Source organism: Eumetopias jubatus, unplaced genomic scaffold (assembly GCF_037043125.1).
Source record: "Eumetopias jubatus isolate StellerSeaLion01/CBP00866 unplaced genomic scaffold, mEumJub1_p1.0 scaffold_14, whole genome shotgun sequence".
Classification (NCBI taxonomy): Eukaryota; Metazoa; Chordata; class Mammalia; order Carnivora; family Otariidae; genus Eumetopias; species Eumetopias jubatus.
Window position 1 is genome coordinate 41120256 of NW_028274820.1, and position 72089 is coordinate 41192344.

Genomic DNA, 72089 nt, shown 5'->3' on the forward strand with positions numbered 1-72089 from the left:
ATAGGGGCAGAGTCTCTGTGTGCAAGTGTTGAAGAGACCAGCCTGTCATCAAGCTGTCTTTCCCTAATGCACAACCTGAAGATTTCTCTGTTGTTCTATAGCCCTTTGGGACTCCTTCCCCATACCTCTGATCCTCACACTGCATCTAGCCATCACAAGTCCTACCACTTCAGGGGTGCTGCGATTGGCTAAAACCACCCAGCCAGGGAAGCAACAAGTGACTAAAACCCACCCTGAGGCTGTTTCCTGGCTGCTTCCCGTTCACTAAATAAAATGCCTCAAATCTGCCTAAAGGGGGCACTTCTTTCAAATTTGCAAAAAGGCACTATATGACCAAATAGAGGACCTGTAGTTGTGCTTAGTTGTATTATTGTGACCATCTCTGAACTATTTATAACAATACAGCAGAGCTGTACAGCAGCAAACCCCAGATGGAGATAAAAGAGAGCACAGAGAAAGTCAACATCCAAAGCAAGGCTCAGAATTTTCTAAAATTGAGGAAACATGAGTTCACAGACACAAAAAGCATGACATAAGCCAAGCAAAATAAATAAAAAGAAATCCACACCCGGATACATTTTAGTGAAATTGAAGAACACCAAAGACAAAAGGAAAATCCTAAAAGCAACATGAAACAATAATCCACAAATTACAGGTAGACCCTCTACTTCAGTAAGGGAAGCCAGAAAACAGTGAAATAATATTTTCAAAGTGCTGACAGAAAATAACTGTCAACTTACATCCTCAGCACAGCTGTCTTTCAATCACAAAAGCAAAACAAAGACACGGCAAACAAAAGCTGCAATCATCAATAAAGATCTTTATGAAAGATATGTCCACAGGGTGATTATCAGGAAGAAGAAAAATGATCCCAAGAAGGAAAATCTAAGAGACACAAGAAGAAAAGTTAGCAAAGATAGTTTAAACAGGGAGGTAAATCTAAATAACACCACTTGTATAAAATAGTTTCAATTTCTAATTTGATGGCTTAAAAAAGACAGAAACGCTCAAGATGGGAGAGTGATTAGAATTAAAATATATTAAGGATCTATGTATTCTTCCAGAGAGAGAGAGAACTAAGGCATTGATTATTGACTTTGCCAAGCTTACTTCCAAATTTCAAGAATGATCACTAAAACAACAGAAGTAAAATGAATAACTTTCAAACTTTCCTCTAAAGAAAGAAAATAGAATGAAAAAACAAACAAAATATTCCATCAACCCCCAAAAGCCAAGAAGATAAATGGAAGAAATATAGTAAATGTGAATCAAATAGAAGGCACAAAGTAAGATGGTTAAAAACAAAACAGCCCATATATATCAGTAAACATAGCAAGTGTAATTATACTAATCTTGCCAGTTAAAAATAAGAGTATTAGACTAAATGAATAATAAAATCCAATTGTACGTTGTTTTGGGGGTAAAGCTCAGTGGTAGAGCATTTGACTGCAGTTGTACGTTGTTTACAAGTAGTACACAAAAAACATACCTAAGGACATGGCACAGTCCTTGGAAAATAAATGTCCATGGAAAATAAAAGAACAGGAAAAACTAACCATGCCAATACTAATCAAAACAGAATTGGAATAGCTGTAATAGTAGCGGATGAGATAGACTTTGAGACAAAAAAACCATTCTTATGGATAGAAAATGTCCCAACATCAGAAGAAACGTTTCAACTCCCCAGGAAGATATAACAATTCTAAAATTGCATATAACTAATAAAATAGCTTCAAATGATATAAATCAAAAGCTGATAGAATCATAGAGTGAAATGGACAAATCCTTTCTCATAGTGGGAGATTTCAACACACCTCTTTCAATTCCTGATAGGTCAAAGAGATTAAAAAAATGAGTAGAGATTCAGTGGCATTTTGTTGTGCAATAATTTCATTTTTTAAAATAAAAATATAAATAACTGCCACTCTGAACATATGGACTTGATCTCATCCCAGTAAAAAGCAAAGGAAGCTTATGCTTTATATAAGCTGAGAAGCCTCATGGTTGTTGTACGTATAATTTCTACTAAGCATTTTGAAAATTTTAAATTGTTTAGAGATCTTCCAAATTATAACCCAATTTCATCCACTAATCTAGTGAAAACCACCCACTTTAAATCTATTAACAGAGAATATTTGAATACAATTTATAAATTTGATTTAATGAGCATAGAGCAAAATCTGTATCTAATAACATAAGAATATAGATTCTTCTGCAGAACTCATGGAATATTTATGAAAACTGACCTAATGTAGGCCATAGAGCAATTCTCAAGAAATTTCGTCCAACAACTGGTATGTGACCACAACAAAATTGAGCTTAAAATCAATACATAAAAGTCCTAACATGTCTATACACAGAAATATAAAAATGTAATTACCAAAAAAACATTCCATTTCATTTGATATAGAATAAAAGGAACCTAGCAACAAATAATACTAGCAGCAAGTATTTACATGTTTCTTATTATTTCCCAGAATTGTTCATAGGTGCTTTACATATTAATTCATTTACTATTTACAGTAGTCCTTTGAAGTGAGTATAATTATTATCCCCATTTTTAAAGATGAAGAAACAGACACAGAGAGGTTAAGTTTACACAGCTGGTAAATGGCAGGATTCAAATTCAGGCAGTTCAGTGCCATATTCTACACGCTTAGTCCCTATTCCTTGCCACTTCTCTAAAGACACGTGAGATCTTTCCGGGGAAATCCATAAGCTTTATAGAAGGTATTCTATATATTCTATATAGAAAGCAGTGCATAGGTGGCTCAGACAGCTAAGCGTCTGCCTTCAGCTCGGGTCATGATGCCAGGGTCCTGGGATCAAGCCCCACATCAGGCTCCTTGCTCAGCAGAGAGGCTCTCCCTCTGCTGCTCCCCTTGCTTGAGTTCTCTCTCACTATCTCTCTCTCCCTGTCAAATAAATAAATAAAATCTTTTTTAAAAAAAGATATTCACACCTAATAAATCAATGGGATAGACATTTCTGATTTCCTAGAAATCAGACATTTCTTAGAAATCATTAAGATATCAATTCTCTCCAAAATTGTTTCCTAAATTCAATATAATTTCAATCAAAATCTCAACATGGTACTTCTAGGAATTCAACAAAATGATAGTAAAATTTATATTGAAAGAGCAAATGGTCAATAGTGCTAAGACATTCCTAGAGAAGAAGAATAATGGCTTGCCCACCAGACTTATTATATACTGTATTAATTGGAGTAGTGTGGTGTTGGCACAGAAATAGATAAATTTGACCAAAGGAACGAAACCTAATTTTTGCTACCACCTACTCTATAAAGAGCTTTCAACTTGTGGAGTAATTGCTCCCTCAAAATATCAAAAAATTTGGTGAATAATTTTTACCTTTCTCCTCTAAGGTGGTCAGAGACACTAATTTCTGAAATTGCATTAAGTCTAGTGGTATAATTATTATAGCCAGTTCTAATTTAGAAGAATATGGAACTCCAAGACTATTGTACGGAGGGGCCATATAATTTTGGGGGCCAAATCAGGACACCTTTGAGAATGAGAGGGAGTCCTATTTATAATTAAATCATACCTGTAAAACCAGGATGAATAGTCACCCTAATTTCACTCTATTCTGTGTTCTTTTAACAACCAGTTTCTTCTACCAGTTATGCCAACTATTTCTAGGCCAGTTGATAGTTTTTAAAAAAGTTACTGGTCAAACAATAATTTAAGGATCATGATACATGTCTTTTTATCATGAACCCATCTTGACCATTAAACCAGCCCAACACCCACAGTTGAGCAATAGATACACAGTGGCATTTGAGACAATCATTTTGCAACCTCTTTACTTATTTGCAACCTGCTCCTGATTCAACCCAGTTTCCATTCAGTTCTCCCTCATTTACAATCCCACACCTGCTCAGAGGACTCAGCATTTGCCTCTGGGCTCTCGGTTCTAAACTCTCAGTACCCCTACAGGCATTGGGCTCCCAACTTCCCACCTGCTGTCCCCACAATCCTCTACCCCAGAAGGGCAGCTCTACCCCAGCCACCCCCTAGGAGCCAGCCCCTGACCCACCTTCAGGCTGGACCTTCCCCTGGCCTACCAAACCCCAGAGGTGGGTTTTAGACACAACTTGGTTACAGACTCCCTCAACACCCCCCAGCAACCCACGCCACCCTCCAAAGGGAGGAAAATGTGTGTTGGCAGGGTTTCAGAGCAGGAGAGAGATAGAAGATGATCTATTTTGGAGGTATATACCCACCCTTAAAAACATGCCCTTGGCTTCTTCATTCTTGGTTCACTGTCCAAATTAATAGTTGAACTGGAAACCCAACAATATAAAGGAAATGCAGTAACTTTGAACATCTGAGAGAACAAACTCAAAAGTTAGTTCTCTATTTATAAATAAGAAAATACTCTATGGTTAAGATTTAGTCATAGTTATTTTCACTCAGGAATTTCTCCATTTTTTTTTTTTTTTTTGCTAGACTAAGGAAGAAAACTACATTTCACTTAAATGAGAGAAAAATACTATTTCATTTACATTGGTGTCCAACCTTTGCTGTACAATGTAATCACATAGGGAGCTTTGAAAAAAAATACTGATGTCTGGGTCCCATGCCCAGAGATTCTGATTTCAGTGATCTGGAATGTGCCTGGCCATTGGGGGTTTATAGCCCTCCAGGTGTCTAATGTACAGCTAAGATTGAGGACCACTGACAGCCTCTCACAGGCTAAACAAGTGTATACCAGACTTCACTGACACTTCACAACAATCCCATGAGATGCCAGCCCTGCAGATTAAGAAATGAGGGCTCAGAGAGGTTAAGTAAGTTATCCCTGACCACACAGCTAGTAAAGGTCTGAAACAAGATTTGAAATTGAATCTGTATGACTTCAAAGACCATGTACTTAACTATTAGTAAGTGAAGAAAAGCTGTCATTATGGGGAAGAACACTTAAATATGGATAAGGACCTGCTTAGCAACTTCAATTTCCCACTCTAGAGCCATTCCATTCCTACATGAAGACATAGCCAAGGCCTAATCTCTAGGACCAGTCTTGTTCTTAAAAGAAATATGAAGAGTTTGCCCAGTGCATATGTCAGACTTGTCCCCTGGATCTGGTAACTAGGCTCTTGCCTAATGGACCAATGTATTGACATGTCCCCTATTTCTAGTAAAGACGAGTATAAAGCATGGACAGTGGGATCAAAGCCTTGGGTTCAAATCTTTTCCTCCTACCATGTATCCTTGTGACTTTGAGCAAGTCAGTTAACCTCCCCAAGTCTCAATTTCTACATTTATAAAATATAAAAAATAAAACCTATATTGAAGGGCTGTAGAGAGGAATGAACAAGATAACAAATAGTAGGTACTCAATAAAGAGTAAACGTAGTGTAGTTATTATGGATATGAATATAATGATATATCTGGTACCCCTGTTCCAATTAACACTGTTGTTTTACTCTTTCAAAAATAGCTTTAATGTTGCTATTGAAACCCATTCTTTGAGCCTCAATCCCAAAGATGTACAGCCCAACCCCTATGGAGCCTGAAGCCTGCCCTCCAGAACGTTAGCCTGGTACCCACAGTCAGAACCCACTTCTGCTATGCTCTGTCTTCTGGAGATATTGAGGTATCTCAATGCAAAGACTATGCCCATTCAGATCTCTGCGGATCACCCACCTCAAGGCTGTTCCAGATCGCCATGTGACCCCAAGAAGTATGCTCTCACGGTCTCCAAGTTTCCAATCATCTTCTCTATGGCCCATCTTGCTATATCCATGGCAACCCATCCTATAACTTCTGCCAAATAAAAAACATAATGTTAACACATTTAACTCAAACTCAACACAATTTGGGTTCAAGGGTGAGGTAAACTTTCCCAGTTTCCTAAGAGGGACCCCAGTCTAACCCAAAGCCACAAACATGGTGGGGCCAGAACCCTCATTTATCCCAATCATTGTATAATCAACATAGATAAAGAGACATAATACCCTTGAGAGATTTTCAAGGTCCTCCTTAAAGTGTGTTTCCCTCACTATTTTGGTTCTAAACTATAGCGATGGCCTCAAGACCAAATTACAGCCTTTGGCGGCCGGTTTCAGTCTGGTGGTTACGGCAATGAATTTGGAGTCAGGAATCCTGGAGTCTCAGCCAACTATTCCCTGGGTAACCACAGCAAGTTAGCTGCCCTTGTCTCAGTTTTTCTATCAGTCAAATGGGGTAATTTTTCCTTTCTTCCAGCTACTTCAAAGGCATATGTTATAACAATCAATTAACGCCATGGCCATAGTAAACTCCCAACTTTCCATGCAGTAACAAAGCTATTGTCAGCTTTTTCCTTCAAAGTATAATAATTTTATCTTAGGATACTTTAGGTTTGGAATGTCTGAACATTACAGCTGGAGGTTCATTCAGGGGTATTTTTCTCTACGGTTACTAAGCCACATATCCAAATGCCTTAGAGCTGGCTGATGGAGGCAGCAGCATCTTCCAAAATATTAAACCAAAAAGCCTGGATTCAGCTCAAGAGAATAGCATTGCTAAATCACCCTGGTGGCTTTCTTTAAAAGTGTCCAGGCTTCCCCATAATATAAGAATCTGATACCATTTGTTTTGTTTTGTTTTTATCTTTTTTTAAATCTGATACCATTTGAAAAATATTCTAAAGAATATTAGTTTGACATTCACAGGCAAACAAAGCCTAGTGAAGTTTCCATCTCTGCTTCCAGTCCTAGTGTAACACCAATATATTTATTTATTTCCCATTTTTCTATTACTTTTGGTCCTAAAGGAATCTTTTTCCCACACTTGATTTTTTAACATTGAGAAATTCTACTAGCTCCGTGCACACAATCACGAACAGAGTTATAGAAGTAATCTACCTACAAATACAACTTTTAGAATAGCTTTGAGAAAGATATTATTTTAAACTTGAGTTTTGATAGTTGACAAAAGTGATAGCCATTGGAAAAAGAAAAAAGTTATACAGCTAGCAGATATATTATTCTTAAGAGAACTTAGATAAATTATTACTTATATTACTGATTTTTCTTCTTAATATTGTTTCATATGCATGGCACTTTTGAATAAGAATGTAAACTTTTGACAGTTTAGCAGAATATTAAAGTGTTACCACCTAATGTAGGTTAGGAATATATTCTGTTCTGTTTTCTAGAATGGCTAGCTGATAACTGAAATAGAAAGAAAAAAAACCTCATAATACTCATCTCCCTTGTTATAAATAAATAAAACTTACAGTACTATTTTAGTCAATTATAGTCCACAACTTTAAATAATGTTTTTCATTATTAATGCTTAAATATATATGTCCTAAAAGGACTCAAAACAGTTCTGTATTGCATATACATTAGATATGGGAGATTAAATCACTTTGAACCCATATGGTATAGTGGAAAGATTAGTCATCAATTAGAAATTCAGTTTCCCAGGTCCTGGTTAAAGTCTGTTATGACTTCAGGGGCATCTAGGTGGCTCAGTTGGTTAAGCATCTGCCTTCAGCTCGGGTCATGATCTCAGGGTCTGGGGAGCCCCCACATCTGGCTCCCTGCTCAGTGGGGAATCTGCTTCTCCCTCTGCCTCTGCCCCCTCTCCCACACTTGTGCTCATTCACTCTCTCTTTCTCTCAAATAAATAAATACAATATTTTTTAAAAAGTCTATATGACTTCAAAGTCTCATCTTGGTTCTGTCACTAACTCTCTTTGTGACATTGGGTGAATCCCTTCACATTTTCGGGATCTAATTCCCTGACATTTATGGCTTGAATTGTGTACTCCCCAACCCCATAAAAATAAAGATATATTGAAATCCTAACCCTCACTACCTAATATAACATGATTTGGAAACAGGGCCCTTGCCCTATTTAGTGTTAAGTTGAGATCATACTGGAGTAGGATGAGCATCTGACCCAACATGACTAGTGTCCTTATAAGAAGACAGTCATTGAAGACAAACACACATGGAGAACACCATGTGACAATAAAGGCAGAAATTGGACTTAAAGAGTCGCAAGCCAAGAAATGCCAATGATTGCCAGCAAACAACTAAAAGCTGGGAATAGGCAAGGAAGGATAACCCTACAGATTTCAAAGGGAGCATGGCCCTGTCCACACCTTGATTTGAGGCTTCTAGACACTAGAACTATGAGACAATAAATTTCTGTTGTCTTGAACTATCTAATTTGTGATACTTTGTTTTGGCAGCCCTAGGAAATTCAAACACAATCTTTTAAATTGAGAGGGCTGGACTCTGTAAGCCTCCTCCATAAATATATTTTTATTATTGAGTTCAGGGGTCAACAAACTTTTTCTGTAAAGGGACAAATAATAAATATTTTAAGTCTTGCAGGTCATGTGGTTTCTGTCACAAATACTCAACTCTGCTGATCAAAAATATCATAGATAATAAATAAACAAGTGTGGCTGTGTTCCAATAAAACTTTACACACTGGACACTAAAGTTTGAATTTCATTTAATTTCCTGTTACATAACACTGTTCTCTAAAAGAAAATTTTCCCCACCATATAGAAATATAACAACCATTCTTAGCTCCCAGGCCACACAAAAACAAGCAGGGGATTAGATTTGGTCTGCAGGCTACAGTTTGCTAAACCCTGTTTCAAGTTGTTACCATAAGTTTGGCCAACTTGGCAGAAAGCATAATAGAAAAAGATATGCAGCCTTTTATCCAAGACAGATGAGCTGTGCAACATGACTTCATGTGGATGCTGATAATTATGTTCATCAAACTATATTTCTCTATAATAAAACTATTTTTATTAAACTATCACATTTTAAAATGCATAATATATTTTTCAAGTTTTTATTTAAACACCAGTTAACATGCAGTGTAATATTAGCTTCAGGTGTAGAATTTAGTGATTCATCACTTACAATATCCAGTGCTCATCACAACACTGCCCTCCTTAATACCCATCACCCATTTAGCTCATCTCCCCACTTCTCCCCCCTCCAGCAACCCTGTTCTCTGTAGTCAAGAGTTTGTTTCCTCATTTGTCTCTCTCTCTTTATTTTTGTCGATGTTCATCTTTTTTTGTTTCTTAAATTTCACATATGAGGGAAATCGTATCATATTTGTCTTTCTCTGACTTATTTCACTTAGCATAATATTCTCTAGCTCCATTCATGTCATGGCAAACGGCAAGATTTCATTCTTTCATATGGCTGAGTAATATTCCATTGTGTGTGTGTGTGTATATATATATATATCACATATTCTTTATCCATTCGTCAGTCAATAAACATTAGGCTCTTTCCATAATTTGGCTACATAATAGTTTTTCTAAAAACTACATTCCATTACTTTATCTCTTTAGTGATAAAAGTTAGTTTAATAGAACAAATATTAATAATAACAAATATGACCATTTATTGAGCAATTACACAGTGCCAACCACTCTGCTAAATGCTGTATACAGTTATCTCATTAACTGTAAAATAACCCCATGAGTTACACATCCTTTATCCCCTTTACAGATGTGGCTTAGAAAGATTAAGTAATATGCCTGAGGCCACACAGTTAATACATAACTGAGACAGGTATAAATCAGGTGATTCTGACTACAAGATTTGTAATTTAAACTGCTTTATATACTGTTGTTAGTTTCTTGTTAAGATTAATTTTAATGTTCAAATTCCAAACATATATTGTAACTTACTATAATAATTATAATTTCTCATAACAAACCCCACAATTTTATTAATAAATAAATAATAACCATTAATAATCAAATCTACATGAAGATTAAGGAGTGTACCGTGATGAGCACCAGGCATTGTATGGAAGTGTTGAATCACTATATTGTACACCTGAAACTAATATTATACTGTATGTTAGCTAACTGGAATTTAAATAAAAACTTTAAAAAAAATCTACAAATCATGATTAACAACAAAGAAAGGAAGAAGTGTACTTCATTCTAGTCATTAAATTAGATCAAATATAACATTTTATATCTTTGCCTCAAATACTGGAATTACATGAGCAAATGGCCCAGCCTTGGTTTCAAACTACTTGTTTCTGGGGAAAACAGAGGACACATGTAAAACTAGATACTATTTTGTAATATACTCTTTTCTTAACACCCAATGAAAGAACAGTTAGGAGAAAAAAAAAAAACAACCAACTTGTTGATACCGTATGTGATTAAGTTCCTCATTCAAGTGCACTGACAGATGGCAGAAAAGAGAAGAAAGGATAGAGATGCCAGGGAGATGGAGGATGGTGTAATCAAATACAAAACCATCTGGATCCTCTCCCTCTGTGACCTAGTGTTTGTGTTTAAGTTAAACCTTTTGTATCATCACCTGACAGATCACAGACCAAATTTCTAACCTGAAACATTCTTTCAGCAAGCACAGAGCAGCAAAGTATTCTTTGAGGAAATTATACACTTCATCTATATAAAGGTTAAGTCAATGAAATTATTAAAATGGTAGAACAGGATTTGAAGGCTTAACCTCCAAGGATGCCATCATGCCTGGCACACAGAGAACATACAATATGCCCTATGTAAAATGTGCACAGAGTGCAAACACAGCAATCTGCTTTGTGTTACTTTCTAATAAACGTCAATGAGAAAAGTGTTTATAACTTGAAATTTGGGGGAGGGGGAGCGGATCTAGTAGCTTGCCACATGAAAATACATTCTCCTTGTCGATTCCAGGAAAATGCCAAATCAGTACAACTGATCCAAGACTCTTGGTCTTCACTTCTGCATTGATTAAGCTGCATGTGCTATGTTTTTGGCAATATTCACAGCTATTTGGTAGTTGTGCAAATTAAGACACATGGAATAAACAACTTGCTTCAAAACAGGTTAGAATTAAAGTCAGCAATAAGATTCAAATCCAGTTTTAGTGTCTTCTACTTACCTTCTCTGGGATAGCAAGATTGTGGAGCTGTTTTGGCTCCATTGTTTCAATGAAGGCTATATAGAATCATTTCTCACTTCCAAAGCTACAATAGAATTATAGAACTTTCACTGCATCTTATTGGAAACCAGCTTTTGCCCATTTAATATGGTTCAACTGACTATTTACTTACTTAAAGATTTTATTTATTTAGGGGCGCCTGGGTGGCTCAGTTGTTAAGCGTCTGCCTTCAGCTTGGGTCATGATCCCAGGATCCTGGGATCGAGCCCCGCATCGGGCTCCCCTGCTCCGCGGGAAGCCTGCTTCTCCCTCTCCCCCTCCCCCTGCCTGTGTTCCCTCTCTCACTGTCTCTCTCTCTGTCAAAAAATAAATTTAAAAATCTTTTAAAAAAAAGGTTTTATTTATTTATTTGAGAGAGAGCACAAGCAGGGGGAGGGAGAGGTAGAAGGAGAGGGACTCCCCACCGAGTAGCCAGCCGGAAATGGGCTCAACGCGGGGCTCAATCCTAGACTCTGGGATCATGACCTGAGCCGAAGACAGATGCTTACCTGACAGAGCCACCCAGGAGCCCCTCAACTGACATTTATTAAGGACTTTACTAGATCTAGAATTGAAAAGGCTGAATAAAGACAGACCTTACCCATGAGGACTTGAGATTCTAATGACGGGGGAGGAAAAGCCCTCAACCCAGTTAATTTCAATTAAGTGAAGCTAAAGGATAAGATAACGGTATTGAGTGCCAGGGGAAGCTGGAGGAGGGGCACTGAGCACAACCCGGAAGTCTAAAAAAGGCTTCCAGGAGGGGATGATGCCTAAAAGGAGTCCCGAAGGGGCAAGAGGATTTAGCCAATTAAAGAGAGGAGGAAAGAGCATCCCTACCTGGGGAAACTGCAGGAGCGGAGTCACACCAAAGAAAGCCGGAAGAGTGTGCTCTGAGGAGAGGGACCAGAACTACTAGCCTAAAAACTCCAATTCATGGCCTTCCTAAACACAAAAAATTAAATGTCTGGACAATGTTATTTAAAAGCTTTAAATTCATAGGGTAAACTATAAATGGGAAATCTATCACTATTATATGATGCCCATATCAGGATGAAGAATTTGGTCCTAGAACTTCTATAAAAATTGATTTATTTTTAGAAAACCAAAATGCTCCGTTGTCTCCTGGTTGGTGACATGGCTCGTGCCTGCTCTCAGGTCAGTGTCCTCTTTGGGTGAAAGCTTGCTGTAATATCAGGAAAGACAAATAGAAACTCAATGGCTTCAAGTTTAAGTCCCTGAAAATTGTTGAGGATTTTTGCATCTATGTTCATAAGAGATATTGGCCTGTTGTTCTCTTTTTTTGTAGTATCTTTATCTGGTTTTGGTCTCAGGGTAATGCTGGCTTCATAGAATGAATTTGGAAGTTTTCCTTCCTTTTCTATTTTTTGGAATAGTTTGAGAAGAATAGATATTCACTCTTCTTTAAATGTTTGCTAGAATTCACCTGTGAAGCCGCCTGGTTCTGGACTTTTGTTGGGAGTTTTTCTGATTACTAATTCAGTTTCATTGCCAGTAATTGGTGTGTTCAAATTTTCTCTTTCTTCCTGATTCAGTTTGGAAAGGTTTCAATTTGAAATTCAGTTTCCAGGAATTTACCCATTTTTTCTAACTTGTCCAATTTTTGGCATATAATTTTTCATAATATTCTGTTATAATCCTTTATATATCTGTGGTGTTGGTTGTTATTTCTCTTCTTTCATTTCTGACTTTGTTTATTTGTGTCCTCTCTCTCTCTCTCGTTCTGTTTTATTTAAGTCTGGCTAAAGGTTAATTTTGTTGATCTTTTCAAAGAATCAGCTCCTGGTTTCACTGATCTTTTCTATTGTGTTTTTTTGGTTTCTATTTCATTTATTTCTGCTCTAATCTCTGATTTCCTGCCTTCTACTGGTTTTGGGTTTTGATTTTCTTTTTTTAGCTTCTTTAGGTGTAAGATTAGATTGTTTATTTGAGATTTTTCTTGCTTCTTGAGGTAGGCCTGTAAACTTCCCTCTTAGAACAGCTTTTGCTGTATCCCAAAAATTCTGGACTATTGTGCTTTCATTTTCAATGGTCTCTATGTATTTTTGATTTCCTCTTTAATTTTTTGGTTGACCATTCATTGTTTAGAATAATGTTCTTCAACTTCCATATATTTGTGTTCTCTCCAAATTTTTTCTTGTGGTTGATTTCTAATTTCATAGCATTGTGATCAGAAAAGATGCATGGTATAACCAATCTTTTTCAATTTGTTTTGTGGCCTAATATTTGATCTATTTTGGAGAATGTCCCATAAACATTTGAAAAGATTATGTATTCTGTTGTTTTAGGATGAAATGTTCTAAATATATCTGTTAGATCTATCTGGTCCACTGTGTCATTCAAAGCCACTGTTTCCTTGTTGATTATCTGTTTGGATGATATATCCATTGATGTAAATAGGGTATTAGAGTCTCCTACTATTATTGTGTTACTGTGGATTAGTTCCTTTATGTTTGTTATTAACAGTTTTATGTATTTGGGTGCTCCCATGTTGAGTGCATAAACATTTACAATTGTTAGAACTTCTTGTTGGATAGTTCCCTTTATGATTATATAGTTTCCTTCTTTGTCTCTTATTACAGTCTTTGTTTTAAAGTCTATTTTGTATGATGTAAGTATTGCTGCCCCAGGTTTCTTTTCACTTCCACTTGCATGACAAATGCTTTTCCATCCCTTCACCTTCAATCTGCATATGTCTTTAGGTTGGAAATGAGTCTCTTGTAGGCAGCATATAGATAGGTTTTGCTTTTTTAATCCATTTCATCACCCTATGTCTTTTGATTGAGCACTTAGTCCATTATATTCAAAGTAATTATTGATAGATATGTATTTATTGTCATTTTGTTACTTGTTATATGATTGTTTTTGTAGTTCTTCTCTTGCTCTCTTCTCTCACAGTTTCCTGGCTTTCTTTAGAGATATGCTTGGATTCCTTTCTCTTTATTTTTTGCATTTCTTTTCCACTTTTTGATTTGTGGTTACCATTAATTTTTTACATAACATCTTATGGATATAGCAGTCTATATTAAGTTGATGGTCACTTAAGTTTGAACTCCTCAAACTCAACACCCAAAAAACAAATAAGTCAAAAAATGGGCAGAAGACATGAAAAGACACTTCTCTGAAGAAGACATACAAATGGCTAACAGACACATGAAAAAATGTTCATCATCATTGGCCACCAGGGAAATTCAAATCAAAACCACATTGAAATACCACCTTACACCAGTTAGGATGGCAAAAATGGACAGGGAAAGAAACAACAAATGTTGGAGAGGTTGTGGAGAAAGGGGAACCCTCTTATAATGTTGTTGGGAATGCAAGTTGGTACAGCCACTTTGGAAACCAGTGTGGAGGTTCCTCAAAAAATTAAAAAGAGAGCTACCCTATGACGCAGCAATTGCACTCCTGAGTATTTACCCCAAAGATACAGATGTAGTGAAAAGAAGGGCCATGTGCACCCCAATGTTCATAGCAGCAATGTCTGCAATAGCCAAACTGTGGAAAGAGCCGAGATGCCCTTCAACAGATGAATGGATAAAGAAGATGTGGTCCATATATACAATGGAATATTACTCAGCCATCAGAAGGGATGAATACCCAACTTTTACATCAACATGGATGGGACTGGAGGAGATGATGCTAAGTGAAATAAGTCAAGCAGAGAAAGTCAATTATCATATGGTTTCACTTATTTGTGGAACATAAGGAATAGCATGGAGGACATTAGGAGAAGGAAGGGAAAAATGAAGGGGGGGAAATCGGAGGGAGAGATGAGCCATGAGAAACTATGGACTCTGAGAAACAAACGGGGTTGGGGGGATGGGTTAGCCCAGTGATGGGTATTGAGGAGGGTAGGTACTGCATGGAGCACTGGGTGTTATACGAAAACAATGGATTGTGGATCACCACATCAAAAACTAATGATGTACTGTATGGTGACTAACATAATAAAATTAAAAAAAAAAGTTTGAACCCATTCTAAAGGCACTTAATTTTTACTTCTTTGCCCCCTGCACATTTTAAATATATGGTTGTACTTATATCCCTTTATTTTGTGAACGCCTTGACTGATTTTTATAGATATACTTCATTTTACTGCTTTTGTGCTTCCTACCTTTCTTACTCCTGTTTATGGCCTTTCCTTTCCACTTAGAGTTCCTTTTAACATTTCTCATAAAGTTGGTTTAGTGGTGATGAATTCCTTTAACTTTGAGAAACTCTTTTTTTTTTTTTAATTTTTTTCTGGCTACAAATTTATTCAACACAAAACATCTCCAACTTTACTGAGGTGGGCTGACCATGTCCACAACCAAATCTGCCTCTAAACTGGAACTCAGTTGCTGACCCAGCCTGGCCTCAGCTTTCTTGTCGGCACCAGGGGGCACAGCGCTTCGTCTGTAGGTGTCTCTGTCAGCTTCCCCTCGTGTGAGTCTTGCAGGTTGCTCTCCCTCCAGACCTTTGGGCCGTGGTCGGCCTGTCTCAGGGCGGCTGCAGCGCAGAGTAGCAGGCACAATCTCGGGGGGCAGATGGAGGTAATCACGGAGATATTGGATGCCCTTGTTGGTAAGGTACCAGTAGAAATGTCTCCAGGCAAACTGTTCCTTTACATAGCCTCGTGATTTGAGAGACTCAGCAACCTTCAAGGCAGCAAGCAGCTCTGGCTGTTCTGACCTCTCCTTGGAATCTGCCTTGGACATTTAGTGGAAAATCCCTCCATCTGCACCCCACTCGAGCAGCCCCCAGGCTACCTGCATGGCCTTCATGATATGAAGGTTGGGCACATTCTTGTCATCCAGCTCGGGGTGTTTGGGCATGTGGACATCCTTCTTGGCCACCATCACTCCCTCCTTGAAAAGGAGTTCATAAATGGCAATTTGGTTCTTCTTGGGCATCAACATCTCAGCGGCTGCTACGTCCGGGGCCGGGGCTGGAAAGCAACTTTGAGAAACTTTTTATGTCGCCTATTCTGAATGACAGATTTGCTAGATAGAGTACTCTTGGCTGCAGGTTTATTTTCTTCCAGCACTTTGAATAGATCATGCCACTCCCTTCTGGCCTGCCAAGTTTCTATGAAAAATCAGCTGATAGCCTTATGGGGTTTCCTTTGTATGTAACTGTTTTCTCTTGCTACTTTTAAACTTCTCTATCACTACTTCTTGCCATTTTAATTACTGTGTGTCTTGGTGTGGACCTCCTTGGGTTAATTTCACTGGGGGTTCTCTGTGCCTCCTGGGTCTGGATCTCTGTTTCCATCCCCAGATTAGGAAAGTTTTCAGCTATTATTTCTTCAAATAAAATTTTTGCCCCCTTTTATCACTCTTCTCCTTCTGGGATCCCTATAATGCAAATGTTGTTATACTTGAAGATTTTGCTGAATTCCCTTAATCTATTTTCATTTTTTATTATTCTTTTTCTTTCTCCTATTCAGCTTGTTTGCTTTCCATTATTCTATCTTCCTAGGTTGCTTTATCCATCCTTCTGCATCCTCTACTTTACTATTTATTCCATTGGGTGTATTTTTTATTTCAGTTATTGAGTTCTTCATCTCTGACTGGTTCTTTTTTTATGTTTTCTATCTCTTTGCTGAGGGTCTCACTGAGATCTTTCACTCTTTTCTCAAGTCCAGTGAGTATATTTATGACCATTACTTTAAATTCTCTATCAGGCATATTACTTATATCCATTTCATTGAACTCTTTTGTGATTTTGTCCTGACATATCCCTCTGTCCCCTCATTTTATCTAACTTTCTGGGTCTGTCTCTATGTGTTAGGTAAGTTAGCTATGTCTCCTGCTCTTGAAAGTACTGGCTTCATGAAATAGAAGTCCTGTAGTGCCCTGCAGTGCAATGTCCCCTGTTCACCAGAGTCCTGCACTTCACGGTGTCTCCTGTGTGTGTTGCATGTGCCCCACTGCTGTGGCTGAGCTGTGTTTGCCTTCAATTCAGTCCCATCTTCAATGGCTCTCTGCCTGTTGTGAGCAGAGTTTGATCCCTGTGTTAATGGGCCAGTATGGAGCTGCCTTGGACTTGAGTTGGGTCAGACCAGGCATTTGACAGAACTACAGTTACACTGAACTGCAGGGAGCTCTCCCTGTGTTGTCCCCTGAGAAGCTTTTGTAAGTGGGCAGGGCCTGGAGTCAGACCAGACATCTGCCCCAGCCCACTGTTAGGGCTGCAGTCAAAATGGAATGTGTGGTTATCCTCTCCTCTCCCCAGGACAGGAGTCACTTTGGATTGGTGCTGGCCCCCACTGTGACTACTTGTACATGGCCAGGCTTGTGGAAACACTTTGGATTGGCTTCTGCCAAGGGTGTGTTGGAGGGGGTGGGTCCACAGGAGAACACATAGTTGTGATGCCCTGTGTTAGCAAGGTTTGAGCCCACCTGCTATGGGAGGGGACCTATAGCCACTTTGGAGAATATTTTCTGAGGTTGGGTTGGAGGGGATGGGTCCATAATAATAGTACAGGGGCAGGGTATGCTGTTAGCAGCTAGGTAGAGAGTTTTGGCACTGTGCTGGTACCCAGAGGTGTTCATGTATCTAGTCTGGGTGGTGGGGGAGGAAAATGGTACCCTCCAGCTCCTTTGTTTTTGGACAAGTCTCCCAATATCCCTGCCCCTCCAACACAGAGTCTGAGATTAGTAAACAAATCTTCCTCCCATATATCCCAAGTGCTTTTCAAACTGATGCTTCTATGCTGTATCTCAGCAGGGCTCTTTGTTATGCTGTCTCTTTAAGGGCAGGATTCAGTTTCCTATCACCTTCAGGTTCTCCTAGAGCCAAGCCTGCTGATTTTTAAAGTTCTAGGAGTTAAGCCCCACTGATTGTAAGAACTCGTGATGTTAAGCCCCTCTGTTTTTTAATCCTCCAATCATTATGGGGATTCATCTTCCCAGTACAGGTCCTCCTGCCATGGGGTACCTGGTGTGGCATCTGCTCATCTTCCTTCTCTGTACCTGCAGTGTCCCTCCCTCCTTTGGATATTCTCACAGGTCAGATTGGTTCCCAACCACATCTCCACTTTCTACTCTTATTGATATGGCTTCTTCTCTAATTTAGCTGTAGAGATTATCTGCTAGCTTTCAGGTAATTTTCTGGGTTATTTACACTAATGTGGGTGTTATCTAGGTGTATCTGTGGGACAGGTGAGCTTAGGATCCTCCTACTCTGTCATCTTCCCCAGAAGTCCTAGAAGCCATATTTTTGTATGAAAGACATGATTTTCTACTGAATTCCAGTAACTGGAACAATTCTTCAAGTGTCATTCTTCAAGTGTGCACCTTCTACATGGCTACAGAAGGTGGCATGATCTCTTACAACCCAACAGTACTGCAGTATGCTAATCATAATCCTATTTCCAGACCTTCCTCCAGGCTTTTCTCTCTGCCTGGAATGCTCTAGCTCCCCTTTTACTCCCACACTCTTTGAGGAAAGCATAACTAGTGCCCCACAATATACAGCTCTCCACTCCTCCCTCAGCATCCCAGCTTACTGCAGTTAGATAGGGCTGTGAACTCATTCAGGTCAATGGTCTGTTAACAGCAGAGAAAAGTATTTGCATAACCTTCTCCCTCACTCTTTCATTTTGGTGGAGAACACAACAACCATGTGTGGAAATGGAGGTCCATGTGATGGACCTGAGTCACCAAAAGAGTATAGTTGTCCCAGAGAAAAGACTTTCATAAGCAAGAAATAAACTTTTAAGTGTTAAGACATTATGATTTGGGGGCTACTTGTTACTACAGCTTAAGCCTGGCCCATACTGAATAATATACACCACTTATACCCCAACCCCACCCTCAACTTACTCCCTACATCCTTGACCTCTACCTCACCACCTACCTGTGAGAGGTTTCTTGTCAATCTTCAGATCATGACTCATCTGTTCCTCAGAGAAGTCTAATGACCATAATTTCTTAAGGTCTCACCCTTGCTATCCTCTATTATTGAGCCCTGTTTTTTTATTTAAAATTATTCCCCACATAATTTATACTTACAGATTTATAAATATGTATACTTATTTTTTCTTTTCGCTACCACTAGACTGTTACAAGGAATCTATAACATCATCTAGGTTTTACTTATTAAAAAAATAGATAAACTAGAACTTAGAACATCACGAGGTCTTAAAACAGTGTATTTTTTTTAATAAATGAATATCACTCCATCAAAAGAACTATATATAAGTAGAAGGCAGTTTGTTGTTCCATAATATGGACAATGGCATTAGAAGACAACCGACAGAATGGGAGAAGATATTTGCAAATGACATATCAGATAAAGAGCTAGTATCCAAAATCTATAAAGAACTTATCAAACTCAACACCCAAAGAACAAATAGCCCAATCAAGAAATGGGCAGAAGACATGAACAGACATTTCTGCAAAGAAGACATCCAAATGGCCAACAGACACATGAAAAAGTGCTCAACATCACTCGGCATCGGGGAAATCCAAATCAAAACCTCAATGAGATACCACCTCACACCAGTCAGAATGGCTAAAATTAACAAGTCAGGAAATGACAGATGTTGGCAAGGATGTGGAGAAAGGGGAACCCTCCTACACTGTTGGTGGGAATGTAAGCTGCTGCAGCCACTCTGGAAAACAGTAAGGAGGCTCCTCAAAAAGTTGAAAGTAGAGCCACCCTATGACCCAGTAATTGCACTATTGGGTATTTACCCCAAAGATACAAATGTAGGGATCCAAAGGGGTACATGCACCCCAATGTTTATAGCAGCAATGTCCACAATAGCCAAACTATGGAAAGAGCCAAGATGTCCATCGACAGATGAGTGGATAAAGAAGATGTGGTATACACACACACACACACACACACACACACACACACACACACACACACACACACACACACTGGAATATTATGCAGCCATCAAAAAAACCAAAATCTTGCCATTTGCAATGACGTGGATGGAACTATAGGGTATTATGCTAAGCGAAATAAGTCAATCAGAGAAAGACAAGTATCATATGATCTCACTGATATGAGGAATTCTTAATCTCAGGAAACAAATTGAGGGTTCCTGGAGTGGTGGGGGGAGAGAGGGATGGAGTGACTGGGTGATAGACATTGGGGAGGATATGTGCTATGGTGAGTGCTGTGAATTGTGTAAGGCTGTTGAATCACAGACCTATACCTCTGAAACAAATAATATATTATATGTTAAAAAAAAAAAGAAGATAGTAGGAAGGGAAAAATGAAGGGGGGGAATTGGAGGGAGAGACGAACCATGAGAGACTATGGACTCTGAGAAACAAACTGAGGGTTTTAGAGGGGGCGGGTGGGGGGATGGGCTAGCTGGATGATGGGAATTAAGGAGGGCACATATTGAATGGAGCACTGGGTGTTTTATGCAAACAATGAATCATGGAACACTACACCAAAAACTAATGATGTAATGTATGGTGATTAACATAACATTAATAAAATAAAAAAGAAAATAAATATGTTTTCACAAAAATATAATATAATAAAATAAAATTTTAAAAAACACACTGGATTAAAAAAAAAGACAAAATTCCACTGGACTAGGTGCTAGGCTTAGAAGTTTGTATAGAGACTTTACTACAAAAGTTTTGTACACAGAAGAAACCCAAGGGCATAAAAAATTCACATCCAAGAGAAAAATCACCAGGGTCTTCGGCAAGTCCTAAAAACCAGAATCGCTGTTATTCTCTCATTCTGGTAATCCTGTCCACAAGCCCTAGTGTCTTTCACAGTAGGAAGAAGGAGTGGGGACAGGGTCATTTGGAAGGCTCTGAATCTGATAGGAGCTAGGACTAGACAATACCTTATCTAAGCAAAAATAGCAAATATAAATACCTAAGACCTATACCAGACATTTACCATTTTGTATTTATCCAGCACCCAACTGTATCCACACATACCCACCTTCCTAATAGCATCTCCCCTTGGGGATAATTCAAGTGGTGTGTAGTCTTAGTGGGAGGGCACCAAGTACCACCTCTCACTACCATTTCCCATTTCTGAAGAGGGAGCCTGTTTATTCCTTTATTCCTTCCTTCCTTCACTAGCTCCCCAGTACACCCTGGGACCAGGCAATCAAACACCACTCTTAGGGCTGTAAATCCCAGTGAGTGGGCAATGCAAAGGAGGGCACAGGCAGAGGGCAAATTCATTGTAGTGGTACTCAGGGCCCAAGAATCAGGCAGCTCCTGACTTGAAACCTTGGTTAACTAAGGTCCTGATGCCAGCGATGCCCTAGTTCTTGTCACTTTCTCATAGCCCTACAGCCCTAAATCCCTGCCAGTGAATTCTCCTTTGACTTAAGATATTTAGGGTTGGTCTTTGCTGCAGGCAACCAAGAACTCAGACCAAGGCTGCGACATACAGCTATCTAAACTGTACTTTGTACAAGAGAACCCAGCAAAAGAAAGTGTAGTGGCTGAAATCTAGCCTGTGCTCCACTTGCCAAGCTTGTGGGGCTACATTCTGCTGAAGGCAAGGGTGGCATTTTCCAATTTCCTTAGAGGCATTTATAAGTGGGCAGGGGCCCTGCCCCTGACTGATACGGATCCCCATTTTTCAGTTGTAAAACAGAGGCCTAGAGATTAAGTCATTGACATATAAACTATGATTACAGTAATGTAATGATACTACAATGGGCTATTCTGCTGCCTTTCTCTCTATCTGTAGATTGAACCACCTATTTATTCCTGCAGGGAAAATGTGAAAGGACAAGGAATGTTCTTGTACAGTTCATCCTTCTATAATTGGGCCTACCACAGTCCGAGGTACTTGTAATTTGCATTCAAGTATTAATAGGGTTGGAATTTTAATTTAAAGTATATTTACAAATATCTAATATTCTGTGTTATACTAGTTTTTAATTAACCCTTCATATTCATCATCACTAGCAGAAAAACAACTCAAAGAATTTAAGAACTTTCCAAGTATCTTTAATTTCCTATAAACTGAATTTTTCCAATTTTACAGAGATACTGCGGAAGGGAAAAGATCTCCAATTATGCTGTCCAGAGCTCTTATTCTAATCTCTTCAATTTTCACATGATAGTTTTTACATTTCCCGCAGGTCTTTTCTCCCCAGCTTAGATCATAAATTTATCTGGAGAATCTGTGGGCTAGTATGTATACCGTGCCTGGTATGCAAATGGTATTTATTGTTAACAAGGAAATTAGAGCACCACCAGTTCTTCCATTAGGAATCTAACAGTTATGCTTCTTTTCCTTTTACCATATTAAATCCTTCAGTCTTCTTTTCATGTTACTTTAAGATGATCAAAATCTTTTGTTTCTACTTCTCCTTCCCATAAAAGAAAATTAGATTTGTTTTCAGGCTTTAATCCTGAGAAGATAATGTGAACCAACTCTGTTTTCATTACTGTCCAGTCATTCCATCAATCACTGAAAAGAATCACTAAAAGCAATCAGCGAGCAAGGTCAACAGCACTCCACAGAGGATCAGTGCAATAGTACTTCAGCAGATCAAAATGAAGACTGGGAAAAAAATGGCAGTGCTTCGCAGTCCTAAGAGGCCCAGTATGGCTTCTTAGGAAGTTGCCTCTAAGCAAGAAGGGAGAAGATGATTGAGGGAAGGGAATTAGCTTTATTATGTAGCAGGTCTTCTGGTACCAAGCTTGTTCATGTAACAAAGAGTTGGAAGTTTCATTTGGGGGTTAGGGTCACCAGCTCTTGGTACAGTGACTCAGGTTTTGGACTTTGAGACAAAAAGTCTAAACTTTCATAGGTCCTGTTCTGCTCTAGCAGTTTGTGTTGTCATATCCAATGAAGAACTGCAGAATCTTTCACAAACATAGATAGCAGTTGGGGTTAACTTGTTGTCAGTGACAGAAACCAACTTAACTTAAAAGGGACTTTGAACGACTATACTTTCAGGGATCATTTCTATAGTTCATTAAAAGGGACTTTGATGAAGTAAGAGTTAAGAGAATCAAAGATGATGTTGAAGTGCCAAGTTTGAAAAAGATAGAATCCAAGATACCCTGGTAGGGAGAAGAGTCTCAGAAGCAGGAATGGAATTCTGACAGTTCTTCCTATCCTTTTCTCTCTCTGAGATAGAAAGTCTGAGAAAAGAGTTTAATTGGCCTAGAACTGGCCACAGGCTTTCATCCTTTTGTCTTGGGCTGAATAGGGGACCCTAATTCTTGGCTTCCTGAAGACGGGAGGGGAATGATGAGGAGGTGGTGGTGTTAACTACCCATAAGGAAACCTGGGTATTGTTATCAATGTAAGGGGCAATGCATTGTGGGTGGCCAAGTTGAAACCAATGTCCACTGTGGTGTTAAAACAGAAATTGTTTTAACCCAAAGGCCAGGAACCATCTACATATATTTTATATATATATATATAACAATTTATATAACACTGTATAGAGCACATGTAGATTTTGTATGTAAGTTAACAGCTTAGTTTCAGTAAATACACAGTGCCTGATGCATGGTAGCTACTCAATAAATGTTTTTTTAAACGAATTTCTTCTTCAGTGCTATTTGTTCTCATCACTTCCTTTATACCATTTATATTTCCTAATATTTAATAACTATTCCTTATTCTAGATTGATGAAGTTAGAACACCCAAAAGAGAAAGTTCAATGCAGTGGAAAGAGTACTGGAGTAGAAGCTTTTCTTGCTTCTGCCCTATGTGACCTGTCCCCAAGGTCACATAGGGCAGAAGCAAGAAAAGCTTCTATTGATTTGGGTTTATTTCTTCAACTGCAAAATGAAGTGGTAGAGGTAGATGTGCCTTGGGAATCTGTCCAATTCTGTAAGTCTAACATCATGGTGACAAATATAAAGATGCCTAAGACTTAGCAAATTTAGAAAAAAATCTTTATAATTTTCACAGTATGTAGTGGTCATACCCTGAATCTGGACAGAAAGCAAAACCTAACTTACTTGGCAGTACTTAGGAGAAATTGCCAATGTCATAGAAAATCTAGATCACTGTTATCAAACTTTAAAGAAAGGCAGTGAAATCGATTTTTCAAATGAAATCCTACATTGAATCCCAATGTCTAACACAAGTAAAAGTCGAAAAGGTCCAAATGAAACAAAGGAGGATGTGTGGACCCCTATCCTCACACCTTCATTCACAACCTCCTGGAAATAAGAAATACTATTAGACATCACTCATCAAATTCCTGACTGAATATGCTAGACTTTTCTGTACCTTGTGACAGTTCTAAAATGAGATTACCAATTTCATTCATGCAAGAAAAATTAAGGAAAAAGCTTTCCAAGGAAAAGGAAAAGTATATATGCTTTCAATGGCATTAAAAAAGAGACAATTGTAGTCTATCAGCAATTTTAATTTGAAAAACAAAATAAAATCTAACAGCAATTAATCACCTATGCTACTGTCAACTAGTAATATACAGACTGAGACTATTTTATCAGTGAAAACTTAGCTTCCAAAATGTTTTACTAATTTAACGAGCTAAATTGTAAAATATGAAGAAACTTCTCCAATATATAAATCAATAGAACATAAAATTCTGCTTATAATTTTTATACATTTTAGCAAGACTTCTTTATCCCATGAAAGGTTTTTCCTATAGTCCTGCTTCAGAGGAAAGACACATGTCTCCAAAGCCAAAGTAATTTAGCATATCTGTATCTATCTATCTATATGTGTATATATTTAGATATATATACCCTGTTCTTAATCACCAAAGGGGAAATTACTGAAAAATATTAAATGACCTAAACACAAACTGTCATCTTTGTGATTAATGATAGTGACCTTCTTAGCCCTAGCAAAGAAAAGCAATTGCTCTTTTCATAAAATCTGTCCATTCCTCTACTTGGAAATATCATCATCAAAATCACTAGGATATAGCCTATCAACTTGGACCACAGGTTTCCACACACAAAATGCAATGAGTCTTTGATTATGAGCTCTGCAAAGTTCAAACATTCTTATTAGTAATCTTCATTTATCAACACTAATGTAGATAAGAGAACATCATTTTACCTTAAGGATTACTCTTGAAAACATAGGATTCACGTCATTAATGTATTGAATAATTTATGAACAATGATGTCATATTTTGGGCAAAGTAAAAAGTTACAAAGATTTTTCTGCAAGACATTCACTGCAGGCAACAACTATATATATATATATATCTCACAGTCATTGGTGATCGTCTGGCAAGATACAAGGTTTGAATTATCTAGGTACAACCAATGAGATGACACGGCCTATTGTAAGGATTTTTGCCTTATAACCAAGAAGGAAGGTAAAAGTCATCTCTGTTAAAAAAAAAAAAAAAAGTCTCTCCTCTATTTCCTGGTCTATACTGACTCTGCCGGACCTTCTGAGGGCCTGACTTGTTGAGGATGAGGTGGGCAAGCCTTCCAGGTACCAACTGGTAGAAAGGCCCCTGGTGTGTTCAAGCAATTGAGTATAATGACTTTCTGCTTAGTGATTAATCTTTCATTTACTTTTCAGAGGTGACCACAATAAGACATTACTGAAAATCAAGTGATGTAAACTGAGATAAGCAGAGGCCAATTATAATGGGCTTTATGAGTTTAGTATTATGCTGCTTTAAGAAGTCCTTGATGGCATTTAAAGATGACATGGTCTAAATTTCAACAAGATCCGTTTTTTACAGAAAAGACTGCAGGGCAGAAAAAGTAAAAGTAGGGAGACTAGTTAGGTGATCATTACAGAAAATCCTAGTGAATGATAGTGGTGGTTTAGATTAAGATACTAGAAAGCGGGAGTAGATAGATTCTGAATTTATCAGTTGTTTCTGGATACCAGTAACCAAATATCCAACCTAAGATGTCTTAAATAAAGATATTTGTATGCTTATTTTACAGGAAGTTTAGTGCCACAACAGCGTCAACGGTTTTATCAAAAGAATCACATTCTTCCAGACTAATTATCTTAGGCCTCAAACTGGAATAGTTGTTAGATAACTGCCACTAGCAATGAAGACTACATGCTCCTTATTCACACCTATAGAGAGGCTTGCTTTATGTGGCTACTTCATAAGCCAGGATTCCTCTTTGCCAGATGCCCCTCGCCGATTATTGGCCCATATTTATTTAAGCCTGCCCATCCATTCATTTGTATGAGAGATGGAGTTATGATTGACTAAAGATTAAGCAGAGCTCACCCTGAACTGTGTATGGGGTTGACTTGCCTTGAGTCACATGGCTTATGTGCAAAGATAGATACCTGAGGGAAAAAAATGAGGATTTGATAGAAAAGAGTAAGGGGGAAATAGATGCTCAGTAGGCAAGCAGGGGTATCAACTACATGGGATAATGCTTTGCAGGTGTTGACATGGCTTGCCACTAGATTAAATACAAGATTTCAAGAACAGTTCTTAAAAGTGTTGGCTTCAGCAATTGGGCAGAAGGTGGGGTATTTACTGAGATGCGAAAGACTGGATGAAAGATCAGGTTTGGGAATAATCACCCATTATAGATACTGAAAGGGTGATGAAGTTGTTAGTGGATATGAAAGTTTAGAACTTCAAGGAGAGGCAAAAACAAAATAGAAAATGAAATCATACATATGGAGATTTTTTTTTAAGCAACTGAGACTGGACTAAATTACTAAAGAGAATGTAGTATAGATAGAGCAAGAAGTGGATACACGATAGAATCTAGATCTATGCCAAGATTTAGAGTTGGAATACAACCAGAGCCATTAAGGCAGCTAGAAAACTCAAGTCTAATTCCCCAGCATCATCTGTGTGGGTAGATGGAGAGTAGCACAAATTGTTAGCTCTCTGCCAAAAGAATGGAAGATGTGCCCTCTCTCAACTTGGTAACTGTGGGACAGAAAGGATATGGCTATCCTTAAAAAGTACAGGATAGATCATGATATGTCATAAAAAGGCATTATTAATACACCATACAATCCTTCAAGAGTGTTGGCTCATTATCATAGTTCTCTAGATTAAACATTTCTAGTGAAAACAGGAAGAAGAGACATGGCATCCAGTGGCAACAATTCTAATCCAAGGCCTGATGAAAAATACTGACCATTATTACACCTACAATTTAAATTCAAAACGATTTCAAATGGACTTAAGTGATTACGGAAAACGACAAAGGAAAAAAAACAACCCAGGATTCTAGTCTTTATCTGACACCTATTAGCTATGCAACCATGGCCCCTTTCACTTCCTTATTTTCTATGAGGTGGTTTTCTATTTGATGAAATGTTTACAACAGATAGGCCCTTCCTGCCTGCTTTGGCAGGGCTGTTGTGAAGATCAAAAGTTAAAGAATCTATTAACTTTTGTAAAGTCCCACAAAAATAATTTCCTTCAGCTGCCTGACTTGTCTCACTTTCTATCATTGATGGCTTCATCATCCTGACACCAAACACCAATTTTCAGGTACTCAATCCTTAACAGAAAAGAACACCCAAACTAAATTTTGAAATTTCATTAAGAACAAAACACTAGATAACTAATGAAAACCCATTAAAGCCTCTGCCCAATTCCTGTAAGGTTTCAAAATTGTACCTTGCACCAATTTAAAGTCATATGAGGTGGCCAACCTTCTGGGTAATAATCTGAAACTGTCAAACTGACCACTAATATGGTGTCTAAAGATAATCACTGACCAGAGTACCAAGAACATATACATCAAAATATTTCTTCACATGCCACAACAGTAGCATGGTTGCCTGTGCTGCACTACAGGATTATAAATATATAAGATGCTTTTATATTTTCCAAAGTTCTCTTATTCCTTAGTCTATCTGATCATCTAGCAGTTCTTCAGGTAGGCAAGGCAGATTTATGCTTGTCTTAGGAGAAAAACTTATGTTCAAAATCATTTTGAGACATAACTTTCAGGCACCCAATTTTATTTTGGTGTTAATACATCATGTCACATAAATTTTACACTTTAAATTATTCAACAGTTCTGCTAATTCTCCTTAAGTAACACATTCAAGTTTGAAAATATTCCTAATAAAAACTATACATTAGCTTCATTCTAAGTCTTATGAGGAAGAATCCTTTACCAACTAAATTATATCTCCCACTCACAAAAGTAGATGTGGCAATGATAATCACTTTGCAGAATCTTAATTATACTAAATGACTGTTATGTAGTACCTGAGAATATGCCCATGTTAACAAAGTATCTTGATCCTACTTCACCAATTTTGACAGAGGACACAGTTCTTAGACTGTGATCAAACCACTTGATTTTAAGTACTAATAATACTCTATCAACTATCAATACTATTATTAATGGCTCAGAAGCTAATTATAGCAATTAAAAATGATTAATATTTTAAAACACAGGTTTTAAAGGGTCACCTCAGAGATGTCAGCAAATGTTTCCTAAGCTTTCAAAATACAGATGAGATTAAGGTTAAATGCAACTTAAAAGAAGTAACCTTATAAATAAGATCAACATTCAATTGATGTGGTTAAAAAAAAGTACTGAATTGGGGATCGGATGAATTTACTGTCTCTATATAATAAAGTCCTAGAAAATCATAAGCAGTCTGAGAAAATTAATGACGAGAGAAGCAAAAGATCAAGACTTCTGAATCAAACCAAGATTAGATCAAAACATTTATTTTTTGTGTTACAAAAACAAAAATAAATCCAAGCAGGTAATGAAATAAACATTTTTTTTTTAAGTGTCCCATCCTGGGTTCTCTGTCCTAGAATTTAGTAAACAGTTCAAGTTTAGGTTGCTTCAACGCTTCTTCTGGATGCTATGAGGTCTCCATCTTATAACCATGTTTCTCTAGTTCAGCTCTATAATAAAACACAAAAGAACAACATCACTGGACATTCTTCATGATAAAGAAACAATGTTTTTAGAAATAATACAATAAAACAATGAGCCAAGCCTAGGCACCAATATAAAATACTACCAAGTAGCTTTTACTTTATACCCTTAAAAGAAATCTGTATAAGAAGGAAACCAAATGTGAATCAACATAATGCTAATAAAATTCTGCTTTCCCATTAGTAAACTTCTATTTTATATTCCTTACTTTTCTGATAAATCTATTTAAGGAAGAAATGAGATTAACCACTATCTTCCAAGTATCTTTGAAATACCATACAAATAAATGTCCTGTTCATAATAAATATTTAAACAAATTTTAAGAATTATCAACCATATGGCTAAGAAAACAAGACATTTGTCATCAAATTTTTAGGAATTTTATAATCATAATAGGTATTATTGCTATTTGCACATAAAGAATAAACAGACTGCTTTCCATATTGACATAGATCTACTGCTCTGACCAAGACAAAAATTATTAATCAAATTTAAAAGTACCTGGGAATTATTCCCCATTAACTATATGTAGACAAAATATAGTAAGTTATAAAATACTAAACAAGATTTTACTTTAAAAATTTTAAGTGTATAAAAACCTCCAAAAATTTACAAATATACACCCTTTAAAAAGATATTTTATAATTTTAATTTATTCAACCTGAAGTTTCAGTCATACTTTAAGAATATCAACTGCAATTTTTTATTTATTTATTTATTTATTTATTTATTTATTTATTTATTTGAGAGAGAGAATGAGATAGAGCATGAGAGGGGAGAGGGTCAGAGGGAGAAGCAGACTCCCTGCTGAGCGGGGAGCCTGATGCGGGACTCGATCCCGGGACTCCAGGATCATGACCTGAGCCGAAGGCAGTCACTTAACCAACTGAGCCACCCAGGCGCCCTATCAACTGCAATTTTTGATATGCTTTGTATAAAACCAATGCACAAAAAAGTTTAGCCCTATAATCAATTTCAGATGAACTACCACTCCAAGTATCATCAGTAACTTCTCTGCTACAATTCAATTTTATAGAAGTTCACAACAAAATTATTTCAGGGCCAAAATATGATAAAACATTGTATAAATGTAAAGTATGATTAATGTGCCCTACACCATTACATCCAATAAGATAAACTGACATTTGTTCTCAAGTATAATTTAGGTTGGACACTATCACACTATCCAATGTAAACACAACACAAAAAAATACATGTAGGAATGATGTATAATATTTATTATTCATTTACCCAATGTCACTAAAAGTTTTACAGTTATTTATAATACAAACACTGACCTAAAGTCCATGAATAATATTAAAGCCAGAGATTATTCATATAAAACATTTTTATCTTCTACTCAGGTGTAGAGGACAGTATGGGCTGGTGGTAAATCACTCATTTAGGAGTCAAAAGATCAGCACAAGTTTCTGACACTACTCCTTCCTTTGCTAAATTTAACCAAAATGCTTCCTTTACCCCCCGCCCCCGACCCCTTTCCAGAAGATTAAAATTTTATCTGTTCTTCATGTTTTCTACTTAAAAAGGAAATAATTTTAAAAGTTTCTTAATAGCTTTCTGCTGCCTTTAACAGAATCAATGTAGATTATTCACTTTCTCTTATTTTACAACAACAACAAAAATCCCTGAAAGTCAGCCTACAATTTAGTTAACAAGTACACCAAATCTGTCCAGGTTTGCATCTGCCTTCCTGACAGGAGGTGGTGACTAATTACATTTATAAACTGTAACAAACACAAAGGAGATTATGATATGCTTCTCTATTTTTGGAGAAGATGAAAAGTTTTTTTGCTAGAATTTAGGACATATAAAAAAATTAAAAGGAAATAAATCGAGGCCACTAAGTACAAAACACAAAACAATACAAACACACTAGTATCATCATCAGCCTGTGGGATGAAAAAAACCTAACAAAGAGATGAGAAAGAAATCCGGCACAATTGGAACAATATCACAGGACCCACAAAGTCAATGTACACGATTTGAAGCAAAAACAGCAGCTTTCCTTTTTCAACAAAACAAGAATAAGACAAATAGCCACTGGTAGGTTTGAGAACTCTTATTATCCAAGAAACTGCTATAGGACAGTGGCTATATTTGACATAGTAAATCAAGAACAATATTGGCTTCTTGGATTTTTTTACGTAACATGTGATGCAAGGTCAGGAAAATTAATCTTACCCATTTCTACTGAATGTGTCTCCAAGTAACTCCAAGAAGAAGTAAAAGTCATTGTTTTTGCTGCTTCTGATACATTTGTTTCTCTCTCTTTTAGTTACTTGGAGATACAGGTGGCCTTTTTCCTTCTACTTTTACTTGTTAAAGGTAATTACAGTTTAAGAGAAAAACATGGAAAGTGGAAGGCTAAGTCCTTGCTAAGACATGTAGCTAATAAAAGGGAGATCCAGAGTTGGAACCCGGGGAATCAGAGTGACTCTAGAAAATGTACTGCCTCTCCAAAGTTAGATGGAATTCGGACCCATATACAATATCACAACACAGTAAAACATGTGCTTTACCATGGTTTACAGTATCACACTGAGGACCTCTATATGTTTTACAAAGACTAGGAAGAACATCTTTGCAGGAGACTTGTTAATCATGACAATTTTTTTAAAGCAAAGATAAAAATATTATCTGAGGCTGCAATGTCCAATACAGGAGTCACTTGTGGCTATTTATTAAAGTTAAATAAAATGAAAAATTCAGTTCATCAGCTTCACTAGCTACATTTCATGTGCTCAAGAGCTGTATGTGGCTAGTGGCTTCTGTACTGGATAGGGCAGTTTATAGAACATTTCCACCAATACAGTAAGTTCTAGTTTACAGCACTGGTGATATATCAACCCACATGTAGAAAAAAACTCATGACTCAAACAGGGAAATAAAAAGAAAAATCTTATTCACTAATAAAGGTATCAAAATTTATACTCATGGAAATCCACAAACCTAAAGGCAGAACACAAGAGAGAACATAAGAACACTGTGTAGGTGTATTGTATAAACAACAAGCCACAAATAATGTATGAACAATGCTCTACTTCCAAACCAGCAAAAAGGCAAGATGCAGTAGTGGCAAGAAATCCAATTATCAATATATTTACTACTAAAAGTCTCCTGATAAGATCACTGTATTTAATAATGTCTTTAAAGAAAAAAGATTTTATTTATTTATTATGAGAGCGAGCGAGCGCACGCACGCACGAGCAGGGAGAGAGGGAGAAGCAGGCTACCCGCTGAGTGGAGAGCCTGAATGTGGGGCTCAATCCCAGGACCCTGGGATCATGACCTCAGCCAAAGGCTGATGCTTGACAGACTGAGCCACCCAGATAACCCAGTATTTAATAATGTCTTAGTTTAATTTTTTAAGAGAAAAGTGCTGTTTTCTGACTTTGAAAGACAAAAAAGAAAACCATTTTGAAGAAATTTGATTTTGTAAATAGCAAAGGAAGAAGACTCATTTAGCTTCAATGTAAAAAATTTTCAAGATAACAGAAAAGATAAAACTTATAGATGATTAAGAACTCAGAATGGGGATCAACAGAGTTTGAAGGCCTGAAAATATTCTAACGGCATGATATGATTCTAGTGAGGGAAGAAAGGGGGGGGATGCCTACTAAAAAAAAAAAGAGAGAGAGAGATAGAGAGAGAAAAGCAGTGTGTTCTCTGACATTGCTCAATTTTAAAAGAATATAAACCAAAAATTAATGCAAAAAGAAAAGTGGCAAGAATTTGTACACACAGAATTTAATCCCAGAATGGACTGAGAGCTATAGAAAGAACAAAAAAGGCTCTGAGAGCCATACATGAATAAAGAAGAATGAGAATAGATCCAATGCTTGGAATAGATGTAATATTAACAGATTTAGAGAAAAAGCGGAATTATTGTTCAACAGCTATTGTTCCTATCTTGTTCATAAAACTGCAATAGGAAAAACATCATTAACACAAAATTGAAAACTAAGGTGAGAGAACTCTAAACTGCATTAAAGTAGTTTAAAACCTCTAGGCTCTGAATAATTACATTTCAGGGTACTGAAAGAATGAAAAGATATAGTCAAAAAACAGAGTCAGCCATTTTGAGAAATCATGGAGAATTGTAAAAGTACCAGAATAACAGTGAAAGGTAAATTGTGCTATTTCCAAAAAGGGGAGAAAGGTGATAGATAAAATTGTTATTAGTCCCCAGAAAAATACTAAAATGTCTTTAGAATGTAGGGCCTTTGAGCCTGTGAAAAGTGCAGTGTAGAACAAAAGGTACTGTATCATTAAATTTATTATAAATCATCTTTCTTTTTGAACAAATGTGCTAAACTAGAAAATTAGAAGACTGCAGAACTGCTAGATCTTGATTTGAGCAAAGTACAACAGTTTACTTAGATAACTCTGTGGCCAAGACAGATACATATGGGTTGAAACAAAAGAAAATTAGGAAGGAAGGAATTATCTCTACAACAAATGGCACTGGTATAACTGGATACCTGTTTGCAAAAGAATGAAGTTGGACTCATTTCAAACAATGTACAAAAATTAATTTGAAATGGATCTTAGACCTAAATGTAAGAACTAAAATTCTAAAACTGTCAGAAGAAAACATAAGGATAAATTTTCCTTGAATTTGGCAATAAATTCTTAAAAAGTGGATAAACTGGGGTGCCTGGGTGGCTCAGTTGGTTAGGTGACTGCCTTCAGCTCAGGTCATGATCCCGGAGTCCTGGGATCGAGTCCCACATCAGGCTCCCAGCTCAGTGGGGAGCCTGCTTCTCCCTCTGACCTTCTCCCCTCTCATGCTGTTTCTCTCTCTCTCTCAAATAAATAAATAAAATCTTTAAAAAAAAAAAAGTAGATAAACTGGACTTCATCTGAATTAAAAAGTTATGTGCAAAGAACACTATGAGGAAAGTGAAAAGGGAAGTGAACAGAATGGGAAAAAATATCTGTAAATAATAGGTCTGATAAGGACTTAGTACTCAAAATGTATAAAGAACTCTGACAACTCAATAACAAAAAGATAATCAACCCAACTTAAAAATAGGCAAAGGACTTGACTAGATTATTTCTTGAAAGAAGATACACAAATTCTCACCAAATATGTGAAAAAAGGCTCTTCATTAGTCATTAGGGAAATGCAAATCAAAACCACAATGAGATACCAGTCTAAGTTTTGATGAGAATGTGGACAATTTAGAACCTTGATACACTATTGGTAGTAATGTAAAATTGTGCAGCTGCTGCGGAAAACAGTTTGGCAGTTCCACAAAAACTTAACAGAATTATGATATGACCCAGAAATTCCACTCCCAGGATTATATCCTCAAAGCTGGAAATAGGTATTCAAACAAAAACTTGCACATGAGTGCTCGTAGTAAAACAGTTCACAGTAGTCAAAAGCTGAAAACAACCCAAATGACCATCAACTGATGAAGGGATAAACAAACTGTGGCATATCACACAATGGAATATTATTCAGCTGTTAAAAGGAATGAAGTATGATACATGCTGTGGCATGGATGAAAAGTGAGAACATTATGCTAACTGTACGAAACTAGACACACAAGATCACTTATTGTATGATTCCATTTTTATGACTTCTCTAAAACAGGCAAATCTATAGACAGAAAGAAAATTAGTGGGTGCCAGGGGCCAGGAAAAGAAGACTGCAGAGTGATTGCTTAATAGGTACGGTGCTTCCTTTTGGGGTGATGGAAATGCTTTGGAATTACATAGAGATGATGGCTGGACAAAATTGTGACTATACAAAATGCCACTGAACTGTACACTTTAAAATGATTAATTTTATGATATATGAACTTTACTTCAATCAATCATATTAGGTAAATTTGTACATGAATATGAAAAAGTACACTTCCTTAAGAAAAAAGAAAAAGAAGAAGATAGCAGGAGAGGAAGAATGAAGGGGAGTAAGTCAGAGGGGGAGACGAACCAGGAGAGATGATGGACTCTGAAAAACAAACTGAGGTTTCTGGAGGGGAGGAGGGTGGGGGGATGGGTTAGCCTGGTGATGGGTATTGAGGAGGGCACGTTCTGCATGGAGCACTGGGTGTTATGAACAAACAATGAATCATGGAACAGTACACCAAAACAAATTATGTAATATATGGTGATTAACATAATAAAAAAATTTAAAAAAAAAGAAAAAGAAAAAGTACATTTCCATCACCCCAATCTCCATTCCAGTTTGAGAATCACCAATCTTTTGGGTCCTAGCACTCTGGTTCTAATTTCTGCTGAGTTATTCAACATTGGAATCCAACATTAATTGGAAAATTAATGTTGATAGAATTAAACCCACAAAAATAAAAAACAGCAAGTATGCTTCTATTTAACTACCTTTGTAAAGAAACTAGAAAGAATAAAAATTCTATGCAATTACACAAAGTACTCACGTTTAGAAACACAGATGAAGGTAAAAGGTTTTCCTTTTCATAATTCAAAAATGTATTTCAAAGATTATCTTTTAAAGAGGTCAATTATCATATGTAAGCTACATATTCCATTCTTACAATTAATACTAAGCTATATAAAATCTGACTTAAAACTTACCGTAACTGATTGGAGAAGTCATCCTCTACATTGTCATCATCCCAATTATCCTCCCAGACATGTGCATCTTCATCTTCATCTAAACCAGCCCAGTCTAAAAACAAAAACAGATGCTGTCTAAATACTTCTCACATGCTATTTCCATAAATACAGAAACTTCAGAAAGTTTGCCACTTAAGACACAATTCAAAACATCTAATACCCTATCTATAAGAAATGGTAAACTTCCTCTCTAGATCTCAATTTATGCTGTCTTGTTCTCTCAATTCTTGAATTTGCAGATAATCTTAAACAGAAGTTAATACAAAAAAATTCTATTTGCCATGAAAATGTATTATAGTTTCAGGAGGATTATTTCCTTTCCTGATTTTTTCCTTGGGCTAATTTTTATAAGGTCTATTTCACAATCTTCCAAAACACAGCACTAACAATGCAAAAGCAAGTTGAGGAGCAGGAAGATACCAGCCTGGAATTTAAAACTTCTAAACATAAAAAATGATTAAGTCATACATAAATAAAAAATGGACCAAATTATAAGCATCACTAACATTTGCCTATCATCAATATAAAATTTTTATTTTTAAAGGGAGGACAAATATAAATATGTACAAAGAGGAATGTTGTAGTTTTTAGTTTTCTCAATTTTCTTTTTTTCTTCCTTCCCTTTTGGTGGTGGGGAGGGGGTTAAATTTTAGCTTTTGTTTAGAAGACTCAGAAAACATATATAAACTAACATCTCCTTCCCTATTACCTCAGATATTCACATTATCATTTCTTACCTATACAATGGCAATATTCTTCTATCAGGTTCTTCTTGCTTCTACTCTCTTGATCCTGATAAAAATCTAGCCTTGTGGATGATAATGTCATTATGTGTTTTTTTTTAAATGACATCAAACCATCCCAGAAGACAGTTTATGCATACTTTGCTGTCCTACTTAAGATGTACCACCTGCTATAATCCTGACATAGCTTTGTTTTATTATAAAAAAATTTATGATTTTGTGTGATATACTTGTTTTAAAACAAATATTTTTAATTATTTAAATTTAAATTCACTGGGATGATTCACTCATGTTAGTCATGCAGCTTGAAGTACTCTCTTATACACATTTCCTCCTCGTAAAAAATAACAGTGAAGAGCAATCCACATGATCTTCATTTTTATTCAGTCCTAACTTTACTTGTTTTGAAATTGCTTAAAATTTTCTATTCATCAAACATGCTGTTCCTCATCTCTTTGTCTTTCTGCCATCTTTTGAACCTACTAGTTGGCCTGACATATACTTAATTAAAAAACCTTAATTAGTTAAAATACCATTCCCCATTAAAAGGAACTATGGCTCCCTGAAGAAATGGGTGATCTCAGATCTGGAATAAGGAAGTTAATAGGTAAGTTAAGGATTCCTTTTTATAATGCCCAAAAACATGTCAAAAGGTACAAAAACTGGCTTTCAGGTGTTTCCACTGGCCAAATCTGGAATAACTTAAGAATCACAAAGAATGACACACTGAATTAAATGTAAAAAATCCATGAGTCCATAGCAATATGCTGGGGGGATGGGATGATGGGGAGGGGATGCTCTTTACAATTCCCAGGTATATAAATGCAGAAAGAATGACAGAATTAGAAAATTACCATTTTGCACCCTCAGTACAATTCAGGCAAGGATCAACAATGGACACTAAAACTATTGAGTGAAAAATAGCTGGGACTACAGGATAGATTACATACTTATTAAATGAGGGGAAAAATGGAGAGATCTGGTAATCAAATCTTAACCAATGATTAAACTTAACATCACCAATAAACTTTGACAACCTGACATATATCTCTTGATGTAATGCAGTGAGAAATAAACATCACCTATGTAGTATTCACTAAAAATGCTGACCCTTAATCTAATCATGAGGGAACTATCAGGTAAATCCAGAATGTGAAACTCTTTATAACTGGTATCTTCAAGTAAGCTAATGTCATGAAAAACAAAACAAAAACGGAAGGGACCATTCTGGATTGGGGAAAAAAGTGACGAGACATTTTCTGGAACAGTTGGTAAAGTCTGGATATAGACTGTGTATCTGGATATTATTGAATTAATGTTGATTCTCTCAAACATGATCGTAAGATTGTTTTAGAGGGGCATGTCCCCCCTTAAGACATGCATGTTAAAATATTTAAGATGTGTTTTGTCAACAGTTTACTCGCAAGTGGTTCTCAAAAATATTCGATATATATCATATATATTTCTATCATATATGATAGAAATAAAGTAAACATGACAAAATGTTAGCAACTGATAAACCTTAGGTATTTGTTGTCTTTTTTTAACTAAAGCACAACTGACATATAACATTACATTAGTTTCAGGCATACAATATAATGATTCAGTTATTATATATTTTGCAAAATGATGACCACAGTAAGTCTAGTTAATATCCATCACCATAGTTACAAATTTTTTCTTATGATGGACTTTTGAGATTTACTCTTAGCAACTTTTAAATATGCAATACAGTATTATTAATTATAGTTGCCATGCTATATACAGTACATTCCCACAACTGACTTATTTTGTAACTGGAAGTTTGTTACCTTTTGATCCCTCATCCATTTTGCTCATCCCCTACCTTGTCCTCTTTTTTAATACTTTTCTATAAGGTTGAAAGTTTCAAAATTAAAAGGTGGGAAAAGTAGTTTAAAAAAAATCACTTTGGAAATCAACTCTGGAAGCCTTCCCTATGCCCATCTCCTCCTCCTTACCCTCGGAGATTAGGTGCCCTCTTTTGTGTCTATCTCTATTAGAGCACCTACATACTGTACAACCATAATTATCAGTTTATATGTCTATGTCCATTACTGGTGTCTGAGCTCCTTGAGAGTAACAACTCTGTGTTATTTACCTTTGTATTCTTAAACTACAAACAGTACCTAGCATCATGCACAACAAATGGCTATGAAAAATAAACAAAACTCTTAGATCACACCTTGTATATTGTTGTAGTTATAACCCCCTCCCCTCCCAAAACAGTGAAGTTATACTCTCTCTTAATTATGTCCTAGGCATAAGTTTCACCTTAGTAATTACTTATAAGAGACATGGCTAAGAACATTTCAACTTGAAAAGAAAAATAACAAAAGGTACAATTTAGGTATTTCTTATAAAGTACATATAAATTTAAATCTATTCAACAATCATTCATAATATGGTCATATTATTCATTACGTTATATACCTAACAAAAATTTCTGAATGCAATACATGTCATCATCATGATTTAAGAATAGAAGAAAGTACATCTATCTGATCCCCCAAGACAGAAACTTAGGAGGCTTCTTAACTACTTTCTCCTTCAACTACCACAATCACTCATTATGTCCCTTCCATTTCAACTCCCAATTATCTCCAGAATAAGTCTCTCCTTCCCTATTCTTACTGCCACTTATTAATTTAGGATTATTCTCTTCATAAATATTACTGTAGTCTTCTTTCTGTCCTCTCCTCCCCAGTGTTACACAGTTTATACCATTCCTCCACTGATGCCTAAAATGCCACCGCCATTCCTGTCCATTACTATTCAAAACCTTCAGGGAGGAACCACATTTTATTAAATCTGCAACTCCAATGCATACAGCTGAGTGCCAGGCACACCACAGATGCTCAATAAAACACTGGGTAAATGGAGCTATACTTCTCAAGTGCCCTTCGAGGGGTCAATCTCAAGAAAACAGAGGCCAGTGTCATTTCAGTGAAGCCAAGAGTATATATTTCAACATAGAAGAGATCAACAAGATTATTATGAATTGGTCATGTAAAATTCTCAATTATATTTAATAATGTCTTTGAGAATAGTGATCATTTCATCCAATGCTCCCCAAGGAGAGATCATGGGGGAAATTTAAGACCCCAGTACCTGAAAAGATGAAAAAGTTTCTCTTAGGCAATTTATTTCAGGTTGTTAGGAAGCTCAGTCAAATGTATACCCAACTTTAGGAGCTCCTGGCTGGCTCAGTTGGTAGAGCGTGTGATTTTTTTTTTAAGATTTTATTTATTTATTTAAAAGAGAGCACAAGCAGAGGGAGTGGCAGAGGGAGAGGGAGAAGCAAACTCCCTGCTGAGTAGGGAGCCCGACTAGATCCCAGAACCCTGAGATAATGACCTGAGCTGAAGGCAGACACTTAACCCACTGAGCCACCCAGGCACCCCAGAGCATGCAACTCGATCTCAGAGTCATGAGTTCAAGCTCCACATTGGGTGTAGGGCTTACTTAAAACACACACACACACACACACACACACACACAAAATGTATACCCGACTTTAATTATTGGGTATATAGGCAGTAAATGTATATTCATTAATAAAAGCTCTCAATAATCAAAAGTATTTTTACCCACATAAATTTTCTTGTGTATCTCAGCAATATTATTTTCCAAGAGAGAATACTATAATTACCTAAATTCATATCCTACGCTATTCTCTGAGGTCCTTAACAACAGTAATACTTAACAGTAGTATTAATTACATGTCAATATTGACTGGGCTAGAAACAGCCTTACATTTTCTATAGTACCTTGAAACTCAAACTGAAAATTTTTATTCTGTTTGTGAAACTAGCTATATTTTATAATGAGAGTAAAAAAGTTTAAAAAAAAATTAGGGAACCACATTAAGGATTTCCCTTAGTCTGTGGAAGTGTGATCAGAAAGAAACTGCAACCCATTTTTATTTTTTTAAAAGATTTTATTCATCTATTTGAGAGAGAGCGAGAGAGTGCACACGAGCAGGGGGAGGGGCAGAGGGAGAAGCAGACTCCCCGCTGAGCAGGGAGCCCAATGCAGGATTCGATTCCAGGACCCTGGAAATACGACCTGAGCTGAAGGCAGAGGCCACCAAGGCACCCAACCCATTTTTACACCCACACACACACACACACACACACACACTCCCAAAGCTAAAATAAACTGAAAAAAAAAATTTTTTGCACCTTTATAGACTAGAAAAGTGACTTAGTTAAGAGTTAATCATTTGGTATTGGGATAAAATAGTACCATTAATTCTCATATTGCTGTTGCAATCAATAATAAACCTCTCACTATATACATTATAATATTATGTATAAACTTTCTTTTTATTCTTCTAAGAGGGAAATCTAAGAAAGAAGATATTCTAAAGGAAAAAAGGGGGCAGAAATTGCAATATTAAGTACATGAGAGGAACATTAAGTAAAGGTGGTGCAGCTTTGGGTGCAGCTAAGATAAAATTTTAAATTAAAAAGGAGACTCATTTCAAACGGTAGATATATTTCTCTGTGATACTGAATGACTGAAATTGAATAAAGCACTTCAAATAATCTCAAATTTAATTTTCATAGAAATTTGTATCCTTGTATGTTGAACTTGTGTTGGGACAACTAAATTCATAATTCCTCTTATGGCAAGTGAACAATGACTATATGCATTCTTCCACATTCCCTCCAGTCTTACTATAACCTATACTTCTTTGAGTGTCTAATAGTATTAATGGACAGCTTAGGATTTTCCTGTGTTGTGCTAATTACACTAAGGTCTTCCAGTATAAAAAATTCACATAAAACTATCATTACACTGCAGTGTAGCAAGGTTTGTTTTACACTTCAAGTTTTTATAAAATGGCTAAGATGAAGTACTGTTTAAAATTACAGAATTTTAGAGAAAGCCTCGGAGATCACTGTACATCATACCCGCTTTGTTTGAAAACCACCACCATTGCCACTACTATAAAACAAAGGTGAAGACTGTCTTAACAAGAAAATATTTAACTTTTTCTACCCATATTTCACGACCTCAAATCCTAGACTTTAAATATGATATCTGTGTTGAGCCTAAAAATAGGAATTGCCAAATTAAGTATTTGTTTTACTGATACTTCAAGCAGTCTTCATAAAGATATCTAATGGAGTATAATGCTCCACAAAATAATCTGAATATATTAAGACTGGATAATATGTTCTTGAGTAAAGGGGGTGACATAACTCAAGTCACAACAGAACTGTTTTAAAGTTCTAAGAACAAAGCCTCATATCAGCCTGCAACACTTCTAATTAAACAGCTTCCTAAATTGTTAACTAGGTTATTCCTATCAAATAACCTAGTTACTTGTTATACTATTTGACATACAAATACTCCCTAATAAACAACAATGTGTCAAAAGATTTAGGTTAGAAATATAAAATAATAGTTAACATTTCTCTGCTAATCTTGTAGGCCTACCCTTCCAAGAAGAGTAAAAACATAGCTCTCCCCACCCCCAGAACTTTTAATCTTACTATGACTTGATTCAAAATGTTGATTTCAATACTGTTATTATTTGATGTCATTCAAGCTGGCTTTTAACTGAAGAATTTTTAACTAAAGAGACTAAAAAAACAAAACACAAAATCAAACATGTTAATATATATCCAGTTCCTCAGAGAATCACCAACAAGAAACAACAGATTCAATAACTTATTTTGTAGGAGCTCCCAATTCTTAACTCCAAATAGGATAGAAAAAGTCAGAATTCTTAACATGAAAGATATTAGTTTGAACAGTGTCTTAAAATTTTAAGAGTGGTACAAGTTTTGGGTTAAAAAGTTGAATTCTGATGATCATCTAGCATACAGATAAAGTATCTCTCCCTCCTTTAAAAACCATCTTGTGCTATTTTAATGGCAAGGAAAGGAAAAGGAAGAAGGTAAAAATAAAGTAAAAAAAAAAAGAAACTAGATCCTGAGGGTGGGGCAGGACAGTACTGTGATTAAAATTTCAGGTAGAGCACACAAAAAAAATTCCTAATGATAGTTCTGTATTTTTTTAGTAGTATTATACAGCACTTCATAATTATGACATTATTGAGTTACAAAGATACAAAAATAGAAAAGCTGGTTAAATTCTTCACAAATCATATGAATTTCAATATATTACTCTTTAAACTTACTGCCTTATCTTAGGAGTAAGACACACTGAATCTGTTATGACATACTATCCTTCCAATTACCACAGGTGAAGAATCTAAGACACTATATAACCTTTTGAATTACAACCTATTAAGCATTTTTAAATTATTTAACAAAAGCACCAATGAAGAAGCATGTGTTCATTCATACTGACAAACGGGAATCTATAACCTATTTTAGGTGGAAACGTTAAAGATTAACAAAGAATGTACTGAACATATTATGTAAACGGTTTAAGTGATAAGGTATATCCAAATATTATTTCCAAACACTTATAAATCTTCCACACTGTACATGTTGCAATATATGTAAATTACAACACATGTATACTCATACTAAGTGAATGTGTAAATTAAAAAGCCATGATTGTTGTAATCTCTGGTATCTGGCATTTCTTGCAATATTTCCCTGATTTGTGTTTTAATTTTCAATTGTAACTACCGATAACTATGCAATTTTATTTAATCACTTTTTAAAGCCTTAAACCCACAAATAGTTTTGGAAAAGGGCAAAATAATAAAATGGAACAAAGGATACCTGATTCACGTCTATGCTTTCCTTCAATACTTAGCTGACTTCATAAAGTATACACTTTATCTTCAACACTAAATGCATTGCCAGGATTGTGATTAATCATTTAAATAACCACAGCTGTGTTTACTTCGGTGTGCAGGCCTCCAGATGTGTACTGGTAAAAAAAATTATCATATTGTAAGAAGTCAGAATTGGAAGTAACCAATAACAGATGCCTAATACATAAGTTTCTAGGAATTCTAAATTATTTAGGACTTTGCCCCAAATTTGGCTTTGTTCACATTTGCCAGTGAGAATTATATCTGTGACTAGCCTTAAATTTCACAAATCTGAACTACCAAAGATCCCACATACTTCATCTAAGTATCACCTTGACATTTAAGTATGGAAAGGGTTTTCTCTCAACTTAGTATTTTTGAAATTACTCTCCCCACTCTCCAATACACATTCCAAAATTTCTTAAAAGTATGAAGTATACTATTTTGAAGAAAAGTAAAAAAGAAATTCCACTTATATCAAATAGGGTTGCAAATGTCCTATTCTATACCAATGTGTAGGAACATCAAATTCTCATTCAATCCTTAATAGTAAAGCTACCCTTAATATAAACAAACTAATCCTCAACAAAGTTTCTTCAAATAAAAAATGTGCATCTATAATGCAGAAAAATATTTTAAAAAACAAGTAAAAGTTTGAAAAATTGGTAACTGTACACTTACCACCACAGGTAAATGTAGAGAACTACCTATCATCATAGGTAAGTAAAAGAGAACAGCAATAGTTGCAAACATCATCTTTATGCTCATGAATATGATAATGAAGCCACACTAAATCTAGTCATTTTGAGATAAATATATGTGTTCTTGCTTAAACTGTATAAAATAGATTAAAACAAAAAATGTAATTCTACAGGTTATCATGATATAAAAACAACTATATCCTAGAGATCTAACGTCTATTCAGTAGCTAAAAAATCAGTACCTAGCACAGCACCATAATATTCCTGTATTTTCTCCAGTAAGGACCAAAAATGTCAGTGAGGAACTTCAGACCAAACAACCAAAAGCAAGTCATAAGTGATGTTGCTACCAGACCATTGGGAGCTTTCAGTTATTTGTGGTCAGAAGTCTGAAACAGAGGCTCAAAATAACTTACATAACCATTTATAATTTTTCTTATATTTTAAAAGAAGGAAATTCAAACACAATTCCTTTCAACGATAATTTAAAAATACACGCCTCTGGGGACACCTGGGTGGCTCAGTCAGATAAGCAAATGCCTTCGGCTCAGGTCATGATCCCAGGGTCTTGGGATCAAGTCCCACATCGGGCTCCCTGCTCAGCAGGGAGCCTGCTTCTCCCTCTGCCCACAGCTACCCCTGCTTGCGCGCTCTCTGACAAATAAATAAATCTTAAAAAAAAAAACATGCCCCTGGGAGAATGGTTCCACCATAACGTCTTGCTGACTTTGCTTCTCTTTTTCCGTACTTTTATAAAAGTCCCCAAAGCCATTACTCTCATCTTTTGCAAGCCTTCATGCTCTACACTTGTCTCAATTCCCTCATTCTGATCCTCATATGACTGAGTTAAGAAGTGAACCCCACCAACTGTCGTCCACTAGATATGCAAGTGCAAAATCACAACCTCCAATTTCTTATTCCCAACAGTCCTTATCAAACCAGTTGCCAGAGCTCACTTGTTATTCTTGTGTCACTCTCTTCACTTCTTTCCTAATAGCTACCTTTCTCAGGCCCTTAGTCCTCAGCTAAGCTACTTCAACAATTTGCTAATCAGTTTCCCTGACTCGGTCTCTTTTCTATCTTTCCAAATTAATTTTGCTGGGTTGATTTTTCCTAAACTGCCTACTGCTTAAAGGAAGCTCACACATACCAAACCAAAAAAACTCTATTCATGTATCTAAGGATAATGTCCAAACTGGACATTTGGCTTAAAGCTTTCCAATATTAGGCCCCAAACTACTTGCATTTACAATCACTATTTTTATGGTCAAATAAAACACACAAACATTATTTTTTCACCTCCAAGTATCTACTCTTTTCCCCTTCTTTTGGAAATCCTTGTTCTACATTTGTCTTTTTGAAAGCTCTGTTTGAATGTTGCTATCTCACCTTGTACAGAACTAGAAATAATTTCCACTTATTTTCAACTGCTGTTAGTTACACTTTACTACCAGTTGTCTAATTCCCTGCCCTCCCTAACCCTGCCCCACCACTGGAAGGAAACTCAAGTGAAATCTTACCCAGAAGCCCAACAGATAAAGATAAGCAAAAGCAAAGTTGCTCTGATTTAATTGGGGGTAGAGAGGGAAAGGCTTGGAGCTCCACCTCCCAAGATACGCACTTCCAAAATACTAAAAAGCTCAAGTTTACTATGAAAATCACTGTGCCCTGCCTCTCTGGTATTTCTAAGTTCAAAGACAAGTATCTACCTAAGGAGTCAAGTTTGCCTCAGTGCCACCTCTAGTTAACTGTGACCTGGTAAATTACCAAATTTTGCTGAGCCCCAAGCATAAAACCTTCATAAAGCTGCTATGTGGATTAAATGAGACTATGTATCTAAAGCACTTACTACTCACTACCATTCAGTGCCAGATTTATAGGAAGCATTCAACAAATACATACTGAATGAATAAATCATTTATTATGCACCAATCACCTCACAGGAACTTGAGGAGTAAGGAAAGTAAGAAGAAAAATGTTCCAGAATAAAGACAATACTATTTCTACCAAACATTACATGTACAACACAACACAGGAAAAAAATATATTTGGTGAATTTTTAATACTTCAGAAGAAGAGTATTAAGTATAGTCTTTGAAACTTTTTTTTTTTAAAGATTTTATTTATTTACCTGAGAGAGAGAGAATGAGAGATAGAGAGCATGAGAGGGAAGAGGGTCAGAGGGAGAAGCGGACTCCCCGCCGAGCAAGGAGCCCGAAGTGGGACTCGATCCCGGGACTCCAGGATCATGACCCGAGCCTAAGGCAGTCGCCCAACCAACCAAGCCACCCAGGTACCCCTAGTCTTTGAAACTTTTATTTTCCCCTAATATTCTCAACAATTCATCACATCTTTCAATGAGTAATGTTTAACAACAATCCAGTAATAATGTTAAATACTGAAGTCGCAACTGCTTACTGCTGGTTTATTCTGTAGAATCAGTGAAACAGCTAATCAAAATAGTTTTTCAAAGTAATTTTTACTGCTTCATATCCTGAACCATACCTCTCACTAACCCCTCCCAAGCACTGGTATCTTTTTTTAAATAATTTTTTTAAAAGATTTTATTTATTTATCTGTAAGAGAAAGTGAAAGCACAAAGCAGGGGGAGCGTCAGGCAGAGGGAGAAGCAGGCTCCCCACTGAGCAGGGAGGCCGATGTGGGACTTGATCCCAGGACCTGGGATCATGACCTGAGCCGAAGGCAGACGTTTAACTGACTGAGCCCCCCAGGCGTCCCCAAGCACCAGTATCTTGATTTGGGTCTTTTTTTTTTTTAACTCCACTGTATTTCTTTATACCTCTTGCACATCTGTATGCATCCTTAAACAATATATGCTATTGTTTTATGTATCTTTATATTTTATATGAATACACTATTTTTAAAGTACTTTTGGAAATTAAAAGTTTTTAATACTGGAAAATAAATCAATTTTTAAATAACTAACAAACTCAACAAGCTTAATTTTGGATATACCTAAAATTACGAATAAAATATGTCAGAAACAATTCAAATTCTAATACCAAATATCCAAAATCCAATTCCCTAAGATTAGAGGGAAGAAAAGAAAAGGGACTAATGTTTATTGAATACCACTTTGTGCCAAACTCTGTGTTATGCATTTTACATGTTATCACTGGTATGTTTGTATCCTTCCCTCAATCCCAAAATACTTAGATTGAAGCCCTAACCCCCAATGTAATGATATCTGGAGATGGGGGTCTTTGGAAAGTAATTAGGGTTGTATAAGGTCATGATGGTGAAGTCCTCATGATGTCATTAGTGCCATTATAGGAAGAGACACTGAACAGCTTGCTCTTTCTCTCTCCACCTCGTGAGGACACAGTGAGAAGAAGGCAGCAGTCTGCAAGCCAGAAAGAGAGTCCTCACCAGTAACTGAATCAGCTAACACCTCAATTTTGGACTTCCCAGCCCCCAGAACTGTTAGAAAATAAATTTCCATTGCTTAAGCCACTCAGTCTACAGTATTTTGCTATGGCAGCTACAACAGATTAACATACTCATGTAATACATAACTCTATTATCCACAAATTACATATGAAGAAACTGAGGATTAAAATGGTTAACAGTTCAAGAAAAAACATAACGGTCAATCCTACTCAAATCAATCCCAAAATCAAAATGATGACATTCCATTTTTCATCCATCAGGTTCACAACAACTAAAATGCTTAATATGAAGAACAGGTAACCTTATGAGGGAAGAGGTAAACTGTGATAGAAATTTTAACTGGTATAACCATTCTCTAAGGCAATTTAAGGCTATATGTCAAAATTCAAAATGCACCTGGTACCAGATGAGGTGGCAGAGCCAAGAGGGCATTCCTACAGAGGCAGAACATAGAGTGACTGGTGTGTCAGATCTGAACAGGGTGAAGAAGTCATCCCGTGCTGAAGTGAGGAGAGGAGAGGGTGGCCTGGCAAAGAATGTTGAAGCCCAAGTGACATAAGGAAGGCAACTGTGGGTGGAGGGGGCAACAAAGATTGGCTAGGGAGCAGGATGACCAAACAGACAATATATTTAAGACAACGAAAGCCAGGTTTGTCACTGCTGGGGAAGGGAGTTACAAATATGGAAAGAAAAAGAGGTAGAATGAACCCTGTGGTGTTGAACTGTAATTGGAGATACTGTGTGAACTCATGGTTTTATACACACACACACACACAAATATAAAAGTGTATAAATGTATACACACATCTGCACATTTCTTAGTTCCTTCCACTGAGAGGATCCCCAAAGCAACTAGCAAAACTGGAGTTAAGATCCTGCCTTCTGAATATCATTCTCCACTAAAAGAAATGCTCCTTGGAGAAACAGCTGATTCCAGGATTAGAGCAGGGAAAGAACAAGATTAACTTGGAATACCTTTTTGTGTCAGAATGCTTGGAAATGCACAGAGAATGATGGTGCCATGTCAAATGGTCACAGAAGACAGTATGAAGGGGCATCCCATGTTCAAATATAGGACAATTTGAGGATCAAAATAAATAACAGCACCATATTATAACCCATTAAATGAGAATCCACGAGTCTGTATGGATATAAATAAACTGAAAGTTTGATAACGAATGGAATTTTGTATTTCCATAGTTTCACAAAATGCCTATTAATTACAAAGGGAAAATGAGTAATCTAATGTTGGAAAAGTCTCATAGACACTACCTTAATAAAGTGATCAAAGTGAACATCATCAGTAATGGAACAAATGTGAATCATGTTCCAGCTGACAGGATTCAATGAGAACACAGAATCACAACTATGATTTTCCGGCCAAGGTGTAGAACCTGAATCTAATCAGGTGAAAAAAAAAAATCAGAAATCCAAGTTGAGGAACATCCTACAAAATAACTGGCCTGTAAACTTCAATAGTGTCAAAATCATGAAAGTCAAAGACAAACTGAGAACTGCTCTAGAATGAAAAACAGTATATGGTCCTCTGTATTTTTTTTTTAAGATTTATTTATTTGAGAGAGAGAGAGAAAGAGTGTGTGTGTGGAAAGGGGCAGAGGGAGAGAATATCCATGCAGACTCCCACTGAGTGTGGAGCCTGATACAGGGCTCGATCTCATGAGCCATGAGATCGTGACCTGAGTGGAATCCAAGAGTCTGATGCTCAACCGACTGAGCCACCCAGGTGCCCCAGTCCTCTGTATTTTTAAAATATATATAAACACACAATATATACATAAATTCTGGAAGGATACTAAAAAAAAAAAACAATTAACAGTGGCTATCCCTGGAGTACGGCAAATGTTTTGGGGGACAGGCAGGGAGAAACAGTGCTTTTACTTTTTACTTTATGCCCTTTGATAGGCTTAAATTTTTACTCTAAGCAGTTTTTTGTACAATCATATATATAATACTAAAAAAGCATTTTAAAGAAATTAAGTAACTAACATTAACATTGACAAGCTACAAGTTGATGAGAGATGGATTCTGAACCTAGATCTGATCTTAGATTCATTGTGCTTTTTCCATCCCAGGGTTCAAAAACTTTCTTCTTACATATGATTACCATGAATGGACACTCAACAGGCACTCTGCCATACATATTTACTTTTTTTTTAATTTTTAGTAACACAATTTCTCCATTTCTTGCCACAACCATGTAACTAATTTAAATGTGTGATAGCGTTATTTATGTCTACTATATTACATTTAATAATTGAAAATAGCAGAGCCCCTCTGGGCATTAGTTAACTGACTAGTACATTATCTGACACAGTCAATATCAGTTGTATCTACTTTTATATTTAAGATTCTCAGGAATCCTGATGGTTTAGTCCAGTTGGTATCCAATCAATGTAAATATTTCTCCATGGCATTTTTCATAGGACAATTCTTGTACAGTACTGGTCTATGCACAACAAGCATTTAAAATCCTTGGCCTCTACCCCTAAATGTCATTACTTCACATCTGCACCTGTCAGCTAAATGTGACATCCAAAAATACTTCTCTGGATAAGACCCACTGTAAGATGCCCTACTTTGTTAGGTGAGAGTACCTCAGTTATTCCAGAGGGGACCACTAGCTTGTTTACTGTCTGCCTCAACAGACAGATTTCCATCAGTAACAGTCTTTTACCCAGCAATTTCTCAAGGAGGGTGGGAAGGTAGGTAGTATACTCCTCTTGAATTCATCAGATAATAAAGCAGTTCCACTGATCATAGAAAAATTATAGAATACTTAGTATAATAGAATTCTCTTGTAAATATCATTACTTCTGGAGGCAAACTGAGTTTCCTTTTAAATATTCTAAAAAGCTCCCCCCCCCAAAAAAAAAAACAAAAAACAAAACAAAAACCCTTCTCAGTTCTGGCACAGAAAGAAGAGAATAAAAGAACCTAAAGGCCCACTTGTTCTTCCCACTTTTCTTTTCTCACCCACTTCTAATTGTCAGAGGAAGACGATTAATGAAAATATTTTAACTATCCTTTCAATATCTGATGAAAAATTTTTTGACATTTCAAACAAATTATAAAGGATTTCGGTTTTAGACCCTGCTCTACTACTACCAACCTAGCTATATGAGCTTGACAAGTTTTATCTTCTCTAGATTTTAAGTTGCTTTCCAGTTCTAACCATGACAAAGCCTCCAAAATTAATTATAATCAATTACACCCAGTATGTTGAATGTCCTCCTAACAAAGCCTATTCTCAGTTTAAATAGTCAAAAAGTTGCAGAATGCATTTCACAAAGATCCTAAACATGATTTTTTTAAAAAAGATTTTACTTATTTATTTATTTGACAGAGAGAGACACAGCAAGAGAGGTAACACAAGCAGGGGGAGTGGGAGAGGGAGAAGCAGGCTTCCTGTGGAGCAGGGAGCCCGATGTGGGGTTCGATCCAGGACCCTGGGATCATGACCTGAGCCGAAGGCAGACGCTTAACCATCTGAGCCATCCAGGTGTCCCCTAAACATGATTTTTAAACAGTTCTTAATGACCAGATTATATACCCATCAGTTAGAATAACTGTGAAGAACTGCCAATGTAACAGATCCACATAATGCCAAGTTTTAAAAAAAGAAGCATTTGTTCCTCTGGACCTTCAGAGAACTGTGCCCCACCACCACTGAAGAACTATTCAGAAGAAACAAAGAGGCTCCGTGAAAACACATTACCAGAGTTTCCTTTTTAAAACAGAAATTCCCCTTCTTTAAAATGACTGAATGACATCCTACCAAACAAGTTCTTATCTGGGATAAGATGTAGCAACAACACTCCCAAAAAAGATGGACAATCCATTACATCCACTTTCTGGAGCAGAGAGGCAACAAGGCCTGTGAAAATCAGATCTCCTCTAGACAGAAAAGATGATTATAGGCCATTTTAAGTTTTATCTGTTACTGTGTTTGTCAATGGCACATTTACCAAAAGGACAATCACAAGAAAGAGAATTTCCAAAGAAGACAGAGAACTTGGAAAGTAATTCAAGGCATAATCACTGAACTGAAAATTCAAATACTAAAAAATTCAAAATAGGCCATTTATTCTCCCAACTGTAATGTGCATACAAATCTTTAAAGAACCTTGGTAACGTCCAAACTAATTCAGTAGGTCTAGGCTGAGACACTGCATTTCTAATAAGCTGCCAGTTAATGCCAAAACTGCTGGTCCATGGATCACAACTGAACAGCAATAGAGACTAAACCATGACTAGGCCATAAAAAACAAACAAATTAAAAATGTATAGTTTCAAAAGAAAAATAATTCAGTAATTCCTTGGTGATATTTTTCCAGGTTTTTTCTTTTAGTTTTGTTTTTTATAAGAGCAGTTTTTATTAGTAAATATTGATTGGTTTCACCTATTGGGCTAATTTTGTACCCAGCAAAATCTCAATTCAAATTAACACGAAAGGAAAACCTGTCTAAATTATAAACCACAGAATATAGAAACCTGAACATTTCAATGTTATTTCTCATTCTAAATGGAAAAAGTCCTAAATGAATTAGGTTCTACACATCCAAACCTGAAGACAACAAATATTCTATAAGGTGACCGGTTAAGTGGTGAGTTACTTAATTTTAACAAACTGGTTGATCATGAGAGGCCTTGGTCTTCAAAAAAAAAAAAAAAAAAAAAAAATTCTCAGGGCACCTGGATGGCTCAATTGCTTAATTGACCGACTCTTGATTTCGGTTCAGGTCATGATCTCAGGGTTGTGAGATAAGCCCTGCGTCAGGCATGGAGCCTGCTTAAGATTTTCTCTCCCTCAGCCCCTACCCCCTAAAAAATATTCTCTGCTTTTCCTCGTAACTTTAATGAGATTTTTTACTATATGACTACCAAGACTTTGAACAAATAATAAACTTACAACATAAACTTAGAATAAAAACAACTACATATTCTGCAAAAACTGAACTCAAAGTTGCTGAGAAAAATCATGTGTATCATTAGGTACACAGTTATCTCTAGAATGTTCTAAGCAGTCAATTCTCAACTACTTGCTTTAAATGCAGGTTTATTCATTAAACAAGCATATATTAACCACCTACTATGTGCCAGGCACTTTGCTAAAGGTTAAAAATAAAGCTTATGTTGGAGAGTCACACAGACCTTTCAGATCCTGGCTTGACTAAATGACAAGTTTTTTAAATCTAAGCATCGGTTTCCTCACCAGTTGTGGTGATGGACTATATAATGTAAACAAAGTGCCTAGCACTGTGATAAACAATGGATAAAAGCTATTTGAAATACGAAGTTTGAGTAAAAAGTTAATCCTGCCCTAAGTCAGTTCTCTACTGTATAGCTCAATGTTAGATTATGAACCAACCTGACAGTGAGGTAAAGGAAAGGCGCCTGGGTGGCTCAGTCAGTTAAGGGTCTGCCTTCAGCTCAGGTCATGATCCCCGGGTCCTGGGATCCAGCCCCCCAAACCCCCTGTTTAGCGGGGAGCTTGCTTCTCCTTTTCACTCTCTCCCCTGCCCCCGCCAGTCTCAAATAAATAAATAAAATCTTATTAAAAAAAGAGAAAGAAAACATGTCTGGACAGATAAATCCACTACCAAAACAAAAACAAAACAATCCCCTCAATATATAATGAATCCCATAACTGAAATATGCTTTGGGTTAGTTTATGAGTTTGTGTCCTATGAACACTAATGTCTTCTACCGCTAAACAAAATAATAGCGTACACCATAAAAAGAACAAATGTTCAAGCTATGTGGTTTTTATGCACAATAGGATCACGATGGGGTACAACTTAGGACAATTTTAGTGAAGTTGTAATTGCTTAACATAACAGATTTGTACACCATTAACCACAATTCTCTTCCTACCACCTTCAGAAAGGCTACCCAACAGTACCCTTTTCTTACAAGACAAATATTTATCCTACACATAACAGACAATAAAGCAAATAATTCTGGAAACCTATCTGCCAACAACAATCTAAAAAATAAACAGAAGCAGTACATCATTCCTAGAAGGTATCCATCATTTCTAGCCAGCTATGTGACATTGGACAAGTTTCTTAATGGCTCCAAACTTCAATTTCTTTATCTGAAAAACGGTAATACCGGTACCTAGTTGCTAGAACTGTGAAAATGAATACAAGCAAAACACTCAGACAAGTAATTAACCAGTAAATGTTAGCTATTTGCTTTCACTTACAATGAGAAAACTAAAGTTCCTCTTGGTAACCATGAAGCTAATAAAAATAGACGTTTTAGGATCTTATAAATCCTTAAACTTTGTTAGTTTGAAGTGATCAAAAATGAGAAACAAGGATAGGGTAATAACGTGTTTTTACCCACCAACACCTGATCCTCCCATTCTACTTAAGAGGCTTCATTTGTAAAGTCCTAAAAGTAAGCAATATTGGCCTAACCAGGTACAGCAATTTAATTCTGGATGGTTTAGGGACAAAGGAAGGCTGCTACACTACAAGAAAATAAAGAAAAAAGAGGTTTATATAGCCATGAACGAAGTGGCGGGTAACTCGGCTGAAGAGTTTAAAAAAAAAAAAAGGACCAACCATCCCGGACTCAGAGCTAGAGGCCCAGGTCACCGTGGCTCCTCCCAATGAGGAAGCAGAAGGCATTTAGCCTCACTAGTGAGGCCCACCGAAACACTCCGAACCCGAAGCCGGTCGCATGGAGGGTCGCGCGTGCAGAGCCTCGAGAGCCGGCCGCAAGGGTCCGGACTTCCCGCGGGCGCCTCGGGGCCGAGCCCAAGCATCCGCGCCGACTCCACCCGGAGGCCTGAGTCACCGTCCGCTTGGCCCAGAGGCCGGGGCCCAGCCGGTTACCTTCGGCAGGGAACTCCTCGAACTCGTCGTCCTCCTCCAAGAGACCCAAATCTACCGGCTGCTTTTTCTCCGACATGACGACGCTCCGCGCCAAAAACCTCTCAGGCCAAGAGGAAAGTTAGAACTCTCACTTTTCCTCACCGAAGCCACCAACGCCGCTGCCGCCTCAGAGGCCGGCTCTACCATAGAGACGCGGTAGAAGAGCAACGGGAGCAGCGCGGGGAATGCTGGGATAGTGGAGGTCCACCCTGCGCTTCCTCCGGGTTTAGCAATACGTCAGAGTTAGAGATGCATCATTTTGTGCTTTTAGTTTATCTGGACTCTCTGAATTGACAAATTTGGCATCCGGGTAGGTTCCCCTCACTGGAAAAGACTCATAATATGTAGAAAAATTAAACACCTTTACTTAAGTCTGAGGGGTAAAGTGCCCGCTAAGATTCTTGAAGGGCCTGCTAAGTGTCGAGCCCTTAATATAGATTAGCCCTATCCTTAAACCAATTCCCTAAGCATGGTAATAACTATCTCCACGTCACAGAAAATTTAGGTTCAGAAAGAAATAGCCAAAGTCAGTCAAGTAGCGCTAGGCAATCCAAATGCAGGTTTGTTTACCTGACTTGAATCTCCACCCTCTTCGATTCGTTGTTCCTCCATCTTGTAATTACGCTGTGGGGAATATCCTGTTAAAGAGTGTGTTTCTGTGTGTGTAATAACTAGTTTACAGGTTATTATAAAATCATACTATGTAAAACATTTTATGATGTTCAAATATATCATTTGAATTTTTCAAATATTAAATATTTTTAATGTAGCTGTGAACTTACATGTGTATGTTACATATGGATATTATGTAATATAACATATAATTGGGTGTTACAAATTTTTATGCATATGCTTGTGTATATATTTAAAACCTCTTCCTTCATTCAACAGCAGTAGTTATGTTAGTTCATACCACGCACCAGGCACCGGACTGGAAATCAAACTTGTATAGACGAAGTCTTTACTTTCCAGGAGTTCAGATTCCACTCTGAGACATGTAAATAGGTAAATCACAGTGGAACATAGTAACACATTTGAATTTCTATTTTAAAAGGAAATTATCTGAGAAATGAACTAAGTGTATGGATGTACAGAGAATAGAGCAATTAAATATAGCACAGATTTGGACCAGAATTTGGGAACCTCAATTAGATGTAAATTAAAAAAAAAAAAGATGGCCCTCATAATACTATTTTGATTTGTAGTGGTTACTGAAAACATTAGCAGCCTTCAGATTAAGTTCAAAGTGTATGTAATTTGACATGTTATATGAATAAATACCAAAAGAAGAGAAATAAAAGATGAGGAAAATCTAAAATTGGAATTAAAATTAGAAGTAAACTAAAACTGTAAGTAAATGTAGACAGTGGAAATGTAGAAAGTATGTAGTATATTTCTTCATATTAAAATCCATACGTATGGCAACATTTGCTAACTTGATGGGACCTCTTAGAATTTTGTACTTTGATGCCGTCTATCATATATATTACATATGCCACTGGGAACGACACACCAAAGTAAAGCTTTGGGCAGGCAGTTTGATTTAGGCAGCAAGGAATAAGAAACAAATCACAGATCTGAGACAGTCATTTTGTGCAGAAATAAAAGATTTGCCTAAGGACATATCCATAGAGACAGAAAAATTAATGGCTGCCAGGAGATGAGGAAGGGGGGGAATTGGGACTAACTGCTAATAGGTATGGGGTCTGTGGGATGATAAAAATATTCTAGAATTAGGTAGTGATAATGGTTGCAAAACAGAGTGAATATACTAAAAACTACTGAAGCGTACACTTAAAAATGATAAATTTTATGTTATGTGAAATGTATCTGAATTTTTTAAAATGCTATAAAAAATTTGGCCAAGGAATCAGGAATCCCAAATTCTAAGTGTATAATTTATCTGATAATGTGACTGATGTTTATATTCTTAGCAAAAGAAAAAAAATCAATGGTGATACAGTGATTTCCCCCATAAAAAAATTGAATAACACAATTTTGTGTTGTCTCCAATTTTTGAAAAATTTACTGATCCGTGAAGTCCAGAATGCTGGAACCGCAGAAATAACTGTTTTTTTTTTTTTTAAGTAGGCTCCACACTGAGTGTGGAGCCCAACTCAGGGCTTAAACTCACAACCCTGAGATCAAGACCTGAGCTGATATCAAGAGTTGGAGGCTTAACTGATTGAGCCACCCAAGCGCCCCTGAAATAATGTATTTTAATCATCATGATACATGCCACAGTGAGCAACTTCTCATTTAAATGGCCGTGGCACATGGAAAAACTCTGGAAAATGATAGCTCTTAAAGTGTAAGAGGCATTATTGCTTTGCTAACTTAAGCACGTAAGAATACATATTTGATGGCCCAGGATATAAACCTAGGCTCAAGTCCTACTCAACAGGAGGTTTAGGCAAATTGTTTAATTCCTCTGAAGTAATTTTAGTGATTTGTAGAGTTACAGCAAAGATTAAGTGACTATATATATACACAGATGTGTGTGTGTATGTCATACATACAAACACGTGGCATAACCCAATACCTGGCATGTAATAAGTAATCAATACATGTTAGCTCTTATTTTAAAAGGGTCTTAAATTTTAAAATATCTCAGATCCTCCATACTAACCCTAAAAGTCTTTAAATGTGGGTTTTGTTTCCTAAATGATATCTTGGTAATACTTTGGGAAGAAGTGAGTTCCTCCACAAGTTAATAATAGTAATAATAATAGCTAACATGTATTTAATGTTTGCTTTGTATCAGGCACTGTGCCAAGTCCTTTTTTGTATTGAGTACAATTTAAATCTATTTAATACTTGAGGGAACTGAGGCACAGAGAGGTTGTAATGTGGCCGAAGTCACAGTGCTAAGTGGTGGAGCTATTGTATCCTAAGGGCTTTTTAAAGAATAAGAATAAGAATAAAACCATCTCAATGTGTAGAGAGGCAGACAGTTGACATAAGAACCCCTGGAATCATTTCTTTCTAACACTACTGAACATGTGCACATGTAGGAAAATGGCAGAAACACATAAATGCAGACAGAAGTGCAGAGGGCTAAGAGGTACAATGAAGAAGAAAATCGAATCTTAGAATTGACTTAGCTGTGTATGGCTAGGAAACCCTCTACAACATCAGAGAGAAGCACTGCAGTCAAAACTATGCCTTTATCTACATATGAAATCTGTAATTGGTTGATTATATTTAACTTCACAAGAAATCAAGCTAGCAGCAGATTTTATAGCAGATGATTGAATTTGTCTCTAGCAAATCTTTTTTTTCCCTAAAGTTGCATTTGGGATTTATATAGTTTTAGTTATACCACAAATACCTGAATCTAAGTTTGCTATAGAGTGACCATTCACTAGCTAGGCAGAATGGATTCTACAAGATTGACCTTCCTGTATCTATCTCTAACCAGGAAGAAATGGTGAGGGACTGCTAAATGCCTGATATCTGGAGGAAGGACTGATTTCAAAGTCACCTTCGTTTTGACCTCAGGAAGTTACAGCTAATTAGCCAACCATGAAGAACTGAGGAGACAGGTCTACTCATCAAGTCTCTAGGATGTCCTTTCAGGGTATGTAAAAAAATTTTGGTGCCAGAATCACTCTACTTAACTCAGGCTCTTACCACCTGTGGGGCCCTAGAAAATTACTTACCCTCTTGGGCCTCAGTTTACTCATCTTTGAAAATGCATTACCCTCTCCATAAGGTTGTTGAAAGGATTAAATGAACTATTTCGTATGAAACACACTCAGAAGGATGCCTGGCATATGGTGAACAGGCAATAAATAGTAACAGTTTGAAGTAGAAAGGAGAATGATAATGTTGATTTCTACCCTCTAGCAATTCATAAAACTCCTCAAGGTTAGAAAAAAAAATTTAATTCCAACAGCTTACATGCTTGTCATCAAGAAGTACTGAACTTTTGCTATGCCCTGTCTTTTTATCTGCCCTTTCTAACCTCCAGAACACAACTATTTGCTGGAGCTTCTCTCTGAGTCTCCAAAGGACAGGTCCTAGATGAAATTAAATCTGTAAAGCAGACCTTCAGGACCCTCCTCTCCCCACCAGGTCACAACATTTAGGTAGTTAACCAACACCATCATCAGAATTTCACATATATTTGTAATAAATGCAGGTGTAACTCTGTTAGGAGAAATGGAAATTTGAAAGGGTGGGGCAAACTAAACCATATGCAATTTGCAGCATATGGAAATAAAGCAGGAAATGTAGAAAGGATGAAATTTAGAAAGTAGACTTTGGGATATCTTTTATAGAACATCTTTTATTTCATATAAGTCCATAGCTCCATGTTCACATTTTCATTCTTTCTGGGCCTTCAAAACTTAATCACTTTCCCCTAAGACAGATCTTGAAGGTCTTTAAAAAAGTGGACTATTACCGTGAGGTCAGACTCTGAACACCTGCAGCTAGCTCTAAACCCTGCTATGATCTATTTTTTTAAATTTATTGTGGTAAGAGCACTTAATATATCTACCCTCTTACATTTTTGAATGTACAGTACAGTAGTATTAACTAGAGGCATGATGCTGTACAGCAGCTCTCTAGAACTTATTTTGTATAACTGAAACTTTATGCCTATTGAACAGGAATTCCCCATTTCCCTCTTCTTCCAAACCCTGGCAATCACCATTTTATTCTCTCTTTTTATGAGTTTGACTATTATAGACACCTCATGTAAGTGGAATCATGCAGTATTTGTCCTTCTGTGGCTGGCTTATTTTATTTATCATAATGTCCTCCAGGTTCATCCATGTTGTTGAATATGGCAGAATTTCCTTCTTTTTTAAGGCTGAGTAATATTCCATCCCTTTATTTGTCAATGGGAATTTAGGTTGTTTCTGTGTCTTGGCTATTTTGAACAATGCTGCAAAAAACATGGGAGTGCAGATATTTTCTTGAGATTTTGATTTCAGTTCTTTTGAATAAATTCCCAAAAGTGGAATTGCTGGATCATATAATAGTTCTATTTATAATTTTTGGGAAAATCTTCATACTGTTTTCTATAGTGCTTGCATCATTTTACATTCCTCAAAACAGTGCATAAGGGTTTTAGTTTCCCCACATCCTTGTCAATACTTGTTACCCTTTTATTATTATTGTTATTATTATTATTATTGCCACCCTGACAAATAGATGTGAGGTGGTGATATTTCATTTTGGTTTTTATTTGCATTTCCTTGATGATTCATGATGTTGGGTATCTTTTCATATACCTACTGGTCATTTCTATGTTTTCTTTAGAGAAATGTCTATTTAAGTCTTTTGCCCATTATTTTTTTTTTTTTTTGAGAGAGAGAGAGAGAGCGCACGCATGTGCATGCATGAGGTGGAGGGAGGGGCAAAGGCAGAGAAAGAATCTTAAGCAGGCCCCACACCCAGTGCAGAGCTCAGTGTGGGACTCAATCTCATGATCCTCAGATCATGACCTGAGCCAAAATCAAGAGTCAGAGGCTTAACTGAATGAGCTACCCCAAGAAGCCCCCCTTTGCCCGTTTTTTAAATTGGGTTATTTGGGTTTTTGCTATTGAATTGTAAGGAGTTCCATATATATTTTGGAGATTAACCCCTTATTAGTTACATATAGTTTGCACATATTTTCTCCCATTCTGTAAGTTGCCTCTGTGGATTATTTATTTTGTTATGTAGAATTTTTTAGTTTGATGTAGTCCCACTTGACTATTTTTGCTTTTATGGCTTGTGCTTTGGGTGCCATATCAAGAAATTACTGCCTAGACCAATGTCATGAAGCTCTTGCCTATGTTTTCTTTCAGGAGTTTTATAACTTAGGGTCTTACGTTCAAATCTTTCTTCCACTTTGAGTTGATTTTTGTATGTGATGTATGTTTAATCATTTGGTTTGGGGGAGTGGGAAAAACAAAATGAAATATAAGAACATTTTCTTTTAAAAACATAAAACTTGAAATACGTCATTCTTGAAATAAAGGGATATGTTTCATTCTCTTTTGTCAAAATGATTTAACATTGTTTATGGATTTTGCTCTAAACTACATGATGTGCAGATGCCACTTGCAGACATAGTCCCCTCTTAGAGTTTACATCCTCTTAGGTTTTTTAGCTTCCATCAGTCCATCTGGAATAAAGCTAAAATTTGTTTGAAGCAAATATTTGAGACTGTGTTTCTAAACTTTAATGTGCATTTTCCCCTGGTGATCTTGTTAAAATGCAGTTTCTGAATCAGCTGGTCTACCTAGGGCCTGAAATTCTACGTCTTTACCAAGCTTTCATTTTGCTGGTCTGGGGACTAGATTTTAAGAAGCAAGGGTTTAGATGAAATGGAAGAGAAAATACATGACTTTCTGATCATTGGTCCAGCTAACAATACTGCATGACTAGTCTATAACCTGTGGCTCCTTTAACAGTGTAGGGGAGAAAAGACTTTCCCTTTGTTCTCCTAGGTTCAATAACTAGGTCTATAAAATAAATTGACAACAGGCAGGTTAACAGGAGCAAAGGTAAACAAACTTATTAATTTTTAATATTATGCACACCAGGGTATCACAGGAAGAAAAAGTGAACACCCAAAAAAGTGGTGAGATTTGAGAGCTTATATGCCATCTTTAACAGAGGAAAGAGGGGATATAGGCAACTTAGGGGAGAGTAAATTATTTTTAGGAAAGATGAATGGGCTGTTAGAAGAATAGATAGGAGATATGATAATTTGTGACAAAGTTTGTGTGGGTGTTGAGTTGACTTCTAGTTTCCTCCCAGTGGTAGGAGTCAATCCCAGAAAGGGGATTTATAACAATTGAATTCCTTTTAAAGGCTCTTTTAGGCAGAAAAGGGAAGTTCAGAGAAAGCCTCCTCCTGTATCTGCCTTTACTTCAAAATAATCACTATACCAAAGTGACATGTTTTGGGGTGGCATGTCCAGAACTCCTTCAACAGCCATACTAAATTAAAATACTTGTTTCTTGCTAGTGGAACTCTACCCCTGAAATGCTCTTGCTCCTTAAACATTAGGAGGCTTATCTCTTAGAGGCATATACATCTGTGAACAACGCACACTCACATCTTCGTTAATATTATGAGTGCTCTATACTCAGTGATTGGTTCTGGGCTTTCAGAAGAATTACAGTCCCAATAAAAGAAGAGTTTTTGGCTTTTAATATGACAAAATGCTTGCATAAATAAAATGTAAAAATTATAATTGTAAGATAACTCTCCAGAATATCTAGATCTCACTGTAGAACAATTAATAATGAATAACAGAATGGTTATATGAAATCCAAATACTGATAATGATAAGTACGTAATCTACCACAAAGGAAAAGCCCAGCCAAAATACCCTTCTTGCACCAAAATACATGTTCAAAAATCGATATTTGCATGCCCAAGACTTGTTTGAAAAGGCGATTATGGTCTCACAAGTAAATCATAAGAATTTTAAAAATTTTGTAAATGCTGTATTTATATGACAGACAAGAACCACTCTGAAGGAATCATTATGGTTTGGGAAATGATATGCAATTTCAAAATCATCTAAATCATTTCAATTGCCTGTATTTACATTTATATAATGGGTATTTATAACGGTGATTATTTTAGAACTTACCTTGTTTTCCAGGATCTCACATTGGTTTCTATGGGAACGAGAATGGCTCTGAAGAGGAGCATTTTAAGAACTCTTTTTACATTCAGTGACTGCTAACTGAACTGCAAATTCTGTTTGTTAACGGTTTTTAACTCTTAAATTTTAACACAGAAATAAAAGTTGGGCATTCTAGCTTCATAAATCATTTTAAATAGTAAAAACTATTTTTATGAAACATCTGGCCCATTGAAACATTAGAAAATAAAGTAACTAGTTTTAGGAGCTAATAATCTGTTCACTTTATTAAATTCATTAGTGATTAATCCGTATTGGCCATGTGCTTACTCTTGAAAAATTGTGTAAATATATCATCTGATAAATTGTTTCAATACATTTTCTCTGCTGTTGATGTGTGTATATATGTTTTCGTACTTTTGTAAAAATCCCTTTAAAAAGCAGTATAAAATGTTCTGCATTTAAAGTTTCCTTCTGCCAATGCCTCACCCATCCTGTGCTATTATTTACCCTGGTACCATGTTATACCTTTACCATGTTCTCATACCAGCTGGAACTTATTTTTAGTATTTTTTGAACAAGCTCGTAAGTCTTCAAATTTCATTTTTTCTTTTTCTTGGAATAGATTTTTAGATCATAAAAAGCCCAGTGTGTAACTTATGTATACATTTGTGCAGTTTACTATATTTAATATTTCCTCATATTTCATGTTTTCCCATAAACTTTATTTTTTTAATTCCCTGGAGAAATGATATTCCAGTATATTTTTATTTAATTCCCTCTCAAAGTAATTAAAACCCACTAAAAATAAGAGAAGCTTATTTCAGAAAAGAGTGCTAAAACTAAATTTTTGTAATGCCCAAACTATAAAAGATGCCGGTTGAAAGCACATGGCATCCCATAACCAACTTATGTAATAGCTACTCCAGTTATTGCTGACATATAATCTGTGTCTTACATCCAAAAAGTGCAGGTTGATGGCAGAGTGCCAGGCAGGGTGGAATAAGCCAGAGTGTTTTTTACCTTCTTGGACTGGTGGATTTCTGCTCTTAACAGTGTTACCCTAGCCTTGGTCAGGATTGCTAGAGACTAGAGACAGTTTGAGAATTGAGGCTGCCGGCATTGTGTGACCAAGAGACTATCCTGTAAGGTACTGACTTGATATAAACTCCAAGAGGTTGTTTTTTTTTTTTTCTGTAAAAGTATTTTTCATTCAGATTTGATTTTATGAAATAAGTTAGGGATTATTATACTTTGAAAAAAGTGAAGATAAATGGGAAACGTACAACCAAATGTTTTGGGAAAATGATTAATTGATTGGCTCTTCTACTTTCTAAAGTTGATTTTCAAGTGAAGCAGAAAACAAACTGAAAAGTAAAAGCAAGTATTACGTTAATCTTCAGAAGAGAAATATTTACAAAGTATCTGAATCTGAAAGTGAGGAAAATGATTGTTAGGGCTACTCAAAGTAGGGTCCATGGACCAGTGCCCATCTAGGAAAAGATAAATACAAAAAGTGACTTTAGAGCAATCTGACATTGCCACTTCATCCAACCCTGTGATTTTGTATTTTACAAAAATCAGTCCATGGCATTTGGGAATTTGTGAAATTTGCCCTTTACTACAATTAGTTTGAGTTGCACTGATTTAGCATAAATTACTATAAACCAGGGAAAAAATGCTATTTGAACTTCAGAGTATTGAAAATAATTTATCCTATCTGATTCTGTCTGAAAGCTAGGAAGTGAAAGGTTTTTATCTCTGAAAGATCTCTTTCTAGCCCTATAATAACATCTTTATTTTCATAAATTATAGCAAAGGAAGCTGAAGCCGATATTCTCACCTTTTGCAGATATAAGAACAAAAGTACAAAGGGCTTAAGTGAGATGTCTGATATTACACAATTACCATCAAAATTTTAAAGTCAAGGGAAGAGCATTGCACAGAACTTGTTTAATATTCTGATGAATAAAATAAAAACAGCCTAGCTTGATTATGGCAGCAAATTGGATATATTTGCAATTTCATATGGTAGATGGCAGTGCTTTGTCTTAAGGTTTCAGAAGGAAAAGCATTGTTTTATAGTCATTCAGTGTAGTGAAACTACACATACTAAAAATCAAGGTGAGGAGTTTGAAAGAATTCACTAAGCAAAACCAAAATTGAAGAGAATGAAGAAAGGTAGGAATGCGTGTATAGCTCGTTTGGCTAAAGAACTGTTAAGAGCAGTAATATAAGTCCACACTTCTTTGAAAGATATAAAATCCTGTAAGAGAAGCCTTGCTACCTTGGACTACAAATAGAAATAAAATGAAAATATGAAAAGGAGAGTTTAGACATACACTGGGAATTTTTGTTAATAGTTGAGAGTATTAGGTTAGTTGAGCGGGCGCCTAAAGGAATCTCTGAAGACATTTAAAACCTCATTGAACAAAGCCATGGACATTGTATTATGGAGAGCAAGACTTCAATGGCAAGGGGGATGGACTGGATCAACCATGAGGTCTTTTCCAGCTCTAATTTCTAGTATTCCATAGCTCTGTGAAGAATAGTTGCTAAATTGCTTGATCAACCCAGACAAACAAAACTCAACACAAGAATAAAACCCCAGACAAAACAATAAAGTTAGCCAAAATTGAAACACGCCCCTCCAAAAAGAAAAACAAAAACCCTAAATCTTGCATCATACACCAAAGACGACAAATTCAGGCTCTGGCAACCTGCCCAGAGGAATGAATTCCAGAGACGGTACCCTTCAGTGAGCAAGCCCAACCAAAAAGTGGGGAGAGTTCAACTTCTCAGTCAGGCTTGCAAAACCTCCCAGATATCTTAATACTAGAGCAGGCTTAAAAAGTGAAAAGGGAAAGAAATCTATTAAAGAATCTGGTCTATGAGTGAACTGTTCATTCAACAAGGATTTATGGAGTGCCTTAGGATAAGGTACCTCAGTGAACAAAACAGACAAGATCTCTGTTCTTGTGATAACTTACATACTAGTAAGAGGGACAATAACACAGGATGGTATATCATAAGTTAAGGGGTAGTAAGTGCTAAGTGGGGTAAAAAGCAGGTTTAAGAAGATGAGGGGCAGGGGGTGGAATCTGGGGAGGTGATTGTGTTTAATAGTGCAACCAGGGTAGAACTGAGGGAGGAGAGACACCTGAGCAAGACTGGAAGTGAAAGGAGGTAGCCAGGTGGATTTGTGGGGGGAAGAACATTCAGTGTAGCAGGAAGGTTGGAGCAAACCTGCTATGTCTGAGGAACAGGAAGGAGGCTAGTGTGGCTGGAGGGGAATGAGCGTAAGGAAAAGTATAGAGTGAGTCAAGGTAGCCTTCTAGGTTGTTACTAGGACCTTGTCTTTTACTCTGAGTTAACTACCCACAGCATCTTGCTTCTAGGATCCTAGGAACTCAGTGAGAAACTAATTCATGCCAGGTAACAACCTTCCTGGGAAACCACTCCACCCACATGTCAACAGTGTTTCTGCAGGTTACTTCAGTCTGTAAGCTTCAGTAATGTCAGCATTATCCAGGGATATGGCCCCTTAATATAAAAATATGTCCTGTAGTTACTGCTACTGAGAATGAGGAAGACTCATCAATATTGAAACTCTGAATATTTGCTTCCATTTATTCTTAGATCAGCAATAAAAAATCCAAACAGTTATATTTGTAATCTTTGTATGTTATTTGCACGTATATGAAGTATGTCTTCTGTAACAGAAAATAAACCCCTAATATCAGCAATATTATTATGGGCTCATATCTTGAAACCTAATCTTTATTAGGTGATGAATGTTTAAATGTAAGGAGAAGCATAAAAAAATCAATTTAGAAAATAAAAAATGGATCTGCTTATGAGAAGTAAAGACATTATGAAAGGAATTATTAGATGTTTTCAGATATTTGAAAAAATTATAATAAAATTAAAAGTTAAGTTAGAAAAGCACTCTCAATGTTCATTCATTAATTGAAAAAATTGTGCTGAGTGCCTGCTGTGTGCCTGGCAAGTTTTCTAGACTTTGTGGATACAAGAGCGAACAATACAGGTAAGTCTGCAGTCTGCTGTGTTTCTCCCTTAAGATTCTCCTCAAGCAGTTCACCAGATCATCCTTTTGTAACAATATACAGTTGAGGACATAGGTTGGAGGCTCATCTGCAACCCAACATCACCTTTTAAGATGGAATATGTCAGGAAAGGATGCGTCATGACTTGTCCCCATCTGGTCATTCTCCTCAGGCACAGACAACATGCTGAAGTTTTAAGAACTTAGGTGAGGAAAAGAGCATAACATTTGAGTAAGAGCTTTGTTGTCCAATATACCAGCCACCAGCCATGAGTGACTACTGGGCAATTAAAATGTGGCTAGTCCAAATTGAGATGTGCTCTAAGTATAAAGTAAACTGGATTTTGATGACTCAATTTGAAAAAGAGAATGCAAACTATCTAAACATTTTTTATGTTGATTACATGTTGAAATGATAATATTTTTAACACATTGGGTTAAATATGTTATTACTTTCTTACTTCTTTTTACTTTTTATATGGGGCTACTAGAAAATTTAAACGTCTGTCTGTGGCTCAATATCCCCAAGAGAGGGGATCTGTATTTTTTTCCTGTATCAGCTCAGTACTATTGCATAATAATAGCTTGTTCTTATGAGTACTCCGCTCACTGAGTGGCAAGCTCTCTTCCAAGCAAATTACTTGTATTTAAACATTTAATCCTCATAATAACCCTGTGAGGAATGATTTCTCTGGATGAATAATTTGAGGCACCAAAAGGTCAAGAAGCTTGCCAAAGGGTACACATCTAGTGACCAGGAGAGCAGTAAGGCTTTAAAGCTGTAACTAACTCCGTGACTCTCACACCTGAGTGTTCATCAAAATCACCTGCAGAGCTTGTTAAAACTGAGCTCCCCCTCCAGAGGTTTTAGACTCATTTGATCTGGAGTGTAACCTGAGAATGTGCATAACGAATGAGTTTCCAGGTGATGTTGATGCTGCTGATTTGCAAACCACATTTTGAGAACCTTTAGCTTAATTCAATACACTTATACCACCAGCCTCCAATTTTAATAAAGTCCTCAACCTTTTTGAACCATAATTTCTTTACCTTAAACTGTGGATGTTTCATATACCTACTTCACATACCAGAAAATTTCCCATTTTGAAAAGTACAACTCCAGGGTTTTAGTATGTTCACAGTTTTGCAACTTGTCATTGCTATCTAATTCCAAAATATTTCCATCACTCCAAAAAGAAACCCAATACCTGTTAGCAGTCATTCCATTTCCCTCTTCCTCAGGCCCTGGCAACCACTAATCTACTTTCTTTCTCTATGGATTTGCCTATTCTGCACATTTCAGGCAAATGAATTCATATATGTGGTCTTTTGTGTCTGATTTCTTTCCCTTACCATAATGTTTTCAAGGTTCATCCATGTTATAATATGTATCGATACTTCATTTTATGGTCAAATAATATAAAATTGTACCATTTTTTGTGGTGCACGGATTTTGTTTGTCCATTCATCAGTTGATGCACATTTGGATTGTTTCCACTTTTTGGTTATTATGAATTTGTGTGGATACGTTTTCATTTTTTCATGGGATATAACTAGGAGTGGATCCAGTAGGAGTAGAATTGCTGACTCATATGGTAACTCTATATTTAACCTTTTGAAGATCAAACTGTTTCCAAAGCATTGTAGCATTTTACATTACCTTTGGGAATGTATGAGGACTCCAGTTTTTCCATAACCTTGCCAGCACTTGTCATTGTCTGTCATTTTGATTATAGCCAACCTAGTGGGTATGAAGGAGTGTCTCATTATGGTTTTGATTTGCATTTCTCTAATGACTAATGATGTTCATTTTTTCAAGTGCTTATTGGACATTTGTATACCTTCTTTGGAGAAATGTCTATTCAAATCCTTTGCCTATTTTTAAATTGGGTTGCCTTTTCATTGTTGTGGTATAAGAATTCTTTATGTATTCTGGGTAGAAGTTCCTTATTAAATATATATAATTTGCAATTTCTCCCATTCTGTGGGTTGTCTTTTCACTTTCTTGATGGTGTCCATTGAAGCAAAAAGTTTTTAATCTTGTAATTTATATATTTTTAGAATAGAAACTATATAGTTAAGTGTACAACATGATGATTTGGTATACATATACACTGTGAAATGATTAGTACAATTAAACAGAATAACATATCATCTCCTCACATAGTTACCATTAAGTTTTTAATCTTAATGAAATCCAATTTATCTGTTTTTTATCACTTGCGCTTTAAGGTCACATATAGAAACCATTGCTTAATCCAAGGTCATGAAAGATTTAGGTCAATGATCCATTTTTAGTTAATTTTTGTACATGGTGTGAAATAAGGGTCCAACTTTATTCTTTTTCATATGGATATCCAGTTATACCAGCACCATTTGCTGATCATAGGATCCTTTTAAAATTTAGGTAAAAATACTTCAGAGACTGTATTAATTATAGTATGTTTATTAATATTAATTACAATACTATTTTCCCCCTCTGGGTGCTTCCCTGCTATTCCATCAAAGCTTTGTAAGCAGTGTATTTAGAACAAAACAAACGTCCACTGAATTAAAACTTCAAGTCAGTAATGACTGACCACAAGATAGGCTTGTTCAATTGCACTCCTTCATTTACTGTTATGTATTAAAGTTCCAACATCCCTGCCATTATGTCAACCTATATTAATTCTCCCATTCACACACATAGGATGAGGAACAAAGGAATGTTTATCCTATATGATTCTCCTTTGTGATTTTATAATACCATTCCACTCTTGTTTGTGCTTATGGTACCTATTCAACTGATAGCTACGAATTTGAAATGTGGTGAGTTATTGCTATATGCAATTGTAGTAATATACAAAAGAGACCAAAATAAGATAAATGCTAGGAAAAAATTTAGAAAGGAGAGAAAAAAGACAAGTCCTACTGTGGGACTGACAGTAATTAATGTACATAGATACTTCTTTCCCATAGGAAGTCAGCTAAATGGAATGTAAAAAACATTGTCCAAATGTTCTAAGAGGGTTGCAGTGGGGGTGAAGATATAGAAATATAAAGGTGTGGGTGCATGTGGCATCCAGGAAAATGAGAATTTTAAAGTAAGAATGTTTTGGTGTGTCCCAGACCAGTGACAGGAATATTTAGGCTCCTGGGCAGATAAAAGTCTGTGGTGCCATAATTGTAAGGGGAAGTTTCATCAAGCTGTTTCAGCTTGAAAACATTCTCTTTGCTTTATTCCCTGCCTCCATAGTTATTAAGCCTATGTTTGTCCTTGGTTCATTTCTGAGATTAACATCTGGAGAAAAAAAAATTTCTTAATGTAAATACTTTGCATTGTAAATGAATAAAGTTTTCTAGTGACTATGGAATATAAGCCTAAACTCTGTTAGATGAAGTTCTGGATCTAAGAACTAAGGAAAAGATCCTAGACTAGCATTGAGTCCACGCAACATTGCTGAGTAGAACATGATAATGAAATTAGAAACCAGGCCATAGAGCCTTGTACATTTGTTTCAGAATCACATATATCCTCAATAAAATTCTCATTAGTTACTATAATGAGTCAAATGATAGAAATAAAATGTGAAGTCAGATTCTTCTTTTTGAGTAAATTAATTTAATAACTCCTTAGCATTCAAAGAATTCTGGATAGGGATGTAAGTACCTCAGTATGTTTAAGTGAGGTAGTAATTCTTTAAATACCTATTCCTGTGAAAATGCCCACTAAATTTGGTAACATGCAGTTGAAAGTTTCTGAAAAATACACATTACCCCCAAATAAGAATCCAATCAACATTTTTCCTTATTATTTCTTATGAACTTCACTCTTATGAACAAGAACTAAAAACCAAAGGGTGTTATCCCACAACCTCAGACTAGGGACTATGACTGGAAGACTTTTATATAATTTATTAATTTTTACAACTTCCTCCATGCTTATTACATTCTTTTCTGGTGTCAGCATTCCTATAGTACTTAGATCTAAACTTCTAAAGCAGAAATGGTGTGCATGTCCATACAGTTAACAATAAAGTACTAGGGAGTACATGATCCACTCACAGCCAATCTTGGAGATGAGAAGAAACAGGAATCTCTAGGGATAGATGCAGTAGGCGTAGTATTAAAGAGAAAAGGAATGCAAGCTATGGAATTCAAGTCTTACAACTTTAAAGTCATGTGGTGAATTTATGTTCTATAAAATTCTTGTCAGTAGCTACCATGAGTCATAAGTCTTAATCACCATGAGTTCCATGGACCTACATGAGGGAAGAAAAGGAGCAGTTGGAAATTACCTTAGGCCAGAGACTGGACCCAGCAGGTTCCACAGAGAAACTGCTTGTCTCCTGTTGGTCCTACCAGTGAGATTCTCTTGAATTAGGCAATGATAGCACAAACCATAAGAACAACAGACATCACAGAAGTGATGACCATACCCCCTGGCTGCCTCGTTTCTGATATAGACCTAATCAGGTCTCTTTTCAGAACCTGCAGTCATCTTTACTGTCTTGTGACTTCTGATTACATGCGGGGTTGTTTCTACACTCACACCTGTGACTGAATTGAATAGCTGATTGCCTCACTCTGTTTCACATTACCTGATAAGATCAAGCAATGGTGTGTCAACTCCAAGGGCTCAGGGATGGTGAGCAGAGGCAAAGAAAGCACGGATAGTGAAAGAGCCAGTACCTAGGGTCTTATGAAAAGCATTCAGGATACTAGAAAAGCAAGCTGTAGTTAGCTTAATTCCGAATTCTCGGGCTGATTCCAAGCAAAGTAAAATTCCCCACATCCTGGGCAGAGCAAGTCTGTACATGTGGAGGCCTTGATGTCTTTTCCCTAGGCAATCACCTCTCCTACCTTAAAACAGCACAGTCAGGTTGCCAAAGACTTTTCCCCTCACATCGAGGGGCTGATTCATGAAACAGTGACTTGCTGGGTTACACTGTGTCCTGGATTTAAAAAACTGAGCAGGAGCCAGGGTGTGCACTGTCTATGCAATTCTGTCCCCAGCCTGTGTCAGCATGTCTTGGTATTTAAGCAGAGTTTAAGTGCATGCTGATTTGTGTGAAGAAAATTCAACAAAGGAATAAAATCATTATAGGAATCATCATTTACAGGAAAATCAAATATTCTGGTCACTGGATGAAATGGATGAAAATTGATTATTTTAAAAAGCTCTGATATTATAACGTTAGCCCTAAAGTAATTCTTTTTACAAACTATCTATTTCATTGCATTAAACTTTATAAGCCTCCCACGAGGTAAAATTTTATCTATTTTACAAATGGAAAAATGACTTTTTAAAGATCGTAATCAATACTAAACCTAAATAAAAATAGCCCTGAATTTCTTAATCTCTGTTCATGATGGCAGGATGGGAAAGTAATTGATTACACTTCCATGATAAACGCATTTCCTGTGAATTTTTAAAAATGCTATTCTGTGTGCTTGTGATTTAAAAAAAAAAAACATGAGAACAGGAGAACATACATTTTAAGGAATTTATTCAAAACAAAACCCTATTTACATGCTCTTTTATTTTGGTTATTTTTCTAATAATCTTTATTTTCTAGAACAGTTTTAGATTTATAGAAAAATTATGAGGAGTGTATGGAGCTTCCCACAAAACCCACAACAATTAGCATCTTACCTTAGTATGATATATTTGTCACAATTAACCAATATCAATACTTTATTTTTTAATTAAAGTCTGTGCTTTTCTCAGATTTTCTTAGTTTTTACCTGATGTCCTTTTTCTGTTCCAGGATATCATCCAGGATGTCACATTACATTTAGTCATCCTGTGTCCTTAAGCTTCTATTGACAGTGACAATTTCTTAGACTTTGTTGGTTTTCGATGACCTTGACAGTTTTAAGGAATACTTAGGTATTTTGGTTTTGGCTATATCTATATCTATATTAGCTGTCTTGTAAAATGTCCTTCTATAGAGATTTTTCTAATATTTTTTCTCTCCATTAGATGGAAGTTAACAATCTTTAGAAGCAAAACCTCAGACATAAAGTGCCAATTTAATCCCATGATTTATCACTGTTGATCACCTTGACCACCTAGCTCAGGTAGTGTTTGTCAGGTTACGTGCTCTTTTGAATTTTCATTTAATCATAGAGAATGTTCTTGTTATTAAAAATTCTTAACTTTAATTTTAAATGTAATTTGTCCAAATAGCAATAGAATTAGAACTAGCTATCACTGAACAGGTTACAATACATAAGAGATGACATTGCATATTTAGGAGGGTGACAGGAGGAGGAATTACACAACAGAAAAACTGGTTTAGTGAGTCTTAAAGTTTATCATGTGCAGGATTCCTCTGGAACCGGTTGATAAAATCAGTTCACTAGCATATTTTACTTTGCAAAACATGTTGCAATTGTTCTTTGGTTATCTCCCTTCCCTCCCCCCCATTCTAATGAGGAAGCAAAGTAGGGCTTCCTTCATTCACTTTAAACAAATGAAGGAAGGACTTTGGGGAGATTTGTGTTTGATTTTGAACTT

At 36.4% G+C, this 72089-nt stretch overlaps 1 protein-coding gene and 2 pseudogenes across 1 annotated transcript; 1 reads left to right on the top strand and 2 right to left on the bottom strand.

Annotated features, from left to right (window-relative positions):
• Nucleotides 1-15223: 15223 nt before the first annotated feature.
• LOC114219976 (small ribosomal subunit protein eS10 pseudogene) lies at nt 15224-15867 on the bottom strand (annotated as a pseudogene).
• Nucleotides 15868-22851: 6984 nt separating this feature from the next.
• LOC114222386 (small nucleolar RNA U3) lies at nt 22852-22952 on the top strand (annotated as a pseudogene).
• Nucleotides 22953-28538: 5586 nt separating this feature from the next.
• SEM1 (SEM1 26S proteasome subunit) lies at nt 28539-54089 on the bottom strand. Its single transcript, XM_028118997.2, has 3 exons — nt 53886-54089; nt 35360-35453; nt 28539-28740 (listed from the first exon to the last, which is right to left on the bottom strand). Exons 1-3 carry the CDS (start codon nt 53959-53961, stop codon nt 28698-28700), a joined length of 213 nt encoding a protein of 70 aa, XP_027974798.1. The 5' UTR covers nt 53962-54089; the 3' UTR covers nt 28539-28697.
• Nucleotides 54090-72089: the final 18000 nt, after the last annotated feature.

What these genes read in the sequence shown, in the direction of transcription:
- SEM1 (XM_028118997.2), bottom strand. Translation starts at nt 53,961, where the DNA reads ATGTCGGAGAAAAAGCAGCCGGTAGATTTGGGTCTCTTGGAGGAGGAC. An exon ending in CGAGGAGTTCCCTGCCGAAG is followed by an intron (nt 35,454 to 53,885) that starts GTAACCGGCTGG and finishes TTTTGTTTTTAG; the next exon opens with ACTGGGCTGGTTTAGATGAA. An exon ending in GACTTCTCCAATCAGTTACG is followed by an intron (nt 28,741 to 35,359) that starts GTAAGTTTTAAG and finishes GTTTTATTATAG; the next exon opens with AGCTGAACTAGAGAAACATG.